At 38.3% G+C, this 72089-nt stretch overlaps 1 protein-coding gene, 1 long non-coding RNA gene and 1 other non-coding gene across 3 annotated transcripts; 2 read left to right on the top strand and 1 right to left on the bottom strand.

The window, feature by feature from the left end:
- Window positions 1–17789: 17789 nt before the first annotated feature.
- Window positions 17790–17896, top strand: LOC114489904. Its single transcript, XR_003683925.1, has one exon. It is a non-coding gene; the product is annotated as a U6 spliceosomal RNA (small nuclear RNA).
- Window positions 17897–42089: 24193 nt separating this feature from the next.
- LOC118498603 lies at window positions 42090–44718 on the top strand. The gene is made up of 3 exons (XR_004901095.1): window positions 42090–42178; window positions 42760–42763; window positions 44704–44718. It is a non-coding gene; the product is annotated as an uncharacterized LOC118498603 (long non-coding RNA).
- LOC114489889 (thymosin beta-4-like) lies at window positions 42140–43006 on the bottom strand. The gene is made up of 2 exons (XM_028503740.2): window positions 42792–43006; window positions 42140–42374 (listed from the first exon to the last, which is right to left on the bottom strand). Exons 1-2 carry the CDS (start codon window positions 42889–42891, stop codon window positions 42343–42345), a joined length of 132 nt encoding a protein of 43 aa, XP_028359541.1. The 5' UTR covers window positions 42892–43006; the 3' UTR covers window positions 42140–42342.
- Window positions 44719–72089: the final 27371 nt, after the last annotated feature.

The following is a 72089-nucleotide window of genomic DNA, read 5'->3' as shown; positions in this document are numbered from 1 at the left end:
ATGCTGTCACTGGCCAGCATTTAGCACCCTGGTTGCCAGGAAACGCCTTTTACAGATTAGGTGGAATAAATAGTAAACCGAGGCAAGGAGGAGGAAGGAGACAAGTTTCACATGCTTACTCAGCAGTCTTTAGCCTGGTCTGATAACATTGCCAGGTGTTTGAACACCACAAAAAACACTATATTGGCAAGAAGGAAAGTCCTTGAAATTCTATGTAACATTTCCACTATCTGGGAAAGAAAGCCTTGAAACTGTGCTTTCATCCCAAGGCCTGAATGTGGGAGAGGGTCCCTGGTGCTCACAGAAAGAGCCCATAAAACAACTTTGGTTAATTGCCTGCCTCTGGTCACTATCCGCTTTACCAGGGAGTCCCTAATACTTACAGAAAGAGCCCATAAATAACTTTGGAAAGTGCCTCAATGTTAATTAACTGCCTCCTGTCACATATTTGTTTTACAATAAGATGAACAAATGGGGTCTGGAGCAAGATAAGAATCTGGGCTAGCAAACCCCCAGGAAAGCTGGCACCACATTTATCCATGAATCAGTATGTAATTGTTTCCCTCCTATTCCACAACTACATAAGTCCTGAGAACAAAGGACTCTCTCTCTCTCTCTCTCTCTCTCTCTCTCTCTCTCTCTCTCTCGCTCTCTCAGAGGCTCAGGATGCTCTCGCTCTCAGGGGCTCAGGGGGCTCTTGGCTCTCGGGCCACAGGGCCTCTGGCCACCTGGCCTTAGGCTGCCCAGGGGCTTGCCACCCTGGTCTGCAGCCTCTCTTGCTTTTCTCACCCTGCTTTGCTCTGAAACTTTCCCTTTCACCCCCTACTCTACCCAGTCCTGCTCTCTTTCATAGAAACAAGCCACTAATAAACTGATTACATACTACCAGATATGGTAGCATACTACCATTTGCTGATATGTAATTCTTGCTGATGTGTGTCAGCAAGAAGAACTGGGTCTCTCCCATCAACAAAATTAGGAAACAAGATTTTAAGCTGATGAGAGACATTATAATCTATCTTTCTCCTTTTGACTATGAGTGCTAAGGAAACACACTTGGGGCTAGGTTTATTCATATAAAATGCAGTGTGAAAAACTACAATTCTAGGATATCTCATTGGATAAATACTCAAAATTAATTTTTTATCAAAGGATCTTTCAGATTAAAGAACAGAGATTGAGCTCTTCTATCACACTGTGAGTCTGAATTCCAGTTAGACCATTTACTAATGGAATAAATAGTAAGTAATGGTCTAACAGACCATTAGTTAATAGACCATTAACTGTGTGACCTTCACTAAGTTAATTAACATATCTGTGCCTCAATATTAAAGGAAAGAGTATGGCAACCTCATGCCATATGGTTGCTGTAAGAACTAACAAAGGCAGTATATGAAGCCCACAAATCAGGTGCTACAAAATGCTGCATCAGTGTCACTACATTGAGTAGACAGGATGGGTGTACTGTCATAATAAAGGACCCAACAGATGACTGTGCATAAACAGGAGATTCAGCACACAGAGGGGAAATTCACTGGCCCAGGGTATGCCACCCACCAACTCGTGGTATCACTTGTACCCAGCATTCGGGCCTCTCCACATCTGCCCAGCTTCTTTTCCAGCCTGCTTCCCCTTGATAATCCTTCAGGAAACTTCTAATTTCCATTCCTTGCCTAACTTCTATGAATGTGTACATTTTCCTCCTCACATCTTCACCTCTGCCCATCAATTCTACTAAGAGTTCATCTCTTCTATTCTGAAATCATCCTTCTTGAGCTTATACACTAAAAGTCCCAAGGCTTTTTATATTTGGGGGGAGAAACTTTGTACGTCTTACTTAAGCTATATACTTTAAAAACTGGACTAGAAAAAGTTGCTTGATTTGACAATCTTTTTCAACATTGCACTTGGGAAGTATAAAATAAATCCAAGGTTTTTATACTTCCTTACCGTTGGACCATACTAAATATTGAATATATAGTTCTAACAATGAAAGTCTTTCTGCTGTATTCTTTTCCTCTGTTATTGACTAATGTTCACAGTTTTGTTTCTTACCTCTCCCAGGTCAAAGACTACATGTAAACTTTGTGTTCCCAAAGATATCTCTCAATTTCAATTTCAGATCCTAAATATTATTGAGAATTTGTTGTGTAAGTATTTCTTGACATGCACATTGTCTCAATAATTAGGTAGTTTATTATTTTCCAATAGAAAAGTCTATGAAAGGCAAATTGTTTTCCACCACTGTAGGCACTCTGGATATGTGCAAAGATCACAAGGGTGAACCCTGACTATGAATTCTGGCTATTTTTATTATACCAAGTGTCATTCTGGTTTCTCAAACATTGGTTCCATATCAAAGCCCAGTCCTTAGAATTCTGCTTACTAATCACACACTGGAAATAAAGTCATAGCCTTCATTTTTATGCTAGAATATAGTATGTAAGGAAGTAAAAAGAAGGTTGAAAAAACCTTCTAGAACTGCTTGGTTCTCTCTAATCTCAGGTTTGGTTGGTTTCAGAGTAGGGAACTAGTGCCAGAAGCCACCAATTATACCACATTGCCTCCTTTGTGGTTTCTCGGGAAACTGATGACCAAGTTCCTCTGCAGGAGAATGTAGAACAGTTTCAAATTTTCAACCTGGAGTACCTTGCCTGGGAAATGTGATAAGACAGTATTCTCACCTGTTATGATGAGTGTAGGGCCCTGGCAAGGAGAATGCAGGGACTTGTGCTGGCAACTAGCATTATATCTTCTTGCATCTTCATTTCTTTTGGATGAAGTTTTTGGTGAACACTTAGCTAATCCATTTTTTGAAGGTCGTACTGTTGCTCCAATTAACTACATATTATCCTGGCTCTTTAACCTAAAATATAAACATTTGATACTTTCTCTTTGGCACAACTTCATTGTAGAAGTAAATAAATATCACTCTGCTCAGATTATTCATACTAAGTTGCCTTTAACATATTCCAGATTCCTTGGAACTTTCTCTGCATCAATTTCCAAGAAGTAAGCTGTGACCAGGACTTTTTGCTATACTTAACCCCTTCCATTCAGAGCCTTTCACCAAGTAAATCACACACCATATTCTGTCTCATCCCAGAGATATTATTTCCTCTCACAAACTTAGAGAGTTGACATTGGATCAGAAGACAAGTACTATTCAGTTCCAATTATTTTAAGGCTATAATTCTGTTAGTATAGTATAATATAGAGAAAATAAAGTAGGAGTTGGAGTTAGATTTGAGATTCTTGAATGAGTTTATATCTCAAAAGCTCACTTTATCTTCTTTAAAATCAGCATTATAATGGAGGTCTTAACTGGTCATTTAGAGCATTAATAAATTCAGACATACAAAGTCCCAGTACAAGGCTTGGCATATGTAAGCACAGAATACATTACCTTACATTATTGTTGTTGTTATGCAAGTAACATTTCAATATTTCATGCATTTCTAAAAGAACTGCTCAGGTAAATTTTTAGTATGAAACATCTCAAATACTAGGATAATAAAAAAATGTAAGTATCTGCTATAAATACATCAGACTGTCTCCTTCCATTCTGAGACAAGATCACATCCCATTATTGTATTTGTGTGTAATTGTTGTGATATTTTATATTTATATGCATTCTGTAGTGTTTGATAAAAGTGATAACATGTGGTATATATTTTATGTGTATAGGACATAAAATTGATCACTTTTAGATTAATTCAAAAGCATACCACATGCAATAATCATGATGACAATCTCCACTATTTTGATCAATTTTCAGAGCAATCTAACAAATCAGTGATGGCCTAAAATTGTTTAATGCTGTATGCTGACCAGCACCCCAAAATTTTTCATTGCCAAACCTGGCAAGAGCATTCAGTTCTACATACAGAGAAGAAAAGCTATTTAGAAGCAGCTGGAACCTGGAAGAGGCACAGAGATTGACAAGAAATTAAATGGTCCTTCTGAGTTTCCACTGGTTACATACTGTTCCCCACAAACTTTCCAGTCATTCTTAAGCAGAAGTTGTTGTCTCATATTTTACAAATGAAAACATTAAGATCTGTAAAGATTCAGTAACTTTCTTACAGTCAAGTCAAGCCATCTAAATTGATAAACATGTAATCCATAATTAAGAACACACATGCATAGAAAAAGACAACAGTGTGGAGGTGACTAGAAGTAAGGGGGCTAGGTGATGGCTGTAGGCAGGCAAAGGAAGGTAAAATGGAGACATCTGAAATATTGTCAACAATTTATTAATTTTTAAAAAGTGGGCAAAATACCTAAACTCATACCCTACTAAAAATAAAAAGATAAAACAGCAGTAATAAATAAGTATGTGAAAATGTTTCACAACATGTCATAAGGAAACTTCAAATCAAGCAGGAATAAATTACTTCTATGCACCTATTAGAATGACCAAAATTTAAAACACTAACAACACAAAGTCTGATAGGACTGTGGACTAACAAGAACTTTGATTGATTGCTAGATGTAATACAAAATAGTACACCCACTTTGGAAGATAATTTGGTGGGTCTTACAAAATTACACATATTAGCCTATCCAGCGATCTCACTCCTTTGTATTTACTCAAATAATTTGAAAATTATGTTTTCAAAATACCTGCACATGCATGTTAATTGCTAAGATGTCCTTCAGTAAATGGAAAAACAATGGTCTTTCTAGAGAGTGAATATTATTTAGCACTAAAAAATAAAATTCAGGTCATGAGGAAATACTTAAAAATGTATATTAGTAAATGAAACGTGTGAATACATATGATTCAGCTATTTGTCATTCTAAACAAGACAAAACTATGAAGAACATAAAAAGATCAGCAGGAGTTAGAAAGGGAAAGAGATTAATGAGTGGAAATACAGAATTTTTTTGGAAGGGATACCATTGTTTATTTTTGTATTTTGTCAGTTTTTCAATAGTTTTTCTAATACAGATGTCACAATTCTCCCATTTCTCTCTACTGCCCTGCTCACTACCTGCTCCCACAGTAAATCTCCATCCTGTTATCAATGTCCATGGGTCATTTATACTGTTCCTTGATTAAACCCTTGCCAAAAGGAAAATCATTTTTCAAATAGTGCTGTAATGCTAAACACTTGACATTATACATTGTTCAAGAATTATAGAAGATATAACAGTAAGATTAAACTTTGTTTTAGCATAGTGGATACATTTATTGTAGTATATTCATACAATGCAATGAGAATGAACAGACTAAACTTTAATGTAAACTATGGCATTTAGGTTCACAAATTATAACAAATATAATGTTCTGGTATGGACTGTTGATATTTTTCTGCTCAATGTAGCTCTAAACTTAAAGTTACTCTAAAAACTAATGAGTATTTAAAAAATAATTAGACAGCAATTCTCCATCCTTCCTCTTAGTCCTTAGTAACTTAATTCTAATTTGTGTCTACCAACTTGCCTTTTCACAAACCTTACATACATAGAATTATTCAGTAATTGAGCAATTAGTAATTGAGTAATTTAACAATATTTTCAAGGTGTGTTTATGTTATATGTATAATACATTAATATTTTTATTTTTAAAGATTTTATTTATTTATTTTAGAGAGGGGAAGTTGAGGGAGAAAGACAGGGAAAGAAATATCAATATGTGGTTGACTCTTGTGTGCCCCTACTAGGGATCTGGCCCACAACCGAGGCATGTGTCCTAGACTGGGAATAGAACCAATGACCCTTTGGTTCACAGGCCAGCACTCAAATCACTAAACCACACCAGGCACGGCTGATGTAATACTTTTTAAGGCTGAAAAACATTTTATTGTGTATGCACCATATTTTCTTTATTTATATGTATACCAAGAAACATTTGTTATTTTTATTTAGTGTTTAGTTATTGTGAATAATGCTGCTATGAATATTGGTGGCTGGTATCTGTCTGAATTTTCTTGGTCTTTTTACTATTTTATTTTATATTTTATTTTAATGTTTTTCTTCTGTATACTGAGATGTGAAATTGCTAAATCATATGGAAATGGTAAACACCAATAACAGGTGGCCTTGTTTGTACTTTAGCTTCTCCCAAATGCTTTGAAGTCCAGCACAAGTAGCAACCATCTTCAGAATATTTTGTAGCTCAGTGTCCCCACATAGGTAACAGTGGTAGCTGACATTGACCTATACAAAGGCCTTCTTAAGACACCCCAGAACCATCACCCATGGTGGCCAGCTTCAGATCACACAAGACCAGCTCCCACCCCTCTCCACAAATGGCACACTCAAAGAGCAGGCAATAGAATCTTCTTAAAGTTAATCCTTTTCCATAGGGTCAGTCCTTGTGCCATAAACATTTTTTTCTCTGTAGTCATGGCCAGTTCTCACATAAAATCATCTTGAGGATCAGTTACTCTCATTGACATGGCAACAACAATCAAGGTTCAACTATGGCTATACACCACCAACTCAACTGATAAACCTGGAGCACCTGGCTAAGATGACCTAAGAAACAATACTGGACCCACAAGTCACCTACTATACAAGGTCACTCTTTCTAAGACAGTAAGATGTATCAACTCTACTTATTACACAAAACAAACACATAGAGTCTATAAAAATGAAAGATACAATGTCTCAAATGAAAGAACAAAACAAAACTCTAGGAAAACAACAAAACAAAATGGAAACAAGCAATCTCCCTGCAAAAAGACATGGCAGATTTTAATATCCATATTTAAGATTATAAAATGGAATTTTCAGGAAGATTAATGATTACTCAGCTATTGAAGTCACACTGACTTCCCCTCATCCATAGAAGACACAGATTTCTGTTCTTTTTGTTTCTGTTTTTTTGTTGTTGTTGTTATTCCACCTTCAGGTCTACCCCCATGCAAAGATGACCCCTGGAAATCTCACCCCCTCCTTTGGTCTTTAAGTTAACCCTACCTGTCAGGTGAGTACCTGAGTTAATCAGCTAAAGTCAGAATAACCAACCTAGTCTTAGCTGGTCCTTCATAGCAGTCCCATTTCCAATCCCAGTGTCTCTATCAAAGTCTGGCTTTACCAGGAAGTGTAGAAAAACTGAGACAGGTGTTTGGGCAAATGGGGCCAAACAACATGATCAATTTACAGAGAGGTAGTAAATAACAAGACCTTATCTTTCCTAACGAAGGATACCATTCTAACCAGAATAGTTAACCAGAGAATAAATAGCCTTTCCATGCTAACAAGAGAATAAATAGCTTAAGTCATCCTGGTCAGGGAAGTAAATAACAGAGACTCATTTAGTGGTATTAGTGCCAGCCAAAACTATGAATAGATGAAGTCAGGGGAATAAATAACAAAAAAACTCAATTACAAGTAAATAAACTCAAGATAAGATAAAGCTGACCAGAAAAATAACACTGCTCCCTGTATGCATTTTGGTACAGCACATATTAAAGAACAGACCTGTAAAGCTGATAAATTGTCTGTTGTGACCCTCACCTGAGACCTCCCCTAGGATAAAACTCTCAATACAAAAGATGTCAGTACAAAACTTTCTCTGGAGCATTCTCATTGTCTTTCTTTCCCCTTCTCCTTAGATGTGTATCTTTACCTTATGTTCTAAGAGTCCAGAAGACTTGAAACCATAGGAACAGTGGGCTGAGGTAGCTTATTTCAGTCTAATCCCCAGAACCTGTGTCCTAAGCTTTCTTTTCTGACTTTTCAGTGAGCTAAAACAGCCTCACTCCTGTCACTATGCCTTTTACTTCTCAGTGAGTCCAGACAGCTGTGCCTTGCTTCGCATCATTCCTATCATATTTCTAGGGAACTAAAACAGAACACTGCCTAGGTTCTCCTATGGCTTCTCCTATCCTAAATCCTTCCTTTGTCTCACTGACCCCAGCTTTAATAAGCATCCCCTAAAAATCATCTGGACTCATGCTGTGAAATCTTTCCTGCATAGTCAATAATCCACACATTGCAAACACTGCTGTGGAAGACCTCTTTCAGTCCTACTCTCTTGTTTGGTGGTAAGTACGTGCATATTTGAAAATTTGTAGACTATGAAAGTGTTACATAGTAAAAGACTACTATAGTCTGAATTGTGTCTCATCAAATTCATATGTCAAAACCCAAACCCTCAATATTATTATATTTAGAAATAGAGTCTTTAGTAGGTGATTAAGGATAAATGAGATTTCAAAAATAGAATTCAAAAAATAAGAAGATGGCAGCAAACTAGGTGGGAGCTGAACCTACTTGCTATGCACTCAACTGGGACACTTAGCTGATCTTCCAAAAAAACAAAGTGAACAGCCAACAGAATCTTCAGTGATTTGAAGTTTGAAAGCCAAAGTGTGCAGACGACACTTCAAAGTGGGCCATAAAGAGATTTTATAGATGGACAGAGAAAGCTCCCCGAATGTAGCACCAGAAACAGAGACTGCTGTGGGGACAGTATTGGAGGAGAGCTGAGTGAGTGATAGGAGTGTAGTGGCTCCCTCACTTCCCAGGGTGGGCAAATCAGAGACCCATGCCAGGAGCATCTTGAATGCAGAGAGGATGGGGAGGGGGAGTACATGGAAGAGATGGGAACAGGCAGCACAATCGCATACAGCTTGTTATATACTCAAGATGCGGTGGCCTTCTCCAGGCAGGACAGTGCCAGAAAAGTGTGTGGGGGGGGGCGTATTCTGGTAGTACCTGGAACTAGGTGAATAAGAGGGCCATGACTGCCTGTGACTGAGAGACTTGACCTGCAAGAGAGCTGAAGTGTATGGAAAGGTGAAGTGTATGAAAACTTTTTTTTCACCAGGGGAAGTTAGATGAGCTGGGCAGGTCCATATGTTGAAACCAGAAAAGACATCAGCATTCAGGCTGCCTGTCACTACAAAATCTAATAAGCAATGACAGTGATTGAATCATTATAGGCGCTTTATTCAGGTGGTTGGCAATCTGAGAAGATGGTGGGTTCATATCCTAACAGATCATGCCTTCTCTTTCCAGGCCAGACTTTTTATAACAGGGAATAAACAAGATGCAGTGAGGAGTTTTGAAGTTCAGGGCGGATTAGGTGAAAGAAACTGCAACATTCCTGTCCTGGGCAGTTAGCTGTTCTCAGGGGTGGGTGGTTGTGTGTCCCTCCTGGAACACAAAGGCCTAGATACCTCCACTTGTCCCCAGGTGGAAATCTCTAGCAGTGCACCAGGAGGTTGGCTATTTTTCCAGGAGCCAGGATGGACCTCATGCGTGGTCCCTGAAACAAAAGCTTTAACATATACAATTACTTACTGGACTTATAACTTGTTACCTTAAACTAAAATTTTCCAACTCTTGAGTCCCCTATCATATACACAGCTACCCAGCCAAGAAGGAGGGAGGATTGTGGGCATGATTTCCTCCCATACAATCCACCTGGTAGATTGATCAAAATGCTGCAAAGTGAAGAGATTTCTGAGGGCAAGGCAGGGACAATAGCAAAGATTGGAAAGTGCAGAACACACAGTGCTCTGAGAGCAGTGGACTAGAGACTATGCACCTGTGATTATTAGAGTGTAGACTGGACCCCCTTCCTTGGCAAATCCACCAGAAAGGGAAAATTGAGACCAACATCTGATAGCCTGCAGGAGCTGGGAAGATCTGCAAACTCAGATGGGTAGCCTTAACAACCAGCAGGGGGCTTTTTTTTTTTTTTTTTGCTAGAGTAAGACATCAAGGCAAACACCTGTAGGGCCTATTTTGAACTCCTCTGAGTACACTGGGCTCCAGGGCCCTATTTCACCAAGGCCATCAAAACAGGAAGTTAAGGAAGGGTACAACAAGGGATATTCAGGGCACTGTCCAGACTTGGCTCTCACATAGCTGCAGACTACACCCAGCCAGAGAGAGCGGACAACTCTTAAGACAGATTGCCACCTGCAACCATGAAACAGACAATTATTTAAGCAGGACTATACATTATTAGAAATAAATTGTGACACACTAAGTTGGGAGGCATAAGGGCAGGAAGAATGAGATCACAATTCTCCCAGGAAACTAAACAGTGCCTCACAGGTGAGACACCCAGACCTCCCCGTCTTGATCACAATAGAAGCTCCCTCTGGAATCAGGGAGAGGAGATACAGGTGGCTGATCCCAGAAGTTGAACAACCAAACCATTATTACCTGGAGCTGAGAGAAAACCAGAAGTGAATTCAGAAAGAAGTCAGAAGACAAACACCAACAGCAGAGACAAATTTACCTTACTCTTCATTAGAAATTGCATATCTTTTCAAAAATTCTCTTTCTCTTCTGTTTTTTTTGTTTTGTTGTTTTTTTCTCCCTTTCATACAGCTTTTAATTTTTCTTCTTTCACTTCATGCATATTCTAAATACCTCACTAATCTTGGTATTTTACTGTTTTTTATTCAGATTATATGTTTTAATCATATTATTGTTATTCCAAATCCCACACCGCACTATTCCCTGCTTATTCCACTTCACTATCTTCCTGAGCTGTATTACTGTTGTGGTAAACTTTACTTTCTCTCACACTACATTGTGCTTCCATCCCTTACTCTCACTATTTATCCTCCAACTAACCTTGCATAAGTGTTCTTTCTTAAGTCAGCTCACATTCTTTGTCCCCATTTACAAGACTCTTATTTTCTTTTCACCTTTATACACAGTGGCTACTTTAATGAAATATCACAGTTATTGCTGTACTTCTCCAATGAAACTCCTATTTCTTCACTATTTGTTTGTACTTTAAATCTGAGATGATATTCTCCCAATGTCTTACTCCATTTCTCTTTTCCTGGCCCACTGTCTGTTGAGGGAGGAATTTTATTTTACTTTTTTTCATTCCCTTCTCTCAGCCAGGGCTTTACACCTTACTGTTACTAGTTTGTTTCCCCCAACCTCTCAAACTCATTTTTCATTACTGTAGACATCTCATATTCACCAGTATTGTTTGTACAATATTCTTATTCCCATTTTATATTTATTAACCTTCATTCAGCTGTCATTGTTATTGACACTACTGTGGTTTTTCTGCAATTTTTCTCTCATTTGCCCAGCAACTTTTCAATTTTGTTTTATATCTCATAGTATACCCTTCATTTTTTCCCATTCTCCCCCTTGACCTTCCATGTTTTATTCACATTTTCAATTTTGTTCTCTCCCTTTCTTTGCCTTGGTTCTATCCCTACTCTTATCAACTCTCCTTGAGTGTTCTTCCCACTCAAGAACATTTTTCCATCTTTTAGTCAACTTATATTCCCTTTGCCATACATTACAATATTCATAATATCTCTTTACCTTTATTAATGTTAGTTCCATTGTGGTTGAGACTGCTGATGTGGAAGGGAAGTTCTTTTTGCTGGCATAAGTTGGGTTGTCTAGTATAACTGCTTTGTTAACCAACACTGGTACAACAGCATACAAATAAGGTGGGAGCTGCAACTACCAGTTAGCCTGCTAGAAGAGAAAACACACTGACAAAAAAGAAGTCACCACAAAATAAAGAACAAGTACAACAACAGCATCTAAACAAATGGAAGAAAGGAAAACTCTAGAGCCTCTAGACAAGAAGATCAAAGAGAACACACCACTGAGTCCCACAGAATCTCTACCACAGAAGTCCACCCCATGAATACAGTCAGGCAAAGCAGAGGATCCTGAGATGCAAAAACAAACAAAAAGAGTCACCTAAAATGGAAAACAAAATGCCATGGCTAGTGTGGCTCAGTGGATTGAGCACAGGCTGTGAACTAAAAGATCACTGGTTTGATTCCCAGTCAGGGTACATGCCTTGGTTGCAGGTCAGGTCCCCAGTAGGGGGTGCATGAGAGGCAACTGCACACTTACGTTTCTTTTCCACTCTTTCTCCGTCCATTCCTCTCTCTCTAAAAATAAGTAAATAAAATCTTTTTAAAATAATGGGAAACAAAGAAAGAACCCCTAATTAAAAGGAGTGAAAGAATCCCCACTGAAAGAGCTAAGTGAAATTGAGGAAAGCAATCCATTAGATATACAATTCAAAAAATTATTATAAAGATGTACAAGGAATTCAGTGATAACTATGAGGAACTGAGTGGGAATTGCAATAGCATGAAAAAGGAAATAGATAGTATAACTATAGTAACAAGGAAGAAATAAAGAATACCATGTCTGAAAGGAATACACTAGAAGGAATCACAAACAGGTTGAATGAATTAGAGCACTGAATCAGTGAACTAGAAGACAAGGTAGAAAAACACCCAGGTTGAGCAATAAAGTGAAAAAAGACCAAAAAAGTATTAGAATAATATAAGGGAACTTCGGTAACAGGAAATGTAACAACATTCCCATCACAGGATTACCAGCAGAAGAAGAAAAGAAGCAAGGGATAGAAAACCTGTTTGAAACAATAATGAAACAAAGTTTCCTGAATTTGGAGAGGGTAAAAGCCACCTAATTCAGGAAGCACAGAGGGTTCCAATAAAGATGAATTAAAGAGGCCTACTCAAGACACATCGTAATTAAAATGACAAATTTTAAACACAAGAGGGAGTCTTAAAAGGAGCAAGGGAGAAACAGATAGTAGCATAAAAAGGAGCTTCAGTAAGGCTAGCAGCTGATTTCTCAACAGAAACACTACAAGCTAGAAGGGAAAGTCAAGAAATATTCCAAGTATGAAAAGCAAAGGCCTCAACCAATATGACTCTAACCAGCAAGACTGCCATTTCAAATGCAATGCAAAATAAGAAGTTTCTCAGACAAATGAAAGGTACCAACATTGCAAGCTATGCTACAGGAATACTTTTAAAAGATGAAGGAATGGTATAAAAGGGAGAAGAACACAGGTACAAAGCAGAAAAAAATAAATAAGTACCTATAAATAAAAATATTAAATATAAATGAATGAAATGCTCCAATCAAAATACATAGGGTAGCTGAATGAATAAGCTACCCTACATGACCCTCACATATGTGGCCTACAGGACACCTACCTCATAAAAAAAGACCTGCACAGACTGAAAGTGAAGGGTTGAAAAAAAATTCCAAACAAATGGACAGGAAAAAGAGCCAGGGTAGTAATACTTATATCAGACAAAATATATTTCAAAACAAGGACCATAAAAAGAGACAAAGAACATCACTTCATAATTCTAAAGGAAAGAATCAATCAGGAAGCTATAAATATTATAAGCATATATACCAAACAAAGTGATACCCTATTATACTGAAAATCTCTGAGGACTTTAGGACAGATAAAGACATCAACACACTTACACAGGGGATTTTAACACCCCACTATCATCAATGCATAGATCACCATAGATGCAAGGAATCAACAGGGACATCCTAGGACTGAAGAACATGCTTGATCAAATGGGCTTAACTGATATATACAGAACATTTCACCCCAAAGAAACAAAAGATGCATTATTTTCAAAAGCATATGGAATATTTTCAAAGAGGTATCACATGATAGAACATAAAACAAGCCTCAACAATTCAAGAAAATTGAAATGATATAAACTTTTTCTTCACCCCAATGGCTTGAAACTACAAAACAACATCAAGGAAAAACTCAAAATACTCAAATACAGGGAGACTGTATAACATGCAGTTAAATAATGAATAGGTGAACAATGAAATCAAGGAAAAAATCAAAACATTTCTGGAAACAAATGAAAATGAATACACAACAACCAATACAAGTGCTAGGGGACCCAGTGAAGGCAGTCCTGAGAAGGAAGTTCATAGCTATACAGACCTACCTAAAAAATACAGAAAAATTTCAAGTAAACCACTTGAAAGTACATCTACAATAACAGGAGGAACAATAACAAACAAATCCCAGAATGAGTAGCTGGAAGGAAATATTCATAATCACAGCAGAAGTAAATGACAAACAGATTAAAAGAACAATTCAAAGGATCAATATACCCAGTCATCTTTGAAAAGATGAACAAAATCAATAAGCCTTTAACCAGACTCATAAAGAAAGAGAGATGATCCAAATAGATAAAATCAAATGAAAGAAGAGAAGTTAAATATTATATAAAAGAAATGCAAAGGATTGTAAGAATTTACTATGTACCACCACGTTCCACAGACTGAAAATGAAGGGTTTCAAAAGAAATTTGAAAACCTGGATGAAATGAACAAATTTCTGGAAAAATATAATCCTCCAAAACTGAGTCAATAGAAAGTAGATAGCTTGAATATATGAATAACAGTTACTAAAACTAAAGTAATAATAAAAAACCTCCCAGTGCACAAAGTCCTGGACCAGATAGATTCACAGAAGAATTTTACAAATAGCATTTAGGGAAGAGAAAACTCTGATTATTTTCAGACTTCCCTCTTAGGGAAAAGGAGAGACTCCCAAACTCTTTTTATATGCCCAGTATTATCATAAACCAATACCAGATAAAGACACAACAAGAAAAAAAACCTTCAGGCCAATATCACTGATGAATGTAGATACTAAAATAATCAACACAATTGCCAAACTGCATCCAGCAATACATTAAAATGATCATACATCATGATAAAGTGGGATTCATCCCAGGGATGGTACAATATTTATAAATCAATAAATATAATAGATCATATAAAATATACAAAAGACAAAAGCCATACAATCATATGAACAGATGTGGAAAAGTATTCGCTCAAGTACGGCACTTATTTATGATAAAAACACTCAGCAAAGCAGATGTAACATACCTCAACTAAATAAAGTTCAGGTATGATCCCTCTAAATAATAAAGGCCATATACAAGCAACTTACAGCCAACATCATAATCAATGGGCAAAAACTAAAACTTTCCCAGTAAGATCAGGCTCAAAATAAAGGTTTCCACTTTCACACTTCTATTCACCATACAATTGGCAATTATACCCACAGTGATCAGAAAAGAAAAAGAAATAACAGGCATTAAACTGAAAAGGAGACAATAAAGCTGTCACTGTCTGCAAATGATGTCATAGTATGGATAGAAAACCCTATAGACTCCACAAAAAAACTACTAGACCTAATAAATGATTTTAGCAAAACAGCAAGTCAACCTTCAGAAATCAAAGGCATTTTGGTATACCAACAGTGAAATATCAGAAATGAAAATTAGGAAAAATACCTCATTTACTATAGTAAGAAAAAAAAGAAAATACCTAGGAATGAACATATCCATGGAGGTAAAATACCTCTACTCAGAAAACTATCCCATGATGAAGAAAAAAATAAAGAACGATACAAATGAATGGAAGCATACATATCATGTTCATATTTGTAAGAATTAACATCATCATCATATCCATACTATGCAAAGCAATTGATAGATTAAGTCCAATCCCAATCAAAATGCCAATGACATTCTTAACAGATATAGAGCAAATACTTCAAAAATTTGCGTGGAACCATAAATGACCCCAAATAGCTTCAGCAATTTTGAGAAAGAAGAACAAAGTAGGAGAGATTACAACATGTGACATCAAATTATATTACAAGTTCAATATAATAAAAAACAGCCTGGTTCTGGCATAAGAACAGACACATAGACCAAAGGAATAAAACAGAGAGCCAGAAACAAATCTATTTCAATATGGTTGGTTAATATTTCACAAAGGAAGCACAAACATAAAATGGAGAAAAATATGGCCACTTCAACAAATGTTTGGGGATCTGGACACATAAGTGAAGAAAAAATCAAACTAGACCATCACCTTAACCCATACACCAAAATAAACTGAAGGTGGTCTTAAATACAAGATATGACACCATGAAAGTCCTAGAGGAGAACATAGGCAGGGAAATCTCAGATATTCCATGCAGCAATATTTTCAGTGATATGTCCCTATAGCAAGGGGCATAAAGGAAAGAATAAACAAATGGGACCTCATCAAAATTAAAAGCTTCTGCATGGTTAAAAAACAGCATTAAAATGAAAAGAGAACCAACTATATGGGAAAACATATTTGTCAATGATACCTCAGACAAGAGTTTGATCTCCAAAATATATAAAGAATTCACATGACTCCAGTCTAAGACAAGCAACCCAATTAAAAAATGGGCAAATGACTTGAACAGACCCTTCTCCAAGGAGGACATACAGAGGGCCCAGAAACATGAAAAGATGCTCAGAATCAGTAGCCATCAGAGAGACGAAAATTAAAACCACAATGAGCTACCTCTTCATACTTCTCAGAATGGCCATCATAAACAAATCAATAAGCAAGTGTTGAAGAGGATGTGGAGAAAAAGGAATCCTAGTGTACTGTTGGTGGGATTGCAGACTTGTACAACCACTATGGAAAACAGTAAAGAATTTCCTCAGAAAACTAAAAATGGAACTGCCTTTTGACCAGCAATTCTGCTGCTAGGTTTACATCATAAGAACCCTGAAACACGAATCCAAAAGAACCTATGCACCCCAATGTTCATAGTAGCACAATTTACAATAGCCAAGTGCTGGAAGCAACCTAGGTGCCCATCAGTAAATGAGTGGCCCATCAAAAAGCTATGGTACATTTACACAATGGAATTCTATGCAGCAGAAAGAAAAAAGGAGCTCTTACCCTTTGTGACAGCATGATGGAACTGGGGAGCATTATGCTAAGTGAAATAAGCCAGGCTGTGAAAGACAAACATCATATGATCTCACCTTTAACAGGAACATAATCAACAAAATGGACAAGCAAGCAAAATGTAACCAAAGACATTGAAATTGAGAACAGGCTGACAGTGATCAGAATACAGAGGGGAGGGAATAATGGTGGAAAAGAGTAAAGGGTTTCTAGGAACAATTATACAGGACACATGGGCAATAACAAGGTGGGGTCGAAACAGGGGAAGGATGTGGGGAGAGCTAAGGTGGTGGGGAAGTTTGGAGGGGAGGCAAAAAACTGTACTTGAACAACCATAAAAAATGTTAAAAAAAGACCTTGTTGTATCTCCAGTGCCTAAAACAGTCCCTGATATGAGGAGGTACTCATTAATTGAATGAAAAAAGGACCTTTAGATAAAAGGCCAGAATTTTATTGGGTTGGCCAAAATGTGTTAATATTTTTCATAAAATAAGACACATTTTTAATTTTCAGTTTTCACCAATCTTTAATGACTTAGGTATTTTGAGTATGTCAGCTGTATCCTGGGAAGCTTGGCAAACATATTTGACCTAAGCATTCTGTATGGTTATAAAATAATATAGATTATTTATGTAGTTAAGGTGATAATAAAAGGCATAAAATAATATAGTATGGCAAAATTTCAGTTCTTAGGACTGATAAATATGATTTTCTTAAAAATTAATCAAGTGTCTGATGAATGTTTACTTCTGTTGAAATAAAGGCTGGCAGAATCAATATGACAGATTCACCTGTCTACCATTTGAATCTCTCTGATTATGTCATCAGATGCTAAAGTAAGCTTTCTATGTGGCTTAAACAACATTGCTCACCAAAACAATCCAAGTATGAGTTATTGGGACAATTTGCCCAATATTTTCATGTCATCTACCTGCAGTCTCCAATTTCAAGGCTAACAAAAAAACTTCCCAATAACTAGAAAGTGAATAATAGAAGAAATATGAAAGATTAATGCAAGGGGGTGAAGTAAATCAGTTAAGTTTATCTGAAAATATCTTATTTTCTATTTTACAATTGAGGGACACTTTTCCTAATAGAGAATTCTTGGTTAATAGTTGTTTATGTCAACAGTTAAAGTATATTCCCCCAGTGTCTTTTAACCTTTATTTGTATTTTAAAAATGGATAATTTAGCTGTGCCTTTTATTTGAGACATCTTGATATACCAAGTTGCATCTTAGTACTTTCAAGAGTCTTTGCCTTGTGCTCACTCTGGCAACACATATATTAAAATTGGAAAAATACAGATAAGATTAGCATGGCCCCTATGCAAAAATGACACACAAATTCATGAAGCATTCCATATTTTTACGCAGCAAAATAGAAAGAAGGAGGCCCTACCATTTGGGACAGCATGGATGGATCTGAAGAGCATTATGCTAAGTGAAGTAAGGCAGGTGGTAAAAAACAAATACCACATGATCTCACCTATAAGTGGAACCTAATTAACAAAACAAGCAAGCAAAATATCCCCAGAGACATGGAATTAAAGAACAAACTAACAGTGACCACAGGTCAGGAAGGAGGGTATATTGGGGGAAAAGGGGAACTGTCAACAAGGAACATGTATAAAGGACACATGGAAAAAAATAAAGAGGAGTAAGATCAAGGTTGGGAGGTGGGCATGGGTGGGGTGGGAAATCATGGGGGAAAATGAAGACATCTGTACTTGAACAACAATAAAAAAAATAGAACCTAAAAGAAAAGATTGTTGTCTTTAGCTGTTGCAGTTTGATAAAATACTTTTTGGTATTGGTCTATTTTCAATTTGTTAACATATTCCACAAAATTTGGAGTTTCAACTTAGTATTGTTCTTTTTTGAAGTATATTTTATTGGCTATGCTATTAGACTTTTCCCAAATTTTTCCTTTTGTACATATCCACAGAGTAACCAGCAATTCCCCCACCCTTAGTTCACGTCCATGAGTCATGATATAAGTTCTTTGCCTTCTCCATTTCCTATATTATTCTTAACCTCCCCCTACCAATTACGCTTCTTAGTTCCTGCACCTTTTCCCTCATTCTCTCTCCTTTCCTTCTCCCTACTATAACCTTCCAAATGATCTCCATATCTATGATTCTTTTACTGTTCTGGTTGTTTGTTTAGTTTGTTTGCTCACTTGTGTGTTTTTTTTTCCTTTTAGATTCAGTTGATAATTGTGAGTCAGTTCTCATTTTAATGTTCATAGTTCTTTTTCTTCTTAAAGTATATTTTATTGATTATTCTATTATAGTTTTCCTAATTATTTTCTCCTCTTTACCCCTCCTGCCCTGTAACCCCCTGCCCTCTAGCCTTCCCCCCAACCCTTAGTTCATGTATATCTGTTGTGCATGTAAGTTATTTGGCTTCTCCACTTCATATACTATTCTTAACCTCTCCTCATCTATTTTATGCCTGCCAATTATGCTTCTTATTCCTTGTACTTCCCCCCTCCATTCTTTCCCTCTCCCTCCCCACTGAAAGCTCTCCATGTGATCTACATTTCTCTGGTTCTGTTCCTGTTCTACTTGTTTGCTTAGTTTTGGTTTTTGTTTTTTAAATTCAGTTGTTGATAGTTGTGAGTTTATTATCAATTTACTGTTCATAGTTTTTTATCTTCTATTTCTTAGGTAAATCTCTTTAACATTCCATATAATAAGGACTTGGTGATGATGAACTCCTTTAACTTGAGCTTTTCTGAGAAGCACTTTATCTGCCCTTCCATTCTAAATGAAAGCTTTGCTGGACAGGTTCATCATGGATGTATGTCCTTGTCTCCCATGACTGCAAACACTTCTTTCCAGCCCCTTCTTGCCTGCAAGGTTTCTTTTGAAAAATCAGCTGATAGTCTTATGGGGACTTCTTTGTAGGTGACTACCTCCTTTTCTCTTCCTGCCATTAAGATTCTCTCCTTATATTTAATCTTGGGTAACTTATGATGTGCCTTGGTGTGTTCCTTATTGGATCCAATTTCTTTGGAATTTTCTGAGCTTCCCAGACTTCCTGGAAATCTACTTCCTTTCCCAGACTGGGGAAATTTTCCTTTTTTTGTTCAAATAAATTTTCAATTTCTTGCTTTTTTTCTTTGCCTTTTGGCACACATATGGTCAGTTGTTAGAGTTCTTAAAATTTGTCCCATAGGTTCCTAAGCCTCTCCTCATTTTTACGAATTATTTTTTTCTTCATTCTGTTCTGGTTCTGTTTATTCTTCCTTTTGTTTCAAATTGTTGACCTGAGTCCTGGTTTCCTTTCCTTCACTGTTGGTTCTCTGTATGTTGTGCTTTATTTCATTTTGGGTAGCCTTCATTTTTTTACTTCATTTTGCAATCATACTCAACCATTTCTGTAAGCATCCTGATTTCTAGTGTTTCAAAGTCTACATCAGATAGGTTGTCTATCTCCTCATCAGTTAGCGCTTTTTTTGGAGTTTTTATCTGTTCTCTTGTTTGTGACATACTTTTTGTCTCACCATACCTGTTATGTTGTAAGGGGGTGGAGTCTAAAGTATCTGCCAAGACAGGGACACTCACTGCTGCCTTGTGGCACTGTTTGTGCGGAAGTGGTCAGAGAGGCAACAATAATGCTCGAATGTTCCACTCTAGACCTACTTTCCAACAAATTCTCTTGTGTATGTGGGAATTTATCCCATCTTTGGAACCACTGTAGTATTTTACATCTAGCTTCAAGTCTTTAGTTTTCCATTCAGCCAGCCCACTTTGCTCTTCCACTCTGCCACCTTGCCAGGCATCCTCTTTGCTTGGCTGCCTATATTCTATCTCTTCCCCTCCTGCCAGTGTGGGTGAATGTTTCTTTAACTTCTTGGTTGGCAGAGTTCCGTGAAGTTTGATTTTCGGGCCCTTCCAGTTGTTTATTGTTTTTAAATTGGTCGTTATCCTTATTTTTGGTGTGAGAAGGGATAAAGTTTTTCTACCTATGCCTCCACCTTGGCTGGAACTCTTGTTTTTCTTTAAAAAGTCCCTTTACCATTTTACCTGTCATCATTCTCTCCCCCTCCCATTCCGCTGTTGATAACCCCCCATGTGATCTCCATTTCTCTGATTCTGTTCCTGTTCTGGTTGTTTTCTTGGTTTGTTTTTGTTTTAGGTGTGGTTTTTAATAACCGTGAATTTGTTGTCATTTTCCTGTTCATATGTTTTATCTTCTTTTTCTTAGGTAAATCCTTTTAACATTTCATATAATAAGGGCTTGGTGATGATGAGCTGCTTTAGCTTTACCTTATCTGGGAAGCACTTTATCTGGCCTTTGATTCTAAATGATAGCTTTGCTGGTTATAGTAATCTATGTGGTAGATCCTTGCTTTTCATCACTTTGAATACTTCTTGATCATCCCTTCTTGCCTGCAGAGTTCCTTGTGAGAAATCAGTTGATAATCTCATGGAAACTCCTTTGTACATAACTTACTGCTTTTCTCTTGCTGCTTTTAAGATTCTCTTTATCTTTAACCTTTGGCACTTTAATTACATGTGCCTTGGTGTGCTCCTCTTTGGGTTCAAATTGTTTGGGATTCTCTATGTTTCCTGGGCTTGAATATCTATTTCCTCTACCAAATTAGAGTTTTCTTTCCTTATTTTTTGAAATAAGTTTTTGATGTGTTGCTCTTTCTGTTCTTCTGGCAGCACTATGATTCAAATGTTTGAACATTTGGAGATGTCTTGGATGCTTCTTATACCATCCTTGTTCTTTTATTTTTATTTTTTTTGTTCTGGCTGAATGCTTATTTGTTCCTTATGTTCCAAATTGTTTATTTCAATTTCAGCTTCCTTTCCTTTACTAAAAATCTATTTCTTTATTATTCTTTTGAGACAGTTATGTATGACTCTGTCTATTTAAGGTACTCTTTTGTGTTTTTTCTTTAATCTCTTCATCTTTTCATCCAGGCCCAGATACCTCCTGCTTACAACTGTCAGTCTGGTCTCTGTATTCATGAGTCTGTTTCTATTTGACTGGTTAGTTTATTTCATTTATTAGATTGCACATATTAGTGGGATGATATGGTATTTGTCTTCCTCTGACTGGCTTATTGCATTTAGTAATACTCCCCAAGTCCATCCATGCTTTCCAGCCAAGTAATATTCCATTGTATAAATGTACCACATTTTTTTATCCGCTTATCTACTGATGGACACTTGGACTTTTTCTGAATCTTGGTAATTATAAATACTGTTGCAATAAAAATAAGACTATATATACTCTTGTGAATTAGTGTTTTGTATTTCTGATCTAGGGGTATCTAATGAGATCACAGGGCACTGGTGGCACACCCCAAGTTGGCACACAAGAGCCTCATTCCCTGAAGAAAATAGGGGACATAGGAAATGCCAAAGGGGCTGGATCGAAACCACAGCATGATGCATGATAAACTTCCATACCCTACATAAAAGGTAAACAACTAGTGCACAGTGCCGTATTGCCCTGCCACCAAGTATCATGATGCATGATACACAGTAGGAAGCTTGCACAGTTTGTTTTTGCTAGAAAGGTCATATTGACATATGTACCTTGGAGATTAACATAATGGCAGGAGGGGGGCCCTGAACAAGGCATGTGCCAGGCTAGTGAAATGTTTGGACAGAAGCAAAAAGCACTCCTATTTGCTTCTAGAGTGGATGGCAATTTGAAACCAAAGATTTAAATGGAGATTAGACAGAGTTTCAGCCCTTATGCTTCCCATTGCTCACCTAGTCATGGGTCAGCTCATGTCAAAACTGAGTCCTGTGTAATGGGCTCCACTCAATGAAGCATGCCCCAGTGGCTTCCTATGAAATGCTGGAGCTTCATGATGCATAGATTGTTCTGTGTCAACTGCCAGGCCCTGCAGCACTGTGGTCCCAGGCCCCAGGAAGGAAAGCTGTGGCATAGCAATGACAATCCCAGCCTCTCAAAAATGTACTCCAAAGAGGTAGGCTGAAAGTTTGGAGAGCCATCTATTTAGCAACATTAGGCCCAAAGAGAACAGAAAAGAATGCACCAAGAGCCCTGGGTGTTGGGGCTCAGTGGACTGAGCGCTGGCCTGCAAATGAAAGGGTCACCTGTTCAATTCCCAGTTTAGGGTACATACTTGGGTTACTGAACAGGTTGGGTCACTGACCAGGTTAGTTCCCCAGTGTGGAGTGTGTGAAAAGCAACCAAACATTGATGTTTCTCCCTCTCTTTCTCCCTTCCATCCCCTCTGTCTAAAGTAAATTTTTTTAAAAAGGAACCGACCAAGGTTTCTGTTGTTTCTGGAAAGTGTCTCTGGTTCTGGGGATCACTGGGTTCTCTCTATGTTTGCAAAAAAGGTTGGCCTAGAGTTAAGGAGTTCTCTGCTCATCTATGTTGGGCTAAATTTTAATAAAGACTTTTTTCATTTCCTACCAATCTTTGTTTTATGCCTGTGTTCAGTGTCAGGTGGTTAAATCCCACTGTGCTAGGTTATATTTCTTTTAATATATTCCCAGATGTAGAATCACTGGATTATAAGGCAGTTATATTTTTAATTATTTGATCAACCTCTGTATTTTTTCCACAGTGGCTGCATGAATTTGCATTCTCACCAACAGTGCACATTGGTACCCTTCTTTCCACATTCTTGCTGACACATTGTAGATTTATCGATAATGTCATTCTTACAACTGTAAGATCATATCTCATTGTGGCTTTAATTTGCATCTCTCTGATGATTAGTAATGTCAAGCACCTTTTCACATGTCAGTTAGCCATTTGCATGTCCTCTTAGGAAAAGTGTCTGTTCAGGTCTTTAGTGAATTTTTTCTTGGGTGGCTGGTTTTTTCAGTGTCAAATAATATAAGTTTTTATAAGTTTTGGATACTAACTTTTTATCAGATGTATCACTAATAAATACATTCTCCTATTCAATGAGTTGTTTTTTAATTTTGTTGATTATTTTTGCTTTCAAACTAAAAAGTTTGACATATTCTTTCATTTCCCTTGCTTGTGGAAGTATATCAAAAATAGTATTCCTACAAAAAATGCCTGAGATTTTCTTGACTGTTTTCTTCTAGGATTTGTTTTATATGAGTTCTTACATTTATGTTTTTAATCCACTATAAATTATTCTTGTGTCTGGTGTAACTTGGTGGTCTGGTTTCATTTTGTTTGTATGTATCTGTCCAATTTTCTAACACCATTTATTGAATAGACTTTCTTTATCCCATTGTATTTTCTTGTCTCCTTTGTCAAATGTCAATTGACTCTGAAGGCATGGGGTTTATTCTGGGCTCTACATTCTATTCCATTGATTTATATGTCTGTTTTTATGCCAACATCATAATGGTTTGATTACTGCAGCTTTGTACTAGCATAATTTTGATATTAGGTAACATGATTCCTCCTTAAAAGTGTCCTTTTTATTGTCACATAAATTTTTGGAACATGTGCTCTAGGCTGTGATATATGCCATTGGTATTTTGATAGGAATTGAACTGAATGTGTAGATTGCTAGAATGTGTAGATGGAAGAAAATATTTCTCTTTATTCACAAAACACACTACATTTCTGGTTGTTTGGTGCATAAAGGTGAACAAAATATAGCTGTATCACCCTAATTATTTCACATCAGGCTTACATTTTAAATCCTGAAGTAGTAGGGTAAAGAAACCAACAAAAACCCCTTATATTTAATGGAATAAAACTGAATATCTTTATATCTTAAACCACATTTTTAAAGTCATTTTATTTTTTGCTGTCTTTGTTTAATCACATGACAGTGTGAGTATAGAAAAAACTCAAGTCTCTAGAAAATTATGGGCTTAGCAAGCCGTCATTGCAGTCTTAATGGTGATGCAGTTTCAAATGCAAGTTCAAGTTTATTTTTTGTTTTCATTTCACAACTGAAGAATAGGTAGGTGTACTCACATCTTTCCTACTACTTTCAATTTTCTCCTGATAAATGTAAATACAATTTTATGGGTGAGCATTTCTGCCCTAACTGGAAAAACAGTAGCTCAGAACAACACAAAGGTTTTAACATTTATTAAGCATATATATTTATATAAAATATATAAACACATATCATACATGTAATTGTTTATAATGTTTCTAAATTGTGCATGTGTAACTATTACACTAAGATAAAACTTTACAGAAACACACACACACTCAAAGTAGAAATAACAAAAGAGAATTATTGTTCTTAACCACATCCTCAACCACTGACAATTCTCTTCAATATTAAGTATTAAAAAATTAATTGTAATATTTCCTCCCAGTTGAACTGAAAATATTTACAGGCTTTTTGAGAACATGATCATAGAGTTTCTAGAGGACCATTAACTGATTAAAATCTATAGCCAGCTATTACACTGTAGTACAGAGCTTGCCAAAACTGTAAGCAAGCAGACCAGGGACCATCCACCTACTACCTTGGTGAAAGACCCAACAGTTAATGCTAGAAGGAGCATTATTATTATAAACATCTTTCTTAACAATATTCCAGCATTGGAGGAACTCAGAACACCTCAACTCAAATCCCTCCTTTTTCATGAGACCCAGCACTTCCCATGCTCCCCACCATGCTACTAGTTAAAAGCCCCCAAAGTTTCCCGTGTCCTTATCTTAAGCCTCCTCCTATGCAGTTTTCCAGTATCTCTGAATTAAAGCTGCCATCTACACACAACAGCTTTCTCCTTCAGAATCTGAGATACATGTTCATCAGCCTCCACTTAATAATTCAAGAAAGCATATGCCATGTTTCTCTGGATCATAATAAAACACAGAAAAGGCAAAAGTCTTAACAGCCCAGGTAAAAATCCAGGTGTAGCAGGATCTTGCAAGGAAGTCCTTTGGAGCATGCCCAGACCACATGGCCTCCTTCCTCACTATAAACTACATCCTACATGGCATAAACACTTGTTCTCCTTTCTAAATTGCATGGTCAAGCCCGCCTCCAAGCCACATGATCAGAAGATCCCATACGGCTGCCATACTTGCATTTAAACTCTTACCCTGTTCCTCCTCTATAACCCCATTTCCAACTCCTCCCACAATTAGCTACCTCTGCAAGCCCTTGCACATCTTCTGCCTTTTTTGGCTGACATTGTTACTTTGGGCAGGTGTGGCCCATCCTGCTCTTGCACAAGTACAGCAACAGAATTGCCTCTTTCTGCATCATATCATGGGTTAAAGTCATGCCCATCTCCCTGGCCCTAAGCATCTGCCACAATTAGTTAATATATCTATGAAGTAGCCAGCTGTTATTGATATGCAAAGTAACTCTCAGCTTTCCCATCTTCTAAGTGATGGCTGTGGGGAGTTTTCCTGTATTCCTGGTCACCCCAAGTTCTGAACACACATTACAATGTGACTGTTAAGTGTGGGATTTTAAAATGTGAAATGTTAAAGGTCATCCTTACCACTGCTTACTCAGATCAGTATCAAAGCTGGGTTTTCCTCACCTATGAGTTAGTGCAAAAGGGTTAATGCTGGCCTACCAATTGAATAGCTCTGTTTGTAGAAAGGTAATCACACTAGTTCTGAAAGGACACATTTTGGCAATAGATATATATGTTTGCAAGTATTTTGTGCTATTTATTTTTTCCAATTACACAAATTCAGGTCTTCAGATATTTTTTTAATCCTCACTAGAAAATATGCCTAATCAGTTTAGACAGAAGGGAAGGGATGAGGATGTAGAAGAAATGAAACATTGGTGTGGGAGAGAAACACTGATGGGCTGCCTCTCATACCCACCCTGAATAAGGACTAAAATTACAGCCTAGACTTATGCCCTCACCAAGAATCCAATCCATAATTTTTTGGTTTAGAGGGAGGATCCTTCAACCAACTGGGCAACCCACCTGGCACTCATGTTTTATACTTTAATCTTAAGATTTTTGCTCTCCTTGTTTGTGTAAATCAATTAGAAATTATATCACATGAAAAGTTAGGTTTACATTCATGCCAAACCAATATGGTAATTTGTTTGCCTAAGTATTTCATTTTATGCCTAAGTTTTCCTTCTTAAAAAAGCTTTGTTTTTGAGGGAGGCATACATTTTTTACCAGGCCCAACACTAAATATTTTCAACTTTGCAGGACATTTGGACTCTGTGTTACAGAATAGACCCATTGATGGGGGCGGAGAACAATATACTATTACCAAATAGATCCCCCCTTTTTCCAGAGTCCCCTGTACTAGGTTTGCTTTGCCTGCTGCCAGGGAACTATAGCTCTCAATGTCAGAGACTGATGAAAAGGAAAGGCATTATTTATTCAAAGGTTATACAGACTTAGGGTAATGACTTAATGTCTTCATTAAAATCCCAAAGTCCCTTAAAACACCCACAAACACATACAGTCCTTCCTTCCCTGCTTTCCCCAGCCAGGGGTATCATATATCTCAGGAAAAGAAATTGAAGTCTGTGGCTCAGGTAGCCCCCAGTTCTTCCCAGTAGTCCATGCTCTACTGGCAGACCTCCCAAGGTTCCCACACCATCAGCTGTGTTGCAGGACCACCAGTTCATAATCCAAACCTGCGGGGCACCTTCTCCTGGACAACCAGCAAGAGTCCTTTCACCCTTTTCCTGCCCACAGCATCTCTCCTGCATTCTTCTGAACTGCCAAGACAGAGCTCTGCATCTCTGCTACATCTTGCTTTCTGTCTTCCTAAGCTGCGTGGCAAAGGAAGCTCCAAAACCACATGGTTCTCCCTTTTGGCTTTTTCAGAAGTCACATGGTCCCCACCTAGCATGGTGCACACCTAGGTTTAAATCCCAGCACCAATCTTCTTCTGCATCCCCATTTCTGACACCTCCTATAATCAGCTACACCTGTCAGAATTCCCGTATTTTTGCAGCTTTTCTTGGCTACCATAGTAAGTTCAAACAGGCATGGCCCCACCACGTGAATCCAATCATCTCCAAGCTTTCACACAGGCACTGTGACCAAGGGAGTTGCCCCCAAGTCCCATCCTGGGTGAAAGTCACTCCCATCTCCCTGGCTCAAAACACTGGCCACAGCTATTTAACATATTGATGAAATCAGTTAAAAATTATAGATATGGTAAATGACCATGACTGAGGTTATTTGCAAAACTTTTGCTATGCAAAACAACTCTCAATGGCCCTGCTCCATATGTCCCATCCCCCAGTTCAGACTCGTGGTGGGGGAAAATCATATATATATATATTTTAATATTTCCTGGATACTCTGAGTTTTGGATCCCATTACATTTGTACTACAGTCACCCAACTGTAACTGTAGCGCAAAACAGTCACAAAACAAGCTGTAAAAGGAACAGAGAAGTATACCAAACAAACATTAATTATAAGCACTGAATTTTGAATTTTATGTATTTTTAACATAAGAGGATATTTTTCTTTTGACTTTTTTCAGTCATTAAAAAATGTGAGATAATTCCTGATAAATTTAATACAGGTCTTCAGCAGACCTTTATGCAGAGTCTGATGCTTATCTAGCATGGAGTGGCCAGGGCTTCAGAGCAAACTCAGAAGCCTAAGACTGGAAAGAGTCTGTGGTCACCATCTGCTTCATTGGGTTTAGATAAAACAAAGCTCACCCACTTCATTTGGAAGACTTTAAAAATACTAGAAAAATAACTGTGGAAAAAAGTCAGAAAATACAGTTACATCCTTCTAGTATTTAGAAGGATGGAGAAAATCTGACCCCTATATCTTTGTATACTATCATCTATTTTGACCTAAAAAGTTGAGACAGTGAATGTGGCTACTTCTATGGAATCCTGCATTAATCAGTTGTATCAGACATTTAATGAAAGCCCAAATTTCCATTCTGTTTTATTCAATACCAGGTAATTTGGATACCACCTCAGGATCTTTAAAGGAAGCTTACTCTACTACTACTTTCTTTAGGTGTGATTCAAATAATTTCTTACCCTAGAGAAGAGATAGTTACAACCTAATATGCAGAAGGACCTAGAAATAAGAAAAAGAAGTATTGAAAAATTTTAAATGAATGTTGCCTGATACTTCTCATTGTTGGTTTTAAAATAATAAATTGTATATCAGTATATTTAATATTGAACATTGAGCTTAACATTGAATTATTTTTGACCTCTTAGAGAATAACAGGTTTTTTACTGTTGTGAAAAGATTGTTTTCTACATGTACTATTTATCATGTGAAATTTCAAACACATACAAAAACATTGTAATGAACTTTCATGTACCTATCACACAGATTTAACTACTGTAACAATTAATTTCTAGCATTATTTCTATTTCTCCCACTCTTAGATTACTTTGACACAAATTGTAGTCACATTTCAGATGTACAAAATAGTGATTACACATTTATATACCTTCGGAAGTGATCACTTCAAAAAGTATAGTAAAGATAGGGTTCTTCTAATATACTTAATGTAAATACTATTATCACACCTAAAATGGTTAAATAAAAATTAAAATATAACAACATATTATTTGATGCATACTTTAAAATGCTTTAAATACTCAGCTTATACTCATTATACTGAATGCTGATACTGTTGTGTGGCTTTCTTTTATTTTTACCTTTTTTGCTTTGTGGCAAAACTTTTTTGAATAGGCATCATTTTATTTAGCTAAGTTTTATAGCCCTCAGTACCATGGTGTAGAGGAAGGCCCTAGAACTAGAATACCCAGTGGCTGGTTTCAGACCACAATAGCGCATAACTCAACTTGTTCCAAAAGTGTTACACTTGAAGGGAGATTTTGGCAGCTCCTGATAGGCAGATTGTGCACTGTGGTTTGGATCATTTCTCACAGTTGGCCAGACTGAGAATCAACTCAACCCATGAAAAAGTCAGTAACAATCAAGATTTGACTATAATGCAAGGATTATAAATACCATATAAGAGATATTCCAGGGGCATACAAATTAGTTGATCACAAAAGTTGTGTCTCTGAGTCCCTTAGGAAATATATATTACACATTTAAAAAGGCACAGAGAGGCAGAAAAATGAGGGACAAAGATGCATGCCCAAATATGAACAGACAACACCCCCCCCAAAAAAATGCAAAGAAATGGATGTAAGAAACTTACCAGAAACAGCATTCAAAGGAAAGGTTATAAGGATGTTAATTAAAAAAAAAAACTGAGCAAGAACTAAGTAGTAAGAATATAAAAGGACATAAGTCTCATTAAAAATAAGTCATAAATTAAGAATACAACAGACATAAAAACATATTCAAAGGAATCAACAGCATATTACATAAAGCAAAGCATCAAATCAGAAATTAGGATAAGTTAGCAGAAAATACCCAACCAGAACAGCAAAAAAGAAAAAATAAAATTAGGGTTAGTTCAAAGGATCCAAATTGGCAGAGGAGTGAGTGGAGTTTACACTAAACTCCCCACAAGACCAAAGTAGAATTGTAACTAAATTATGGAGAAATCACCAGAGACAACTGAGCAATAGTAAGACATAAGCCTTATAACCACAGAAGGACAGAAGAATAAGCTTCAGTATAATCTGACATTAGTGGAGATATGAGAGGATTGGATAGGCACCTACAGGCAGCATCTAAAGGGCCATAGAGATATTTAAGCAGCTGGTTGGATTCCCCTGAGAAGTCTAAATCCTAGGATTAGGGTCCAAATCCTAAAGTGGGATTCCCCAGCCCAGAGTAGCAGAATCCAAAAAGTACACAGATAACATCCAGCTGCAATAAGTAGCAGAGTTGCTGTCTGCCAGAGAAGGATGGCTGCAGACTCAAAGAGCCATTTAAAGGTCCAATGAATAAATTTTCATTTGCAGCCACTTACCCTGGGCTCTGGAAAAAGGTAGGGAGGGACAGGATGGACTAGAGATGCTTGAAGAGAAAGTGGGGACAGCATCTTTGGGGAGAATGAGAGAGTAGCTGCTGGGATCCCAGTGATGAGTCATTCTCCATAGACACTAGCCATCCTGCTCAGCTCTGACCACTCTCCTCCAAGTGGCAGCAGCCTGAAAGCAAACAATACCCCTGACCCAGGAGAGATTATACTCCATCCTGTGGTGCTTAAGCCTGACTGCTGAATGGAGAGGTGACTATATTAATAACTGAAGGAGTCAACCACAAATAGTAGATCCCTGGCAGTCTCAAACAGGCTGCCTATGGTCAGATATGGTTACCATCTGATACCATTAGAGGTGGATCCAGAAAGAAAAAGCAGTGGTAAATATTAGGTGCTACTGAGATGAAATTTACCATGGTCTTCCCCATGATTTGCAATAATTTCTTTCCTGCATAGCTTTTTAACATTCTTTTCTTGTCCTCCAAGTTCATGCATATTGCCACTAGGCTTTATATGATAGTTTAATCCATTCACATATTTTGCTCCTCCTTTCTCTTAGCCCATTTTACCTTCTTTTTTCCTCTTATAATTTTTGTTTTAAATTGTATTTTCTTTCTAGCCAACTTGTTTCCACTCCTCATTCTTATTATTTCTCCCCCAGCTAGCCTTTAAAAATCAACTTGCTTATCAATGGTCACCTCACACTCTTTCTCCCTCTTAAAATACCCACATCCTCCCTCCATCTTTCAAAATCTTTGATTATTGATTGTGGATAGGTTAGTTGTTTTTGCATTTTTTCAATTTCACATTTACATCTGTTGTAAATGGAGACAGCCTGACTTCCTCACCCAGGTGTCTGGGTCATTAAGGAAATCAGTGTTCCCTTAACCTTGAAGGGGCCTGATAAGTATGTTCTCATAGCCTTGAGACTGGGTCTGATAAGCCGTTTCCATAACATGAAGTGAACTCATATGCACAGTATTATGTTATGGTACATAATGTTGTGGCATTTTTCTGGCTTTGTTTCCCTCTAGTACTTAAACAAGTAGAGATTTCTCACTAGTTAGATACATGCAAGGGAACAGGGGCCACAGTGGGTGCCACTCTGTGAAGCAAAGGCTGTGACATGTGCCATATGGAGACATGTAGGTAGACATGCATCTTGCAATGTGCATAGCTCACCCACCCAAGAATAAAGGCATGCCAGACATCCCAATGGCTCCACGACTATTTTTCCATCTGCACAAATACCATGAACCTCTCTGGCCTTAGAGGGTCACAACACATCTTCACTAATTTTTGTATTTCAAATCTAAAATTTTCCTGTTCCCCAAGTAGAATACTACTCTTTTTTTAATCTCAAATTTAAAATTTTCCCTGTCTTAGCCTGTTTTCTTCTTTTTTTATTTTCTCCTCTCATCCTGCTCTTTTATTTCTCCCTTTTTTCCCTTTTCTTTTCATCTCAAATTTTAATTATTCTCCGTATTAGCCTGGTGTTCATTCCTATCAGTTAGTATTCCCTCTCCCTCTATCATCCCAAAATCACTTCCCTTGTCTTTAAACATTTCTTAAGCTCTTCTTTCCTTCTTTTCCCCCCTCTTATTCCCATCCTATCTGTATTAATTTTAGCTCATTTATTGATGATAGTACTGTGGTGGAACATTCTAATTTTTTTCCTATGGTTTTATTATTTATTTGCTTTTTTCCTTTTTCTTTCTCCCTCTCACTTTTATTTTTTTATTACTTTATTTTATTTCATTTTACTTTTGTTTATGTTTAACCTAATACTAACCTAACCTAATACTATATGCTTCCCTTCTCTTCATACAACTGTCTTTATTACTTTTTTATTTATGATGTAAATTTTACTTGATCTTTTTACATAGCTCTGACTCCCAACTCTTATTAGTGGTCTTCCTTGTACCCCCTCATAATCATTTTTCTTTCAGTAGGTCATCTCATATTCACTCTCCTTTCTTATAATAGTTTTAATCTCTTTACATCCTTGTTAATACTGGCTCATTTTATGTTGATAGTGGGATTGAGGTTGGGAGATATTTTTGCAGGTATGGGTGTGTCTCCTAAACTTGGTGGTTTTGTTCTGGCACCACCTGCCCAACAGTATAAGACATGGTGGGGGGAATGACTTCAGTCAATCAGCCAGAGTGAAGGACTCACCAAAGGAAGACCCAACAATAATCAAAGCCCAATTACATACAGAGATCCACCATAAATGGTATGAAGAGCATCCCAAGAATATCAAGTTCAGGATCAGGGGGATAGCACCACTGAATCTCACAGGTCTCCCACCATAGAAGTTCACATCACATAGAGAGGGCATCAAAGCAAATCAATATTCAAAGCAGACATGAACTAGAAGTGTCTCCCCCAAAATGGGAAGACCAAGAAACAACCCAAATTGAAAGGAAAGGAGGAATCCCCAGAAAGAGTACTAAATAAAATAGTTGAAAGTAAACTCTCAGATATTCAATTCAAAACAATGGCTATAGTTAAGCTCAATGAGCTCAGTGACAATTACCAAATACTATAAGGAAGCTAAAAGGAACTTACTGTGAACAACATCCACATGAAAAAGGACACAGAAACTAACAACAAGAGCCAAGAAGAAATGAATAAGACAATTTCTGAACTGGAAAATACAGTAGAAGGAATCAAAACCAGGCTAGATGAAATAGAGGATTGAATCAGTGAGCTGCAAGACAGGTGGAAAACTATTCCCAGAAATGGCAAGAAAAGGAAAAAGACTCAAAATGAACAAAGAGGAGTTAAAGGAACTGCAGGACAACATGGATATTATATATCCATATAATAGGGATACCAAAAAGAGAAGAAGAGGAGCAAGGGCTAGAAACCCTGTTTGAATAAATAATAATGGAAAACTACCCTAATTGGGTGAGAGAAAAAGTCACACAAGTCCAGGAAACACAGACGGTCCCAATCAAGATGAATCTAAAGAGGCCCACTCCACAACAAATCCTAGTTAAAAACACAAAACTCAAACACAAAGAGGGAATCTTTAAGGCAGTAAGAGGAAGCAGGAAGTAGCATATAAAAGAGTACAGATGAGGCTAGCAGCTGATTTATCAAGAGAAACACTATAAGCCAGAGAGGAATGGCAAGAAACATTACAAGTAATGAAAAGCAAAGGCTGGCAACCAAGACTACTTTATTGATAGCAAGGATCTCATTTAAAATGGAAGGTGAAATAAGGAGTTTCCCAGAAAAGAAGGCTAAAAGAATACATGTCCACCAGACAGGCACTGCAAGAAGTGCTAAAGGGACTGTTTGAGAAGAAATTGCTTTCTTGATGAGGAAAAGAAGTGAGAGAGGAATGCAGATACAAAGAAGAAAAATGGCAAGGAATAAAAACTTTAAAAGTAAATGGAAAAAAGCTCCAGTCAAAAGTTATGGCATATCTCATTTCCAGCCAAAATGGAGGCATAGGTAGACACAAGGTGTCTCCTTGCACAACCAAAATAAAGACAACAACAATTTAGAAATAAAAAAAACAACCAGTACTGGCAGAAAATTGAACTGTATGGAAGTCTGACAAATAAGGAGTTAAAATACACACATTCATCCACACCAGTAGGAGGAGAGGAGTTGTGTAGCAGGGCAGAGAGGGGTCACAGCAAAAAAAGCGGTGGCTGGAGGACCCCAGGCACACAGGTGGCAGCTGGAAGACCCCAGATGAGGGGTAGCAGCAGGCGAACCTAGTAAGGCAGCAGATTGTTGAGGGGTGTGGTGCACAAGGCAGCTGGCAAGCAAGGCAGTCCCACATTTGTGTGCAGATAAACAAGGGAAAATTGGAGAGCAAGACAGATCACACAATCCAGGGCCTCCAGTGCAGGGAAATAAAGCCTCAAAACACCAATTGAAAACACCTGTGGGGGTTGAGGTGCCAGGAAAGACTCACAGCCTCACAGGAGAGTTTGTTGGAGAGACCCATAGGGTCATAGAATGTACACAAGCCAACCCACACAGGAATCAACACCAGAAGGGGCCAGTTTTCTTGGGAGAAGGTGCAGAAGGGACTGAAATCCAGCACAATGTGGAGTAAACACCATTGTTCCCTCTCTGACACCTCCCCCACAAACAGTGACAGAACCAGGGACTGGCTTGCCCCTCCCTGGTGAAGAGCTAAAGCTCTGCCCCTCACTATGTAACAGGCAAGACAAGACAAGAAAAAAAAAAACAGGCCCAAATGAAAGAACAAAGCTCCAGAACAAATACAACTGAGTGACAAAGAGATAGCCAACCTATCAGATGCACAGTTCAAAGCACTGGTGATCAGGATGCTCACAGAGTTGGCTGATTTGGTCACAAATTAGATGAAAAATTGAAGGCTACAATAAGTGAAATGAAGAAAAATGCACAGGGAACCAATAGTGATGGAAAGGAAAATGGGACTCAAATCAATGGAGTGCACCAGAAGGAAGAAAAAAACATACAACCAGAAAAGAATGAAGAAACAAGAATTCAAAAAAATGAGGAGAGGCTTAGGAATCTCCAGGACATCTTTAGCATTCTAACATCAGAATTATAGGGGTACCAAAAGGGCAAGAGGAAGAGCAACAATTGGAAAACTTATTTGAACAAATAATAAAGGAGAACTTCCCCATTCTGGCAAAGAAAATAGACCTCCAAGAAGTCCAGGAAGCTCAGAGAGTCCCAAAGAAGTTGGACCCAAGAAGGAACAAGGCACATCATAATTACTTTAGTCAAGATAAAAATGAAAGAGAGAATCCTAGAAGCAGCAAGAGATAAGGAAACAGTTACCTACAAAGGAGTTCCCATCAGACTGTCAGCTGATTTCTCAAAAGAGACCTTGCAGGCAAGAAGGGGCTGAAAAGAAGTATTCCAAGTTATGAAAGGCAAAGACCCACACCCAAGATTTCTTTATCCACCACAGCTTTCATTGAGCATGGGAGAGCAGATAAAGTGCTTCTCAGATAAGGCCAAGTTCAAGGAGTTTATCATCACCAAGCCCTTATTTTATGGAATGTTAAAGGGACTTATCTAAGAAAAAGAAGATAAAATAACATGTATAGTAAAATGACAGCAAACTCACAATTATAAACAACCACACCTAAAACAAAAACAAAAACCAACTAAGCAAACAGCTAGAACAGGAACAGAACCACAGAAATGGAGATCACATGGAGGGTTAGCAACAGGGGAGTGGGAGGAGGAGGGGCGGGGGAAAAGGTACAGAAAATAAGTAGCATAGATGGTAGGTAGAAAATAGACAGGGGGAGGGCAAGAATAGTATGGGAAATGTAGAAGCTAAGGAGCTTACGACACATGACCATGAATTAAAGTGGAGGAATATGGGTGGGAGAGGGTGTGCAGGGTAGAGGGTAGTGAAGGGGGGAAAATGGGACAACTGTAATAGCATAATCAATAAAATACATTTTTAAAAATGTTATGGCATATCTTTGGATGGTATGGCTCAGTGGATTGAGCATGGGCCTGCAAACCAAAGGGTCACTGGTTTGGTTCTCATTCAGAGGCATATGCCTGATCCAGGTCCCTGGTAGCGGGCACATGGAAGGCAACCACACTGATGTTTATCACCCTCTCTTTTCCCTACATCCCCCTCTCTCTAAAAATAAATAAATAAAATCTTCAAAAAAAGAACAATTCAAAGGATCAATAAATCCATGACCTAGTTCTTTGAAAACCCTAAGCGTAACTGAAAACTTTTACCAGTATCATTAGGGGAAAAAAAGACAGAACCCAAATAAATACAGTCAGAAATGAAAGGAGAAATTACATCTGATACCACACAAATACAAAGGATTGTAAAACGTTACTACAAACAACTGTATGCCAAGAAATTTGACAATGTATATAAAAAGGACAAATTTCTAGAAACATATAATCCTTCAAAACTGAATCAAAAAGAAGAAAAAGCCTGAACAGACCAATAGCTAGTGAAATTGAAGCAATAATCAAAAAAACAGCATCATCCTAATCCTAAAGATAAAGACATAACAAAGACAGAAAACTACAGGACAATATCCATGATGAACACAGATGCTGAAATCAACACAATATTTCCTAATCACATCCAGCAATACATTAAAAAGATCATATACCATGTTCAAGTGGGATTCATGCCAGGGATGCAAGGAGGGTAGAATATTTGTAAATCAATAAATGTAATATATCACATAAACAGGAAAGGGAAAGATAATAATCACATGATTATATCAATAGATTTGGAAAAAGCATTTAATAATGCACCAATTTATGATAAAAACACTCAGCAAAGTGGGAACATAGGGAGCATACTTCAGCACAATTGAAGCCATATATAGGAAAAATACAGTCAACATCCCACTCCATTATCAAAAACTAAAAGCTCTCCCACTAACTACAGGAACAAGACAAAGATGTCCACTATCATGACTTCTGTTCAATATAGTACTGGAAGTTCTAGCCACAGTGATCAGAGAAGAAAAAGAAATAACAGGTGTCAAAATTGGAACAGAGGAGGAAAAGCTGTCCTTGTTTGTAGAAGACATGATAGTATACTTAAAAATTATAGACTCCACCAAAAATCTACTAAACCTAATAAGTGACTTAGGCAAAATAGATGGAGACATAGGCGATATTCAGAAATTGAAGGCATTTTTGTACAACAACAATGAAATATCAGAAATGGAAATCAGGGAAAACATCCCATTTGCTAAAGCAATGAGAAAAATAGAGTACCTAGGAATATACCTAGCCAAGGAAATAAAAGATCTATACTTGGAAAACTACACAACACTGATGAAAATTATGGAAGGTACAAATAAATGGAAACATGTACCATGTTCATAGATTGGAAGAATTAACATCATCATAATCTCTATATTACCTAAAGCAATATATAGATTCAATGCTGTCCCTATTAAAAGTACCAATGACACATTTCACAGATATAGAACAAACATTTCCATAATTTATATGGAACCATAAACAACCCCAGGTAGTCACAGCAGTTTTGAGGAAGAAAAACAAAGGGGGAGGGATCACAATACCTGATATCAAACTATATTACAAGGCCACTGTAATCAAAACAGTGTGGTAATCACATAAGAACAAACACATAGATCAATGGAACAGAATTAGAGCTCAGAAACAAACCCAAGTCTTTATGGTCCATAAGTATTTGACAAAAGGAGCAGAAGCATACAATGGAATAACAATAGCCTCTTTAATAAGAGTTGTTGAAAAGACTCAACTGGTACATGCAAAAGACTGAAACCAGGCAATCAACTTATACCATACAATAATAGAATAAACTTAAAATGGGTAAAAGACTTAATTATGGTCATGACACCATAAAAACCCTAGGGGAAATCATAGGCAGGAAAATTTCTGACATCCAGCCTAATAATATTTTTGCCAATATATCTCCTATGAAAAGGGAAATAAAGGAAAAAAACAAGTGGAATTACATAAAATTAAAAAGCTTCTGTATGGCTAAAGAAATCATCATCAAAATGAAAAGGGCACTGACAAATGGGAAAATGTACTTGCTAATAACATGTCAGACAAGGGTTTGATATCCAAAATGTATACAGAACTCATGACTCCACACCAGGAACACAAAAAAGCCAATTAAAAAGTGGGCAAGGACATGAACAGACACTTCTCCAAGGACATACAGAGGGCCCATAAACATATAAAAAGATGCTCAACATTAGTAGCCATTAGAAAGATGCAAATTAAAACCACAATGAGATATCACCTCACACCAGTTAGAATAGCCGTAATTAACAAATCAACAAACAAGTGCTGGTGTAGATGTGGAGAAAAGGGAACACTAGTGCACTGTTAGTAGAAATACAGATTGGTGCATCCACTGTGGAAAATAGTATGGAATTTCCTCAAAAATCTAAAAATAGAACTGCCTTTTGATCCAGCAATTCCATTGCTGCAAAAATACCTTAAAAATCGGAAACACCAATTCAAAAGAACTTATGCACCCTTGTGTTCATACCAGCACTATTTACAACAATTAAGTGCTAGGAACTTTTCTGGGCACTGATGGGCCTAAGTGTCTAAGTGCCCATCAGTAAACTGATGGATGAAAAATTAGTGGTACATTTATACAATGGAATGTCACAAAGCATAAAGAACTCCTACCTTTCACGAGAGCATGGATGGAACTGAAGAGTATTTTGCTAAATGAAATAAGCCACTCAGTGAAAGGCACCATATAATGAACCTATAAACAAATGAACCTAATTAACAAAATTAACTAATGAGTAAAATAGAACTGTTGACATGGAAACATGGAACAGGCTTATCACTACCAGAGGGGAAAGTGTAGGGGCATATTGGTGTAAAGGGGAAGGAGCTAGTCAAAGAAAATTTATAAATGACCCATGGACATGCACAACAGTGTGGAGATTGGTTGTGGGACTGGGAGTGAGGTGTGTGCAGGAGGGCAAACATGGGAAAATGTACAACTATAATAAATAACAATAAAGATTTTAAGAAAAAAATAATTGTGTGTGTTCTAAGAAACTTGGTGTGCTTTTTTTTTACTTCCTCTATATTGCTCTGTTTGTGCTGATAAACACAAAATTTGTAAAAGTACAAATAGGACCCTTTCCTTTGGAGGTGTGGAGAGGTCAAAGATGCAGCATTAGTGGGTTCTTCAATTTGACATATTCCCATCTAAAATGACCATCCTATCCATGCTCCTAAGACAGTATACATTTCCAGGCTAACTCATAAATATCCCTGCCCTTCTGATATGATTCTTGTCCTCTCCTGAATATGAAGAGTTTCCTTCCTTCATTAAGTTTAAAAATGTACTTTCTTCAAGTACACACATAATGCCTAAAAGGCAGTTAAGTATACAAAGTGAATCCAGTGTGAGGCAAGGCATTTCTAGATTCTCTATGCTGCATATCAAACAGTCAATATTACCAAAATATTACTTACTTTAGCTTGTTTTTTAGTGTTGCCATTCAAGAAAAAGCAGGTCTTCTCTGTCATCATTTGATTTCACAAATTATCTTGTTCCATTAGCATCACAGGTCTATTAAATTTTTAAAACCTCATTTTAATGTTCATTGTTTGATACTGTACGTGGCTACTTCAACCTCCAGTCTGTGTGATAGGTTTATCTTTGTGCCTTGGACTAACAAGCAGGAAAACAAAATGTAGTGTTGGAAAACCCTGCTACCTCTTGAGAAAACTAGATCATTATTCTTGTGTTTTCTGTCAGGTTTGGCACTTCCAGTTTAAGAGACTAATTTATATCCTTTTCCTTTGCAATGCAAATAAAGGACTCTAGCTGATTATCTATTTAACACTAAACCACAGGTACTAGTTTCCTGTGTATTTCTCAAAGTAAGTGTTAGTCAAAGGAAATGAAAGTAAACCATTTAATAATAATTTTCAGCCACCTTCCCCTACATCATCAATCCCTACTGAACTTCTGAAAAGGAGATCTTCAGAAAGCAATTTTTGGGAAGTTTAACTTTTTACACATTTACATTATAGGGTTAAAATAAAATATTAGGCAACTTACTCTTTTTAAATTGTTTTTGTTCATATTGAACCTTTCCAAAAATGTACAATTCAATTAAAGAACAGGTTGACTATCAGGCAAGAAAAAGCTATTTGTTTCATTCTATATTTAAATAACCAAACACTAAAGACTTTACTTTTACTTATCATCGGAAACATCATAAATTATTGAGAATAAAAACCTGAAAGCCAATTAATTTATGTTGAATTAAATGTCACTGATAACATAAATTCTTTTAAAATTCAGATTTTTACTTAAATAAAACCCAATTGTTCTCAAAGCACATTTATAAGTAGCTTACGTAACTGTTATATGCTTTTAAATAGTTTTAACTGAAAGTCAGTCATTACAAAATGAAGAATTGTTAGTGAAGGTAGCCAGACATTAATAAAGGAAGCAAAGGAAATGAGACAAGCAGCATGATAAACTTGGGACATCAATTGGAAAGTAAGCTTGCTTGTTTCACCGGGAAGTTGTAGCATTCACGACAACCCTAGGCATCACAGTATTTCCTTGCAAAGACAAATTAAGACTGCTAGTTCCTGCTATCAGGAAAGGGATAATACAATGAAGGGTAAATACCTCTGCTGAGCATATGCACAACAGAAATCATGTAGGTACACAGGTACTTCTACTCTGAGGCATGCATAGTAGAAGCCAAGATGTTGACCATAAAAGCCAGTCTGACCTGGGAAAATGAACAGATTAAATAAGGGACACAGGAAGATCTAAAAAATAGTGGTTAGGGTGAACTGCTAGCACTGGGCCACGAAAGATTGGGAAGTCGATTGGTTAGTTTGAAAGGGCACCCAGTCCTTTCCAAACTAAGGTAATATTACACAAGTTTAACAAATAACTTTTTCACTGTCTTGTTCAGTACATTTTCTCTCCATAGCAGCCACCTTGCACCCACTGCACACCATAGGGACCTGGGCACAGCACTTGCCAGAGCATAACTAGGAGCACAGACTATGGCACCCAGGTGTGACATGGACTAAACTGGACTAAGCTTCAGCATGGCACAGAAACTTTGGACCTTGGCAACTGTACTTGGTTTGATGAAGACGAGGCTGGATTTTTTTTTTCCAAAGTGGTACAGATGAAAGATGGAACACTGAGAATCCAGGGGCAGCCCTTTGATTTTGCTTTTCCAATGAATCTTATCACTAACCCCATCATGTCAACTGTCAGTCTCTAGAAATGCTAATGCTTCTGTGAGAGAAAACCATTTCCACCAGCAACAGACTCACAAACAGAAAACTCATTTTAAACACAGCTGTTAAAAATGAAATTTTCACTTAAAAAACTGCTTGAATTATTTTTGTGCCAATGTCAAGAACTCATTAAGTACAATTTCATGCCAGAAATTCTATGCTCTAAATATTGCCTGTCAGGATGGGCAGGGTAGGACAAATGGGAATCTAGTTACAATTAGCATTTTGGACTACAAATATGGCCACCATTTGGACTACAAGCAATATGGCAAAGGAACTCTGACCCAGAAGAGGTGACTGACATCAGACCAGGAGCCACCAACGCTAAGTTGCTTCTTTGTTCACCAAGAACCAATCCTTGGCTCCCGCGGGAAGTCCAGCCACATAAAACTCCCAGCCTTTCCCTTCTCCCATGCGGTATTTTCTTAGCCCCTTCTCCGGGCGGGGAAAATGTCGCCCGGGAGCACGGGGAGCACAAACTTCCACAATAAAGCTCATCTGCCTGTTTCCATGGCTAATTGGCTGCTTATTTCCTCGGCGGGGTCTAAGAAAACCTTACATTGCCACCTTAACTTTACCATATATTTTCTTGGCTTATCAAAACCTGGTTGCAAATATCTAAAACTTTTCATATAGCTCATAGTAATTGTTAGCCTAAGAAAATGATCTCACTGTTAGCTAGTCTACATAATTGTTTAAATCAACTTCTACATTGTAACAGAATTCACCAAAATCATCAGATTTGTGTCATTTATCTGCCTGTAATGAGAACATGGGGCAGGCAGGCCCTTTTGCACAGATTTCTTCTTAGAATACCCAGTTCTTCTTGAACCAATTACAAGGAGGCAGGTTTGAAAATTTTTTATTTGCATATTTAAAAATTGAGCATTACATTGGTTAAAATAATTTGAACAAAAAAAGGTCACTCTGATTAAACTGCATCTTACAGCCTGCAGGACACCTTGGGCCTGCTTGGTTTTACTCTAGATTTCACTGTCGTCCCACCCAGCTTCTTCCTTCACCAACATGCAAAGTTCTTTTCCTTCCCCGCCAGCTAGAGAGGCAGATAGGAGAGGCAGGTGTAGCCTTCATTGTCAGTAATTCTGATATGAAAAAGGGCAGCACAGTCATTTAAACTGATCCAAACTCTTTGCAGCTTACAAAGTTAAACAGCTAAAAGAAGTAAAATAAGAAGGCAATGCTTGTGGAATGTACAGTGCATATTGGCGGTGAAGGCCTCAATTACTATTCGCCTGCTTGTTTCTCCTGTTCAATCGCTGTGGTCAGAAAGAAAAGATGAAGGGGATCGGTTACACGGATTCAGTGTGGCCTAGTGTAAGATCATAGTATTCATTTAAAACACCTTTCCTAACTGTAGAAATCCTATGAGTATCAATAGCCATTTCATCACAAAGGTTTATATTAACTAGGAACAAATAGCAGACAAAAGCATATACATATTTGCATAGTATATTAATCATTGCATCAATTATTAAAGCTGTGTTTGTTGGCTGCGGCAGCATTTTAAATTGAACTTTCCAGGCCACATTCATCAGGAACCGTGGGCTCTTCCTCCGCCCTCCCCCCACTCTTCTCCCGGCCCCAGCCATTCTCCATCCTACTGACCAGCCCAGCTGCTCAGCCTTTTCTGTATGTGGGGAGGGGGGTAAGGAGAGGGGGAGTCTTGAGCTTACTTTCTTTGGAAAGCAGTGGATTTTTCTCTTGCGTTTCTGTCTTCTTCAATTTCGACTTATCGAATTTCTCAATCTCGGCCATATCGGGTTTATGAGACATAGTTGCTGAAGAAGCTGCAGATACAAAACCAAAGAGGGAGTGTGAGGGCTGAGCCACCCAGTCTCGTTTCTCCTGGCTTAGTGCACTTTGGCCCTCGCATTCCCAGCCTTAAACCCCACATCCGCCTCCTTCCGCAGTCATCACCTCTTCTTTCTACACACACAAAAAATGCTCCTCCAGCCCGCTGCAATAGTTTGAAACGTGGGAACCAGGTTGGGAAGATAGCTCTCACATTAGAAGGAGGAATATTTTCAGAATGAAATTGACAGCCGCCTGTTAATTGTGATGTTTAAACATTAAAATCTGAGTAAGAAAGCAGAGACTTTACGGGGGGAGAAGATCTAGTAAAAATTCTTACAGTGAATATAAGGCTGCACAGAAAAGTGTTTCCATTTCCTGCTGCTGCTCTCTCCCTGCAAATGTGCGGCCAGTGCCGCTTTCCTTTGTGACAAAGGCGGCGCCTCCGACCACCGCCCTACGCGCTTCCTCCGCGGCGCGCAACAATGCAGCCAGCCGCACAAAGCTGCCCCCCGCCCCCAAATCATCCTCCTCCGCATCCAGGGTCAGTACGGAAGCCTCTGCACCCCGTCTCCTGCAAGGGCTTTTTATTCCCTTCCACCTCATTGGCCAGGAAGCGACCCGAGGCTTGAGAAATGTAATTCTTGCACCTCCGGGCTAGGATGGGTGTGAGTCGGAACAAAGAATCTTTCTGTTCCTGATTTATTGCCGCCCAGGAGGTAATGGAGAATGCCCTCCGAGGGGCGGGATGGAAAAAACGTTCCTGAAAGCTGCTCAGCAAAACACCAGGTTATTTTATCTTTTTATCGTTTCTGTGTATGTGTGGTGTTTTGTGCTTTTTTTTATTTTAAAACACCCCATTCCTGACCCCTTTACCCAGCATCTGCAAGGATTCGGCATTCCCCAACTCCCCTAGGCAGCCGGTGTAGGGAGGGCCACGTGCGGTCCGCTTTAGCAGTGCCGCAATGGGGATGCGGGCGGCGCAAGGGGAGCGCGGGACTGAGAGGGAAGGAAGCTGGCTGTAGTCTAGTGCAGGGGCCCCAGGACTCACACGAGGGAGGCACACGAACCAGAAGAGTCCGATCTGCCAAGTGACCTCGGTGCGGTCCAGCAGGGCTATATGCGCACGGCTATGGAAATGAGATGATGTCACCGCCCGACAGGGCAACTTTTGGGCCAGGTCTCGGACTATGTCCGGTGATAAAGTCAGGGGCTACCTGGTGTTCCGGGCACCCTCCCGGGTCCACCAACGCACACTAACTGCAACAGGGGTGTAAAAATATACGACAAGCAAAACCCCAAGCTCTTCCTGGCTGGTGTGGCTCCATGGATTGAGTGCCTCCTGCAAACCTAAGGGTGTACAGTTCCATTCCCAGTCAGGGCACTTGCCTAGGTTGCAGACGAAGTCCCCAGTTTGGGGGTGCATGTCAGGCAACCACACATTATTTCTCTCCCTTTCTTTCTCCCTCCCTTTTCCTCAGTCTAAAATAAATGAATAAAATATTTTACAAAATTAAAACCCAGTCTCCAACACGTCCTTCAGAAGGTCCTTTTACCTTTTATGTCTGTTTTATCATAGTGGATGTTTGTAACAGCCTCGGGAAACTGGTTTTGGAGACCAGTACAGGATAAGGGTCTGAGTGATACCTAGCACAACTGGCATTCCTTTACTGCAATTCTGGCTTTGTCTGATGTAGCCATCTCCAAGCAGTGTAACCACAAAGGAAGGCCTCTGCCACTGCAGGAGTGAGATTCATGTGACTCAGCTTTCATACCAGTGGAGGGCCTCTGCAGGCCTTCTTTGTCTGGTCCTTGATCCTCTTCCTGACTTGGTGGTGACAGACCCTGGGCTGGGTGGCTAGGTGTGAGGCTGAGACCACTTATCCTCAGTGGACCACATATCTCCACAGTAGAAATATGCCTTTCAAAGCAGGCCCAGGAGCAATGGGTAATCACCAGGCAAGAAAACTGTACCATGGGAAACTATAGCCTGGGAAACTGCCTGCTGACCCTACACAGCACAAACAGATGCCTGGCTGAGATTGGGGTCAGGGGTCGGCCTACCTGGCATAACAGGATGCACCTTTGACTTGAGCCTGACAAGATGTATCAAGAACAACGGTCAGCAGAAATGGCACCTGTTGGGAATAAGGACATTAAGAACTGAATTTCCTCTAAGAGACAAGAACCACAGTGTAGCTCAAAGGAAATGATAAGGGAGACACAGGGCAGGTAAGCAAACATCCCGTGTCTAGCAGACGCTCTCCCCTGAGTAGGCTAGATAAGCAGTGCTTTGTAGTTGTTAATGAGAAAATAGGAACCTAGCTAGCTAGAGCCAGGAGATGACTAGGTGAATGAACAAACAGCCTGCCTTCCCGCCTTAGGCAAGGATGCTTGGTTTGAAATTCCCGAGCGCGGTCTCTGTAAGCGAATGGCTAACTGCCACGTCTGCTGTATAACGCTTGCTTGCCGGCCCCTATATAAGGACGTAGTTGTACATGCTCGCGCGCAGCTCTCGTTTGCAGCTCCTTGTGGGCACTGTGTCGCTGGACACTCTGAGAGTTCGCCCCTGCGCAGGTTAAACTTGGCCAATAAAATAACATCTTTGAACCCCTGAAAGTCTCCGATATTGGTTCTCACGTGTGCTGGATGCTACAGCACCCAGCAACCAGCTCCAGCCTGAGTGTGACACCCCAACCAGTTACCCTTCGCAGATTTTTAAGCTTAGAAACCCTGCCCTAAGAACAACCACGCAAGTCCTAACCTCCCTTAGTTGGCTCCTCAAACTCCCTAGGTTGGCCCCACTTTCCCTTTTATTCCAGGCTAATAAACCTTGTTGCTTAGCTCACTGTGTTGATCTGGTTTCTTGAGCAACTCCAACCTAACAAGGGGACATGTCACTCTAAAGTGATTTTTGAAAATATTTCTTCACTGTGACATTTTTTTTCATTGCTGTAATATTGTCAGCACCTACATGAAATAACTGGAATATTTGATAGATTGAGATCAATTTATCTGAAGTTTACAAAGTTCAATGCCTCCACTTATTTTTCCACTTAGAAAAATAAGTCATTAAAGTACTATTGACCTACAGTTTGACAGTGAGGAATTTCTGTAACTTTCCTCTTCCTTACTTTTGTCAATTATAAAAGTGATTGTAAGGCCTGCATTCAATGCCAAGTACAATATTATCATTATTTCTGAACTCTGAAGATTGAGTTTAAAAATCAAACTTTAATATTTGAAAGAAGACTTTTGAGCACAAGACATTTTTGGAAAATGCCTCTAAGTTAGATCTAGAAATATGGAAAGTTTATATATGGTTCAGCAATTTCAAAATGATGCCTCTGACCTCTGTATCAATGACCCTCTCTCCCCCTTTCATACTGAAACCACTTAGTTACAAATGCCAGGTCCTGAATCTATAAATGTCATGGGAATGGAAAAAGTCCTCCTTGAGATTATTTTTAAATGAAAAACAGTTTGCAAACACTCCTTCTCCTCTCTGTGCCATGAGAGAATATTTCTACAAACTCTTTGCTGAAAATGATGTTGGCAGAGGTTTCGTGTAGTTGGGGATTATAGTTTACTTTTTTATAGCCCCTTAAAAACCACTGAAGGAGCAGCTGGGACTTCATCATTTCCAGGGACTTCCTTTTGGCGGGTGTTTGGGAAGGAAAAGGGAATAGAGGAATTCCCTCTTCTACACTTTTATTATTATTATTAAGGCTGGACTAAAATAAAATAATCAAATTGACACAAGGCTAAATTAACAGGAGAAAAACAGTCAGATACATGCACATGGGAGAATTACAATATGATATACATATCATAAAGTGAGGTTCAAATAAATAATTGAACAGGATACCTTTTTACACTATTTAGACAAAGAAATACTTGTGATTGATAGGAAAAAGGAAAATAAGAGCTCATTAAAAAGGGAGAAATAAATCTAATAAGGTTTAAGTATTCACTGATAAGAAAAAATAAAGTTTGGGCTTTTGTAGTAAATTAGTAAGGGTGTTATAGTTGCTTACATGGATTTTTTCAACTCTGGATTTAAGATTTTTCATTATAAGTTTTTCTCAAAGGGTTCAGGAGCAGACAAGGCACTCCTCATAATGTCAATGGAAAGGAAGTAGATATAGACCTCATCTGTCTCTGGCCAGTCTAGAGTGTGTAGGTCCTTGACTTTGTGCAGGAAAGATTTCATGATGTAAGTTCAAATGATTTTGAGAGTATGTTTATTAAAGCTGAGACAGTGAAATAAGGAAGGACACAGGGTAGAAGAAATAGGACAGAGCCTGGGCAGTGCTCTCCTTTGGCTACTTAGAAATATTACAGGAGAGAAGTGAACCACACTGGGCTACATGGAGTCACTGACAAGTAAAAGTCATAGTGACAGAAGTGAGCCAACACAGGGCTCTTACCAGCTCACTAAAAGACAAAGAAAAAGGGGCCTTGGAAGCAGGATCAAGGTTTTAGCTCAGGACCATATCTTCCACTGCCCACTACTCCCCTGGTTGCCACTCTGGAGAGAACCCTTAGAGTTCAGGAGAAAGATAAAAAAGTACATACCTCAAAAAAAGAAGGGGTACAGGTGCCCTCCAATGAGAGCATGCCCAGGATCTTTTGTTTTGAGGATTTTTATGTTTTTATAAAGGCAGGACTCTTCTAGAGAAGTCACTAGGCAAAGGGGTCAGCAGAGTATTTATCAGCTTTCCTCGTGTGTTCTTTAATATGCCGATGTGCCCAAGTGAGTCTGTAAAGGATCCAAAGTCATTTCCTGGTCAGCTTTATGTCTCTTGTCTGGTTCCAGCTAGACTTTTTGTTTTTTATTCTGCTGACTTCATCCATTCTTGGGTTTGGACACAAGAACATTGCTTGGGTCTCTGTTACTTACCTCACTAACCAGGGTGATTTAAGCTCCTTATTCTTTGGTTAGGAAGGTAAGGCATAAACCATCTGTTCTGAAGTGTCCTTGGCTAGGGGAGAGAAAATCTTGAAATTTACCCTCTGGCTATAATTGTTCAAATTATTTGAGCAATTTGGCCCCCTTTTTTTAACCATCTGTTTCCCTTTTCCCACTTGTCAAAACAAATTCCCTTGTCTATCCTGACCAATAATGAATTATTTCATGCTTTTATAACACCAGAGGTGAGTCCAGTTCTCCTCTGTTCCTGCTGCCTTTCAAGTGATTAAATTCAAACTTATCAATATGTTATGTGGAATATCTCAGGGCAGGCTTCCCTGGGCCCCAGGGTGGGGCTGGGTGGGGAGGAAAGGAAAAAAATTGTCAGGGTAGTTGATTCTCTGGTTTCCCAGTTTGTACTGTGGTGGATGACTATCATTTTGTTCCCTGAGTGTGGGTGCTGGACCTTTCTGTGTATGTGTAAGATATCACCTCTGGTTACATGCTTCCTGAACCTTATCCTACTTGACAGGCAGGAGAATCTACTTCATTTTGGAAATTTAGAAAAGATGGTTCAGTATAAATTTTTGCTAGGGCAAAATTTTCCAGCTGGTAGCTGCATGTACACTGACTAATCTTTAGGTAGTGTGATTTCATTTCCCCTCACTCAGCTGTTGTCAAAAATCATTCCTTTCTTTCCTTCAGTCTCCCATTACCAAACTAACACTACCAGCTTGTTCCTTTTTCTCCTCAAGGCTCTTGCCTTAGAAAAGCTTACACCCTGCAAAGCAATGCCTCCAAATAAGATGGAGGAATAGAAATTTGTAAATATGTGGAGATTTTTTTTTTCTAGTTTGGTAACAAGCAGTGTGTTTGGATACTGATATAAAGAAAACAGATGACTTCCGGCCAATATGGAGGCATAGGTGGATGCACTGTGCCTCCTCACACAACCAAGGTAGGAACAACAATGATTTAGAAACAGAATAACAACCAGAACTGACAGAAAATTGACCTGAATGGAAGTTGGACAACTAAGAAGTCAAAATAGACATGTTCATCCAGACCCGTAGGAGGGGTAGAGTTGGGCAGCCATCCATGGGTCACAGCGAGGAGAGCAGAGAGCATTGGGACTGGGCACATAAGGCATCTGGGGCACATAAGACCACAGCAGGTGGACCCTGAGTGCACAAGTGACAACTGGCAGACCCCAGCCGAGGGGTGGTAAACAGCAGACCCAGCAAGGCAGCAATTGTGAAGCAAGGCACTGCAAACAACCCAGGATCACAGCACTGGGAAATAGAGTCTTGGGACATTGATTGAAAACACCTATGGGGGTTAAAGCTCAGGGAGAGACCCCCAGCCTCACAAGAGAGGTTGTTGGAAAGTTCTGTGGCATGCACAAGCCCACCCACACAGGAATTGGCACCAGAGGGGGGCCAGTTTGCTCAGGGGAAGCAGCAGAAGGGGTTGAAGTCCAACAGAGAGCAGGGCAAGTGCCAATTGTTCCCTCTCAGACACCACCCCCACATACAGCATCACAACTCAGCAACTGGGGTGCCCCACCCTGGTGAACACCTAGGGCTCGCCCCTCATTTGTAACAGGTGTAACCAGAACAAAAGGAAAAGGAAAAAAGAAAAAAAAGATGGCTCAAACAGAATTAAAAGCTCCAAAACCAGTACTTCTAGGTGACTGAGAGATAGCCAACCTATCAGATGCACAGTTCAAAGTACTGGGAATCAGAATGCTCACAGACTTGGTTGATTTTGGTTACAAATTAGATGAAAAAATGGCTACAATAAGTGAAATGAAGAAAAATGCACAGGAACCAATAGTGATGGAAAGAAAACTGGGTCTCACATCAAAGAAGTGGACCAGAAGGAAGAAAGAAACATACAATCAGAAAAGAATGAAGAAATAAAATTCAGAAAAAATGAGGAGAGGCTTAGGAACCCCCAGGACATCTTTAAATGTTCCAACATCCAAATTATAGGGGTACCAGAAGGAGAAGGGGAAAAGCAACCAGTGGAAAACTTATTTGAACAAATAATGGGGGAGAACTTCCCCATTCTGGCAAAGGAAATCCAGGAAGCTCAGAGAGCCCCAAAGAAGTTGGACCCAGGAAGGAACACACCAAGGCACATCATAATTACATTGGCCAAGGTAAAAATAAAGGAGAGAATCCTAGAATTATCAAGAGATAAGGAGAGAGTAACGTACAAAGGAGTTCCCATAAGACTGTCAGCTGATTTCTCAAAAGAGATCTTACAGGCAAGAAAGGGCTTGAAAGAAGTATCCCAAGTCATGAAAGGCAAGGACCCACACCCAAGATTACTCTATCCAGCAAAGCTTTCACTGAGCATGGATGGGCAGATAAAGTGCTTCTCAGATAAGGCCAAGTTTAAGGAGTTCATCATCACCAAGCCCTTACTATATCTAAGAAAAAGAAGATAAAATAACATGTATAGTAAAATGACAGCAAACTCACAATTATTAACAACCACACCTAAAACAAAAACAAAAACCAACTAAGCAAACAACTAGAACAGGAACAGAACCACAGAAATGGAGATCACATTGAGGGTTATCAGTGGGGGAGTGGGAGGAGGAGAGAGGGGGAAAAGGTACGGAGAATAAGTAGTATAGATGGTAGGCAGAAAATAGACAGGGGGAGGGCAAGAATAGTATGGGAAATGTAGAAGCTAAAGAACTTATGACACATGGACATGAACTAAAGGGGTGGAATGTGGGTGGGAGAGGGTGTGCAGTGTGGAGTGAAGGAGGGAAATGGGACAACTGTAATAGCATAATCAATAAAAATATATTAAAAAAGAAAACAGATGTTTGGATACAAAGAAAGGAATAGAGAGAGAGGCACATAACTAAAAATAATAGAATCTGCTGTTGGTGTTCAGAGAACCAACCTGTGCTGCAGTATGAAAAAGGGGCCACATGCTAAACCTCATCAGCTCAGAATAAGTCTGTACAGTGGCTTTGCAAACCTAGAGACCAAAAGTAACCACACAGGGTGGTCTGAATACAAAAATTTCTAACTAAAAGTGAGTCATTGTGGGCAGTTATGTCCTAGGTCTGCTACTTTTTCTGACAAAAGTCAGCCTTTACTTTTGAAATTGTTTATTGTCTTTGTTTATCTAAGGTAACAATATGAAATATTAGGGTAATATTCTTTTCCGGGTCACTCCAAGGCACAAATGAGGACACCAAAGCAAGAGAACACATTGTTAATGTTATCCGCATATCATCCTACGTACTGTAAACATTAAATATGCTATGCCCACTAAAGTAAAAAATGTGTCTCTCTCTGTTTCATTTTTTATCTAATCCTATAGGTTTCTCAGTTTGCATTCTCCCCTTCAATTTCATGTAATTCTTCTTACATATTCTCCTTTCATTCAAATATATAAAATAAGCTGCAAAATAACAATTCTTTGGAGAATTTTCTGAATCCACTGAAATTGTTCCTTTCAGCAGGTGTCATCAGTTTGACTCAAATAATCTCATATAAAACTTTTTCGTAGGCTGGACCTTATTTCATGTAATATATACAATGGTAGTCATTCAGCTAAAGGCAATTTTAGCTTCAGGCTCAAGAGAGATTTCTGCTCTACCTGTCCTTAACCTAGATTAACTTGAATTAGAACCATTACATATAATAAGAGGTTACCAGAGATAACCTTTTTTGACCTATTATAGAGCAGGGTAAACTTTTATTTACTAAATGTCCACCTTTCTTAACATTGTGAAGCGACCCTCTGAAGCCCCCATGGCATCTTACCTTATCCCCAGCTCAGAATGTTTTATATACCTCAACCATTCCCTTTATCTCTGACTCTCTCTTATATGTGGTGTTTCTATGTACACAAGATTAAACTGCATGTTTTCCTTGTCAGTCTGAGTCCTGTTAATTTGATTATTAGCCAAAAAATTTTTAAAGCTGTGGTACGTTTTGAGAATTAAATAATACTAGGCTATAAAACAAAACAAAAAAAACTTACCCTTTCAATATCATGTATGGACTAGAGGTCTCCAGTCTATACATGATATTGCAAATGGTAAGTTAAGTTAATTTAAGTTAAGGTTAAGTTAAAATGCTAGTCAGAGAAAGACAAGTACGATATGATTTCACTTATATATGGAATCTAATGAACAAAATACAATATCAAAATAGTAAACATAAGTTTATTGGAGAATAGACTGACAGCTATCAGAGGGTAAGGAAGTTGCAGGACTAAGCGAATAAAGTAAAGGGATTAAACAAAAAGGAAAAAACCTCAGACACAAAAACAGTAATGACAAGAGGAAAGGGGAATGGGGGAGGGAGAAGAGGGTAACAATGTGATAAATGGTGATGAAAAAAGACATGACTTGGGGTGGTGAACACACAATGCAATATACAGATGACATATTATAGAACTATACACTTAAAATATAAGTAGTTTTTTAACCAATATCATCCCAATAAATTTAATTTAAAAAGTAAAAAGAATGAAAGACAAATACCACATGATATCACCTTTAACAGGAATCTAAACAACAAAACAAAACAAAACAAAAAAACTAGCAAAATATAACCAAAGACACTGAAATAGGGGATAGTCTGACAGTGGCCAGAGGGGAGAGAAGAGGGAATTTCAGGGGGGAATGGGTAGGGATTACAGGAACAAATTTGGAGGACACATGGACAAAAACTAGGGGTGGGGGGTAATGGGGGGAAGGGGGGAGGGTTGCGTGGGTGGGCTGGAATGGGAGTAGGGGGGAGAAAACTGTATTTGAACAATAATTAAAATAAAAATAAAAATAAATAAATAAATAAAGTAAAAAGAATGAGGAAAGGACAATTTTTTTTTCTTTTCCTCATATTACCATATTGGTCTTGACTTTCCAACTTGTCAGAAATGTACAGAGAATGAAAAGGAGATGGTAAAGCGGATAAAAAAATAAAAACTAAAGCAATATGTATAAGAATATTGTGATTATGGCTACATTATTTCATTTTTATGTGTCTGATTTTCTTATCTTTAAAATGGAATAATTTTACTACCTACCTCACAGGCTTGGTGGAAGGAACAAAAATTTAGGACAGCACATGACCGTAAGCACTTTGTATTATTATTATTATTTGAGTAAAATGTTAAGAAAACTAATAAAAATGTTTTACAATTTTGTTGTTAATTTACAAATAAAATATCTTTCAAACTGAGATCATTTCAGGTAAATAAAAATAGCTATTTGAGAATCACTGATACAGGAGCCCAAATAGTGTTTTGATGATGAGACAAAGGGTCAGGTGTTTATGAAAAAGGGAAGAAGCCAAAGACATACATAGCAGAAGGCATTTCTACTGGCACATGTAACATGACACATATGATGCTAATTCTAAACATAGTTTTTAATTTTCTGTGCAGTATACATTCATCCAGTAGTCATTTCTTATCTTTATAAATAGTTCTTTAGGCACACAATGTTGCTTAGGCCCAATTCAAAGGTCATTTTTCCCTCTTGTAACATGCAAACGTGCAAGGCAATTCCTCCTGAATGGCAGTCTGGGTACATTTGCTCATTTTTTCTGACAATACTAAGAGCATTGAAAATTTTTATTAGCTATTTCTCATAAAGAAATAGTTAATTAATAAACATAAAATATTTTGTTAGACTTCTAAGCAAATAAAAGAATTCCCATTGGTGATGCCTTCTAAGAGTCAGGCATTGTAATAGGTGCCTGACTCTTAGAAGGCATCTATGAAATTTAGGTAGTACATTTGTTTTCATCTTTCAGACCCATCACTTGTCCATAAGGTGAGGTTTACAAATGGAGAAATTGAGGCTTAGAGATCCATCATTGTGACAACTTGGCCAATAGCCACTTCCTATTAATTGCTTGAGAATCACTAGAAACAATGAGGCCAGCTTTTTTTTCCATAATGCCTGGTAGATAATACAGAAGTTTCTCAATAAACAGTAATGACACTGTGTTGAACTGACTTGCCTAAGTAAACAGATTTTGAATCCAGTTCTGTCCAATTATAAATCTGTGATTCTAGTAGTCTTGTTTTTTTTCTTCAGATAATTAAATCCTTTTTAATACTAATATTTCATTTATCAGGAATAATTCTAGCTTCATGGAAGCTACAATTTCTAGGTACACATCAAGACATATCACAATTAAAATGGCAAAAGTTAAACACAAAGAGGGAATTTTAAAAGCACCAAGTGAAAGACAATTTCTATACCTACAAGAATGTTTCATAAGACTATAAGCTGATTTCATAACAAAAATATTTAAGCCCAGAAAATATCGGCATAAAATATTCAAAGTGAGGAAAAACAAAGACCTAAAACAAGACCCTTTTAGCCAGCTCAGAAATGTTTTAAAATTGAAAGAGAAATTGCTTTCAAAAATTCAATAAATTGTTTTAAAACCTAAAGGAATTTGTTACAGATAAACCAGTGTTACAACACATATTAAAGTGCTTTTATAAAGAGGAAAGAAGAGGAAAGAGGAGAAGAAGGAGGAAGAGGAGGGGAGAGGAAGTGCAAAAAGGGGAGAGGGAGTAGAAGGATACAGAAGGAGACAAAGAGGATCACTCTCAACAGTAACAACAGGAAAAGAGGCGAAGGGAAGAGGAACATAGTTAAAACAATGGAATGGCAATAAGTATGTAACTCTCGATAATCACTTTAGCCCTGGCTGGTTTGGTTCAGTGGATTGATTGTTGGTCTGTGAACCAAAAACTCTCTGGTTTGATTTCCAGTCAGGACACACGCATGAGATGTAAACCAGGTCCCCATTTGGGGGTGTGCATTGTTTCTCTTCTTCTCTTTCTCCCTCTTCTTCTTCTCTCCCTACAAATAAATAAATAAAATCATTTTAAAAATCACTTTAGTGTAAGTGGTGTAAATACTTCAGTAAAAAGACATAGGTAGCTGAATGAATAAAAAACAAAATCCATATAAGAGACCCACCTTAGTACAAAAGATACACATACAATAAAATACAATGGAAAAAAGATATTTTATAAAATGAAAATTAAAAAAACTGGGATACCAATACTTACATCCAACAAAATAAACTTTAAAACCATAAACTATAGTAAGAGATAAAAAAGAGATTCTATGCAATAGTAAAGTGACAAATCCAGCATGAAGATTTAACCCTTGTAAACATTTATGCAACCAAGATAGGGACTCTTCACTATGTATATTGAATCTTAAGAGTCATAGAGGAAGATAGTAGGGGATTTTGCACCACACTGACATCATTTTGTTAATCTTTGTGTTGCAACCCAGGATTAGGGCAGACAGAAGAAAATACATAGAGCCATGGGGATGTCTGACATGTCTTTATTCAAAGGTGGACAATCAATGGACGCCACAAGCCACATCTCACTCTGAGTGTCACACAATCAGGGAGTCCCAACTCCCTTATATATTAAGCGCATACAAAACTGGCAAGAAACTAAGATATTGTATTGTGGCAGGAAAAGAAAACTCCAAAAGTTTCTTATGCTCTGTAACTGTAACACTTGCAAAATTTCACACAGGACTGTAGAAGCTGACCAGTCATAACCAAAGCAACAGCCAGTTACTCAAGGCCGTACACAGACTACCATGATAAGCTCCTGTGCTCTGTAGCTTCTGCAAATTCCTCCTGCGTTTTCTCTTTGTCTCCCATATACAGTAGCTGGACCTAACTTCCCCATTCAGCTCCTGTAACCTTGCTTCACCATGTAGGTAGGAAGCCCGGGACTATTTAAACCCCGGGAGAGTGAGGATCGGTGCTCAGAGGATTTGGATGTTAACCACCCCCTGTGGGCCCCCGGGTAATAAAGTTTGTGCTTCATTATCTCTCTGCGTGTGGGTAGATTTTCCACAACAGTATAATACAGTGTGACTCTGAGCATGCAGGCCCACTCAAGGTTATAGGAATACAGATTATTAGACCAAGCTTCAATGCTATGGGAATACTGCTTATCTTAGTTACCCAGATATTTGAGTGAGGTTGCCAGACTTACTCTGTTTAACCTACAATCTTACACACAAAAACATGCCAAGAATGAAATGATGACCTTAAATGACACACTAGATCAAATGTATTTAATTCATATTCAGAACAGTTCACTTTGAAGCAGCAGAATATACATTTTCTTCAAGTGCACACAGAACGTTTTCTAGAACAGACCATATATTATGACACAAAACAAGTCTTAATACATTTATAAATATTGCAATTATATCAAGCATTTTATCTTGTTTATGCTGGTATAAAAAATAGAAACTGGTCACAAAATAAAACCTAAAGAAAGCACAAAAACATGTAGGCAAAATAACATGTTACTAAAAGAAAAATGGGTAGGCAATGAGTTAAAGAAATAAATCAGGGATGCCTAAAACAAATAAAAATGAGAACAAAACAACCTAAAATATATGGAACACAGCAATGAAAGAGAAAAATGCACAGCATTATAGGCCTACCTCCAGAAACAAACAAAAACCTCAAACAATGAAACTTTACTGTTAAAGGATGTAAAAAAAAAAAGGTGTCAAGTGAGTAGAACACAGGAAATAATCAAGATTACAGCAGAAACAAATGAAATAGAGTAAAATAAAATTACAGGAATTCAATGAAACCAAAAGCTAAATCTTTGAAAGGATGAATAAACTAAAAAAAATAATAATAATTAAAACTGTTAACCAGACTTAGTAAGGGTAGGGAGGGCAGGTAAAGGTCAGCAATGAGGAAAATGGTGTGACAACTATAACTGAACAATAATAAATAAAATTAAAAAGACACTAAGAAAAGGAAGGAAGAAAGGAAGGAAGGAAATTAAACAAATACAAAAAAATGTTTCTAGCACTTGGCTATGTAAACAGTACCACTAAGAGCAACATTGGGGTGCATAAGTTCTTTTGAATGGCTGTTTCTGATTTCTAGGGTATAATCCCAGAAGTAGAATCAGTGCATAGAAAGGCAGTTCCATTTTTTTTGTTGTTTTTTATGGAGATTCCATAATCTTTCCACAGCTACACCAGTGTGCATTCCCACCAACAGTGCACTAGGGTTCCCTTTTCTCCTCATCCTTACCAGCACTTGTTTATTGATTTATTAATACTGGCCACTCTGATAGGTATGAGGTAATATCTCATTGTGGGTTCAATTTGCATCTCTCTGATGGCAGGTGATGCTGAGCATTCTTCCATATGTCTATAAGCCATCTGTTTGTACTTCTAGGAGAAGTGTCTGTTCAAATCCTCCACCATTTTTAATTGGATTGTTTGTCTTCCTGGTGTTGAGTCATATGAGTTGCCCATCAGTAAATGAGTGAGTCAGAAAACTGTGGTACATTTACACAATGGATTTCTATACAGCAGTAAGAAAAAAGGAACTCTTACTTTTTTCAGCAGCATGGATGGAAGCTAAATGTAATAAGCCAGTCAGTGAAAGACAAATACCCTATGATGACATCTATAAGAGGAATCCAATGAACAAAACAAACTAATGAACAAAATAGAACCTCAGACATGGACAATGGAACAGACTAAAACTGACCAGAGGGGAAGGGAATGGGGAATAATGATGGAAAGAAGGGGAAGGACCTAGTCAAAGAACATGTAAGAATGACTCATGAATGTAGATAGCATGGTAGGAAATGACTGTGAGAGTAGGGGTGAGGGCTGGGCACAGGAGAGCAAAGAGGGAAAAATTGGGACAACTGTAATAGAATAATAATAAAAATTATTTTAAAAGTAGAAGTGCAAAAGATTGTAAAAATATTACAAAAATATTGTATAACAACAAAATTGGAGAATCTTGACAAATGGACAAATTTCTAGAAACAGTCTTTTTGCTGAAGCTTTTATTGATTTATTTTTAGACATAGGGGAAAGAAGAGAGAAAGAGAGGAAAAGAAACACCAATGTGTGGTTGACTCTTGGACAGCCCCTTCCAGGGACCAGGCCTGCAACCCAGCCATGTGCCTAGACTGGGAATCAAACCAGCAACCCTTTGCTTCACAGGCCGGTGCTCAATCCACTGAGTCACACCAGTCTGGGTAGAACAAACAATCTTTTAAAACTAAGCAGAAAGTTTCAATCTGGACAGACTACAATTAGTGAAATTAATTTTTAAAAAAAACTAACACACAGAAGTCCTGGACTAGATGACTTCAAAGTAAAATTTACAAAATTCAAAGAATTAACCTTTATCTTTTCAAACAGTTCAAAAATTCAAGTACTCCTAAGCACATTTTACAATGCCAGCAGCATTCTAAGTACCAAATTAAATAAATATACTACAAAAATAAAATTATTGGCCAGCATTTCTGATGAATGTAGAAGCTAAAATCCTCCAAAATGTTAGCAAACCATATCTAGCAGTACATTAAAGGATCATACACAATGATCAAGTGAGATTTATTTTGAGGACACAAGTGTGGTACAATGTTTGCAAAAAAATCAGTATGCTACACTAAACAAAATGAAAATTAAAAATCATGTGATCATATCAATAAATCAGAAAAAGCATTTGATAGAATACAGCACCCATTTACAATAAAAACTCTCAATAAAATAAGAATAGAGAAAACATATCTAAATGTAATCAAGGCCATATAAGATGATTCCACAGTTAACACCATACTTGAAAGGCAAAAACTACAGGCATTCATTGAGACTGGAAATAAGACAGAGAAACTACTTTTACCACTCTAATTCCACATACCAGTGGTAGCCCTAGCCACAGCTTTCAGACAAAAAGAAGAAATAAAAGGCATCCAAAGTTGAAAGAAAGAAGAAAAACTGTCATTTTTTGTGGGTGACATTATACTGTATATAGAAATCCCTAAAGAATCCACAAGAAAAACTACTAGCTCTAATAAATCAATTCAGTAATGTAGCAGGATACAAAATTAATATGTCACACAGCTGCTTTTTACACAAGTAATATATATCAGTTTTCTGGGTTTCCAGAAAACTATTCCATTATTATTACATCAAAATAAAAAAATACCCAAAAATATATTTAGCCAAAACTGTAAAATAGCTGTACTCAGAAAATTAAGACACTGAAGTTAGAAGTTGAAGAAAATATCATGTTTATGTCACCAAAATTTAACATTATTAATATATACAACCAAAGCAATCCATAGATTCAATGCATTTCTACCAAAAGTCCAACTGTTTATTCAGAGAACAAAAATCAATATTTCAAAAATTTATATGGAAACACAAAGATCTGAAGAGAAACAGCAATTTTGAGAAAGAAAAACAAAATTGAAAAAATTATACAACCTGACTTTAAATGATACTACAAGGCCTTAGTAACCAACACACAGCTTAGTACTGGCATAAAAACAGACATACAGTCTAATGGAATGAGTCAAGAGCTGAAAAGTAAAACCATGACTTAATGATCAATTAATACATAACAATGAAGGTAAAATATACAACTGGGTAAACATAGTATTCTATAACTGGTATGGAGGATATTGGAGAGAAATGTGCAACAACAAAACACTAAACCACCTTTTTAAACCATAGACTAAAAGAAACCCAAAATAGATTAAAGACTTAAATGTTAGACTTGAAAGTATAAATGTCCTAGAAAAAAACCTAGGCAGTAAAATCTTGACTTTCTAGTAGAAATGTGTTTTTTCTGATATATCTCCTCAGACAAGAAAATGAATAAACAAATGAATAAACAAACAAACAAATGGAACTATATCAAAGTGAAAATTTTTGAACAGCCAACAAAACAAACAAAATGGAAAAAAACACTGAATGGGAGAGTATATTCACCAATGATATTTTGATAAGGGGTTAATATCCAAAGTTTATAAATAACTTAGAAAAATAACCCTGGCAAATGTAATTTACTTGGTTGAAGTATTGTCCTGTAAACTGAAAGGTCACAAGTTTAGTCCCCAGTTAGAATACATATCTAGGTTATGGGTCAGTCCTCAGTCAAGGGGTATGTGAGAGGCTACCAATACATGTTTCTCCCTCACATAGATATTCCCCCCCACCCGTCCCTCCCATCTCCTCTCTCTAAAATCAATAAGATGCTTTCGGAAAAAAATACAAAATAGTTTATAAAATTCAACACAAAAATTAATTTAATTAAAACGTTGCCATGAATTTAAGTAGGCACTTCTGTAAAGAGGACTTACAGATGATCAATAGTCATATAAAAAGATTCTGAACATCACTGAGTTGTGAGAGAAATGTAAATTAAAACCACAATAAAATGTCAACTCACACTTGTCAGAATGGTTATCATGACTAAATAAACAAACATCAAGTGTTGGCAACAATGTAAAGGAAAGGGAAACCTAGTGCACTGTTGGTGGGAATGCAGACGGGTGCAGACACTATAGAAAGCAGTATGGAGTTACTTCAAAAAATTTTTAAAAAGTAGCTGTAATATTACCCAGCATTTTCACTTCTAGAAATATATCCAAAGAAATCCAAAATACCAATTCAAAAGCATATATGCATCTTTATTTATTGTATTGTTATTTATAATTGCCAAGATCTGGAAGAAGCCTAATTGTCCTTCAGTTGATGAAAAAATCACAAAGCTTCGGTAATTTTTTTTTTATTCTATCTTAATCATTATTCAAATACAGTTTTCTCCTTTTTAAACCCAATTCTTTCCCCCCTCCCACCCTCCCCACTTCCCTCCCATTACCACCCTCCCCTTAGTTTATGATCATGTGCCCTTTAAGTTTGTTCCTGTGAGCCCTTCCCACTGACCCCTTAAATTGCCTCTTCTCTCCCCTCCCGTCACCGTGAGCCTGGCCTCTATTTCAGTGTCTTTGGTTATATTTTGCTTGCTTCTTTGTTTTGTTATTTAGACTCCTGTTAAAGGTGAGATCATGTGGTATTTGTCTTTCACTGCCCAGCTTGTTTCGCTAAGCATAATGTTTTCCAGCTCCATCCATGCTGTTGCAAAGGGTAGGAGCTCCTTCTTTCTTTCTGCTGCATAGAATTCCATTGTGTAAATGTACCATAGTTTTTGATCGATTCATTTACTGATGGGCATCTTGGTTGCTTCCAGCATCTAGCTATTGTAAATTGTGCTGCTATGAACATTGGGATGCATAGGTTCTTTTGAATTGGTGTTTTAGTGTTCTTAGGATAGAGCCCAGCAGTGGAATTGCTGGGTCAAAAGGCAGATCCATTTTTATTTTCCTGAGGAAGTTCCATGCTGCTTTCCATAGTGGTTGTGCCAGTCTGCAGCCCCACCAACAGTGCACTAGGGTCCCCTTTTCTCCACAACCTCTCCAACACTTGTTGTTTGTTGCTTTGTTTATGATGGCCATTCTGACTGGTGTGAAGTGGTATCTCATTGTGGTTTTAATCTGCATCTCTCTGATGGCTAGCGATATTGAGCATCATTTCATGTGCCTTTGGATTTTATGTATGTCCTCCTTGGAGAAGTGTCTGTTCAAGTCCTTTGCCCATTTTTTAATTGGGTCACTTGTCTTCTTAGAGTGGAGTCGTGTAAGTTCTTTAAATATTTTGGAGATTAAACCCTTGTCTGAGATATCATTGGCAAATATGTTTTCCCATACAGTTGGTTCTCTTTTTATTTTGATACTGTTTTCTTTAGCTGTGCAGAAGCTTTTAATTTTGATGAGGTCCCATTTGTTTATTCTTTCCTTTATGTCCCTTGCTCTAGGGGACACGTCAGTAAAAAAGTTTCTGCGTGAAATATCTGAGATTTTCCTACCTACATTCTCCTCTAGGACTTTAGTGGTGTCACGTTTTATGTTTAAGTCTTTTATCCACCTTGAATTTATTTTTGTATATGGTGTATGTTGGTGCTCAAGTTTCATTTTTTTGCAGGTGGCTGTCCAGTTCTCCCAACCCATTTGTTGAAGAGGCTATTTTTATCCCATTTAATGTTGCTGCCTCCTTTGTCAAATATTAATTGACCATAGAGACTTGGGCTTATTTCTGGGCTCTCTGTTCTGTTCCATTGGTCTATGTGCCTGTTTTTATGCCAGTACCAGGCTGTTTTGATTACAGTGGCCTTGTAGTATAGTTTAATGTCGGGTATTGGGGCCCCTCCTACTTTACTCTTCTTTCTCAAAATTGCAGCAGCTATTCGGGGTTGTTTATAATTCCATATAAATTTTTGAAGTGTTTGTTCTATATCTGTGAAATATGCCATTGGTACTTTAATGGGAATTGCATTGAATGTGTAAATTGCTTTGGGTAGCATGGACATTTTGATGATATTAATTTTTCCAATCCATGAACACGGTATATGTTTCCATTTGTTTGTGTCTTCCTTGATTTCTTTCTTCAGTGTTTTGTAGTTTTCTGAATACAGGTCTTTTACCTCTTTGGTTAGGTTTATTCCTAGATATTTTATTTTTCTTTTTGCTATTTCGAATGGGATTTTTTCCTTGATCTCTGCTTCTGCTGTTTCATTGTTGGTGTACAGAAATGCCTTTGATTTCTGGATATTGACTTTGTACCCCGCTGTTTTGTCAAATTCATTTATTAGGTCAAGCAATTTTTTGGTAGAGTCTATAGGATTTTCTATGTATACTATCATGTCATCTGCAAACAGTGACAGTTTTGTTTCCTCCTTTCCGATTTGGATTCCTTTTATTTCTTTTTCTTGTCTTATTCCTGTGGCTAAAACTTCCAGTACCATATTGAACAGAAGTGGTGAAAGTGGACAGCCTTGCCTTGTTCCTGATCTTAGTGAAAAAGATTTTAATTTTTGCCCATTGAGTATGATGTTGGCTGTAGGTCTCTCATATATAGCCTTTATTATGTTGAGGAATGCTCCCTCTATTCCCACTTTCCCGAGTGTTTTTATCATGAATGAGTGCTGTATCTTGTCAAATGGTTTTTCTGCATCAATTGATATGATCATGTTGTTTTGTCTTTGCTTTTGTTTATGTGATGTATTATATTTACTGACTTGTGAATATTGAACCATCCTTGCATCCCTGGAATGAATCCCACTTGGTCATGGTGTATGATCTTTTTAATGTATTGTTGCATGTGGTTTGCCAGTAGTTTGTTGAGGATTTTAGCGTCAATGTTCATCGACGATATTGGCCTGAAGTTTTCTTTCTTTGTTGTGTCTTTATCTGGTTTTGGAATTAGGATGATGTTGGCCTCGTAAAAAGAGTTTGGGAGACTCCCATCTTTTTGGATTTTTTGGAATAGTCTGTGAAGGGCAGGGGTTAGCTCTTCCTGAAATGCTTTGTAGAATTCTCCTGTGAAACCATCTGGTCCAGGGCTTTTCTGTGTTGGGAGTTTTTTGATTACTGCTTCAATTTCTTTTGTTGTTATGGGTCTGTTCAGGCTTTCTGCTTCTTTTTCATTGAGTTTTGGAAGATTATATTTTTCTAGAAATTTGTCCATTTCACCTAGGTTTCCAAATTTCTTGGCCTACAGTTCTTCTTAGTAATTTCTTACAATCCTTTGTATTTCTGTGGTATCTATTGTAATCTCTCTTCTTTCATTTCTGATTGTGTTTATTTGGGTCGTCTCCTCCTTCTTCTTCTCCTTTTTTTTCTTGATGAGTCTGCTTAAAGGCTTGTCAATTTTGTTTATCTTTTCAAAGAACCAGCTCTTGGATTCATTGATCCTTAGAATTGTGCTTTTAGTCTCTATGTCATTTAATTCTGCTCTGATCTTGGTTATTTCCTTCCTTCTGCTTGCTCTGGGCTGCCTTTGTTGTTGTTCCTCAGGTTCTTGTAGACGTAGGGTTAGGTTGTTTGTTTGAAATATTTCTAACCTTTTCAGGTGGGCCTGTATCGCTATGAACTTCCCTCTCAGGACTGCCTTGGCTGTCTCATAAGTTTGGGGTTGTTGTGAGTTCGTTTTCATTTGTTTCCAGAAACCTTTTGATTTCTTCCCTAATATCATTCTTGACCCATTCATTGTTTAATAGCATGCTATTTAATCTCCATGATTTTGAGTGTTTTTGGTTTCTTTCCTTGGGATTGGTTTCTAGCTTCAGTCCCTTGTGGTCTGAGAAAATGCTTGGTATGATTTCAATTTTCTTGAAATTCTTGAGGCTTGTTTTGTGACCTATCATGTGGTCTATCTTTGAGAATGTTCCGTGTACATTTGAAAAGAATGTATATTTAGGTTCTTTTCGATGGAGGGCTCTGTATATATCAGTAAAGTCCATTTCATCAAGGGTATTGTTCAATGCCACAATATCTTTGTTGATATTTTGTTTAGAAGATCTGTCCAATTTTGATAGTGGGGTGTTAAAATCTCCCACTATAATTGTGTTGCTGTCCATTTCTTTCTTGAAGTGCTTTAAGATTTTCTTTATGAACTTGGGTGTTCCTATGTTAGGTGCATATATACTTACAATATTTATGTCTTCTTGATGTATTCTTCCCTTGAGTATTATGAAGTGACCTTCTGGGTCTCTCTTTATGGACTTTTTTTGGAAATCTATTTTGTCTGATACGAGTATTGCTACCCCGGCTTTTTTTTCCTGTCCATTTGCTTGGAAGATTTGTTTCCAGCCCTTCACTTTCAGCCTGTGCAGGTCTTTTATCCTGAGGTGGGTCTCTTTTAGACAGCAGATATGTGGGTCACTTTTTCTTATCCATTCAGCTATTCTATGTCTTTTGATTGGCGCATTTAATCTATTTACGTTTAAGGTTATTATTGATAGGTACTTATTCATTGTCTTTTATGTATGTGTGTTCCTCTCTCTCTCTCTCTCTCTCTCTCTCTCTCTCTCTTTTCCCTCCCTTCCTTAAAGCAGTCCTTTTAGAATCTCTTGCAGAGCTGGTTTGGTCGAGGTGTATTCCTTTAGACTTCTTTTGTCTGGGAAGCTTCTTATTTGGCCTTCTATCTTGATTGAGAGCCTTGCTGGATATAGTAGTCTTGGTTGCAGCCCTCTGGTTCTCATTACCTGGAGTATTCCTTGCCATTCTCTTCTGGCTTGAAGTGTTTCCATTGAGAAGTCAGCTGTTAGCCTTATTGGGGCTCCCTTGCATGTTACTTCCGTTTTCACCCTTGCTTCCTTCAAGATTCTCTCTTTGTGTTGAAATTTTGTCATTTTAATTATGATGTGCCTTGGGGTGGGTCTCTTTGGGTTTCTCTTGATTGGGACTCTCTGTGTTTCCTGGATTTGTGTGACTTTTTCTCTCATCAAATTAGGTAAGTCCTCCTTCATTATTTGTTCAACTAGGTTTCCGATCCCTTGTTTTTCTTCTTCTCCTTCTGCTATCCCTATTATACGGATATTATTACGTTTCATATTGTCTTGCATTTCTCTTAATCCCTCTTCATTCTTTCTGAGCCTCTTTTCCTTCTCTTGCTCTTTCTGGATGCTGTTTTCTACTTTGTCCTCCAGCTCGCTAATCCGATCTTCTGCTTCATCAAGCCTGCTTTTTACTCCTTCTACTGTGTTCTTCAGTTCAGAAATTGTATTCTTCATTTCCTCTTGACCTTTATTGTGAGTTTCTATTTCCTTTTTCATGTTTATATAGTTTTCAGTGAGATTGATGTAGTTTCCCTCTAATTTCTGAAAGCTCATTGTGAGTTCATGGAACTTCCTTGTAATCATTGTTTTGAACTCACTATCTGATAGTTGAGTTGCCTCTATTTCATTTAGCATTTTTCCTGAGGCTTCCTCCTTTCCCTTCAATTGGGGGTTGTTTCTTTGCTTCCTCATTGTTCGTGGGTTTCTTCTTTTTTCTTCTTGTTTGTTAATTTGATCTGTTCTAATTCCCTTTAATTATGGTGTGAACTTCTGTGGTAGAATATTTGTGAGATTCAGTGGTGCAATCTCCTTCACGTATCCTGGTGCACACAGCTTCCCCCTCTTCTTTTTTGTGATCAGTTGGAGGAGTAAGGCAAAGTGGTTTAAAACAGCAAGAGAGTATACTATGATATTTACATTAGCAGCCAGTAGAGAAGAGATGGGTTATCCTATGGCTCCTTGTAGTGTTAACCGTGTTCCTCCACCCCACTATCCACGTTTTAGAAAGGATGGAAAGAAGGTAAGACTCTTACTGGGGATGAGAGGATTGTTAGTTGGATCTAGAAAGCTGTGAGGCTGTGGGAGGTGAGATTCTATGGTAGGATTGGACTAAAGATTAGTATAAATGAGTCATGAGTAAAAGAATAGAGACAACCCCCACAATAGTATAGTTCCGAAAATTGCAAAGTGGGCTGAGATCAGGTAGGGGTATTGAGAAGCAATTACAATTGTATAGACTAGGTCTTACTAGTAGTAATAGTAAAGTGAGAGTCTTGTGGCAGAATTGATGAGGTCTAGATAACAAGAATAAAGAGTATAGAACCTTGAGAGGTGTATTAAAGGAACACAGATGAAGGATAGTAACTTCTCAACCCCATGTGACTGAGATACCAGGGGCAACCTATCAAATGACAGTATAATCAGCCAAGCAAAGAAGATTATATAGAAAGAAAAAGAATACCAAAATATTATTAAAATAAGAAATGTTGGAAGAGTGAGAAAAGGATAATACAAGTTTACTGTAACTTGCCATATTTAAAAAAAAAGGAAAGAAAAGCAGGAGATGGAGTGCAAGAGAGATAAATTTGGAGTGGAAAGAATAATATTAGGATGAATGGAAGAGAAACATAAGGGATTGAGAGATAAAAATAATAGAAATTGAAAAATAAAATGTCACGTAAAACACAAGATAAAATCAATATACCAACACCAGCCAGAGAAACCTAATAAAGCCAAAAAAAAAAAAAACCCAGACAAAGAAACAAACAAAAACAAACACAAAAACATAAACAAAAGAACCTCTTGTTGGTTTCTAACTGGCCAGACCAGTTTTTCTGATCTTGCTGGCTTCCACTGGCTGAGGGACCTTTGAAATCCTTCTCTCTCTCCCAGCCAGACCTCAGCTGGTTTGTCAGGAAGCCTGGGCGATCCCACACACACCGGCTCTCTGGATCTCACTCCCACATTCTTCCGGACTCCGAGGTCCTGCAGGTTTCCAGTTCTATGATCCCAGGAGGCACCCGCACCGTTTTTGGATTCACTGCGCCCTCCCTGGGATCGTAAAAGGGTGCTCCCCTCCCCCAAACTTTTGAGATTGGGGTTGAGGATCGCCCTAAGCGCCTCGCCTGAGTCCCTTCCGGCATCAAAGCGCGAGAGTCAGTCATCCTGTTGGGGCGGGCCGTTTCCAGCTCCCTGTTCCCCGCCGAACCGCACTGCGTCTGGATGTGGGCGCCTTTCCCTGCTCCCTAGTTGGGCTGGCTGGAAATCTCTGAACCACCACTGTAGAAACGCACCAAGTGCCTCGGCCCTCCCGGGATCCCAGCACAAGATTCAGGCCTCCCTATGGGGCTCGAGTGGAGCGGAGAGCGGCCCGGAGCACGGCCCTGGCTCTGTGCTCTCCACCAATTTGCACTTCCACCGGGCTAGGGTTACAGGCACCCTTTCAGGCTGCCCCGGGTCCTGTCGGCTAGTGTCCCTCACTCCTCCCAGGCCTCTGGGCGGGTGTTCACCGTCCCTGGGCTATTTTTTCACAGTCCACTGTCCAATCTGTTCCTTTTAGCAACGTTCTCCCCTGGGGTTGCTTACCCCCAGTATAAAAGCTTCGGTAATTTTAAAAATTGAAAACTACTCTGTGGCAGGAAAAGAGGGCCCCATAAAAAGTTTCTATGCTCTGTAGCCTCTTTGATAAGCAGTGCTCTCTGTAACACCTGCAAAATGTCACAGTGCCCTTGTTTTATTGTGACCAGACATAGCTGAGTAGAAGCTATTTTTAGGTAAGGAGCTAACTAGCAGACGTTACCAAGGTAACAGTTTTCTCAAGGCCAAATTCTGACCTTGGCTCACTTCTGCTTCTGTATGCTTGCTTTAGCAGATGACTCACACCCTCCTCCTTTTTGCCTTGTAACAAGTATGTAAGGGAAACTCCAGCTCAAACTCTTTGCTCAGAATTTGGGATTCCCCTCTGAGCCCACACATAATAGAGTTTGTGCTTCATCATCTCTCCACATGTAAGTGATTTTCTGCAACAGATCAACCATTAAAATTTTAAAAAATAATAAAAAATCTTAACTTTTGTAGCAGCATGGATGGACAGGAAAAGCATTTTGTTAAATAAAATAAACCAATCAAAGACAAGTACCAAATTATTTCATTCACATCTGAATTCTAATAAACAAAATAAATGAACAAACAAAATAGAAACTCACAGATAAAGAATGCAGTGACAGCTCTCAGGGGATGAAGTGGAACTGGGTAGTAAAGGTGAAAGAATAAGCAAAATAAAACCTTGTAGACAATAATATTGTGATAGGCAGAGGAAAAAGGGAATGGGAAGATGTAGATGAGGATGTAGAGGTTAAAATGGTGACAAAAAAAACAATTTGGGGTAATGAACTCAATATACCTAAATAGTGTATTTTAGAATGGTACAACTGAAATGTACATAATTTTATTAACCAATCACCCAGTAAAATAAATTAAAATATAAAAATATGTTACCTCAGTAATTTTCTAAAAAAATGTGTTACATCTATAACATATCTGTACTCCAAACTGTCTTTATTGAGTCAGTTACCATATTGCTTTGATTTTTTATGACTAATTATTAATAAATAAAGTTATCTAAAAGTTAACAGTGAAAACTAAAATGTTAGGGCAGGAGATGATGTCAAGGTAGGAGGGAGCAGAGCCCAATTTCCCCCTGCACACAGGTAGAACACTTAGTCAATCTTCTGAGGAACAGAATTAACAGCCAATGAAATCCCAACTCATAGGAAGTTTGGAAGCCAAAACTGCAGAGGAATTGAAAAACAAACTGTAAGGGGATTGTGTTGGGACAGTAAGAGCCCTGGGAACTACATGGTGATCAAGACTACAGCAACCACCTGCCTGGCACCTGCCACAGGATCCTTAGAAGACAGCCAAATCAACAACTCCCTCCCCTACCAAACAAGGAGCACAGAGAGGCACCAAGATGGGCCTGGATGCTTGAAGTTGCTAGGAGGAATAAAGACAAAGAGGGAGACACACAGAAGCAGTGTTCACCTGCTGGGACTGTGGACACCAGGCTGGGTCATTATCAGAGGAATTGGGAAGCCAGGTGATGCCTGGAGAAGGGAGAAGTTTTGGACAAGACAGACCCCGACCTGGATAGCGTCTAGTTAGAAAGTTGGGCTGTGTGAAAAGCTGGGCACTTGTTAAGAATGGCAGGCTTAAACAGTAGCATTTTTCTCAAAAAAAGTCTGCCAGTCACTGTTTAAGGAACTCTCTCACAATGGCTCTCTCTCCCTGCAGCTGGCTTGCACCACAGCTGGCAAGCAAAGAGGAAGAGTTGCCCCACACATAGATCACAGATTGGTCAGAGGAGGACAGCAGGGCTCAGTGAGTTAGCAGTCCCAAGAAAGACTTAACTCAGTGTGGAAGCTGAATTACCCAAAAGAGACTTTGAGAGTGACCCATACCTAGGCCAGCAAAGAGTGAGAAGGTGGTGTATGATGCCACTAATTCGTGTACCTCACAGACAGCACAACAGGTGGATTAAAGGTGCCTGCCTGGCACAGATGGACACTGGGGACCTGGAAGCACACAGAGAACCTGGGCTGGAGGCTGGACAACTGTGAATATTGTGGTCCAGACCTGGCCCCCATCCTGGCAAAACTATAGGAAGGGAGAAAAGCAAACTCAAGTCCACCTTTGCCTGAGGCACCCATGAAGAACAAGAGAACTCTTGTAGTAGATACAAAGTCAGCAGGAGGCTTTTTTGTTTTCCCCCAAGTGAGATAATAAGACTTGGAGCTGTGAAAGGTCCAGAGACAGACCCAAAAAGGGAACACAAGGCTAACCCCAACAACTCAAAAACTGAGACAAATTTCACTGTGCTATTCCATAGAATTTGCATGTTATTGTTTATTTGTATTTTTATTTCATTATTTTTACTTCTTTTTTTAGTATTTTTATTTCTCTTCTTTCTGTTCAGTTATCTTCCTTTTACTTTTTGCATTCTTTGATTTTTCTTGTTGCCCTCTGCATATTTTATTTTAATTTTCCTTTTTTCACTTCATTCATGTTCCAATATCACACTACTCTTGGTCATGTACTTCCTATTATTTTTATTCAGATCATTTATTTCTTTTCATATTATTGTTGTTTGAGTATTATTATAAATCATTGTCACTCCATATAATTGTAAATACTACATAACAACCATCCCTGACCTTAGCCCATTTTATTATCATCTGGGGATTTATTACTGTTGTGGTTAACACTATCCTCTTACACTATGTATAGTTTCTATCCTTTACTCTCACTCTATCTCATCATCTGACCTGCCACAAAGTGATGTGTTTTCTAGATTCAGATCCCAATCCTTCCTCCCTCTAACAAGAGCCTTATCTCTTGGACAATAGAAAAGACTAGTTCTTTTACAAAAAGTGGATAGTTGGGTGAAATGGATATCATGGATAATGCTATACTTTTCCAAAAGATCTTCTATCTCTTCTCTACCTGTTGGTACCTTAAATCGCATTGAATACTCTCCTGCTGTCTTCATCCATTTTGCTTTCCCCCTCCAACTGATCACATACAAGAGTAGGTGGGAGCTGTGAACACCAACACACCTGCTGGAAGAGAGAACCCACCAACAAAAGAACCACCAACAGGTAGAAACCCAAGTACAAGAAAGCCCACACAAACAAAAGAATAGCAGCCCTAGAGCAACCACAGAAGGAGATCAAAAACACTACACCACTGAATCACATAGAATTCCTAACATAGAAGTGCTCCCTACAAAGACAGCTAGCAAGCCCATGAGGTCAATCTCTGTTTGGAGTTGGCCTGTTCCCATGTTCTCTACTCTAAACTCTGGGTGTTCAGTTCAATTCTTTGTCTGGATCATGAAGAACCTGGTTACCTGTGCCAACCTGTGATAGTTTTTTGGCAAGCCAGCCAGGAGAAAATACTGGAGTGGATCACCACAGTCGAGATGGGAACCACACCTTCCACCCCTTCCAACCACCACTGGGTTGCATTCTTAGAAATTGGGATAAATTTTACCCCAAAATTTCAAAAAGGATGAGATTGGTTTTCTCTTGTAACACTATTTGTCCCATAATATAAATTAGGGGACAAAGAGATAATGGTCTGAGAATGGGTTCAGGAATTATAATAATATCCTATAGTTACATCTATTCTGCTGGAGGGAAGGCAAATGGTCTAAAAGTCCTTACATACAGGTATTTATGGCTCTGTATCAAGATCCCTGGTTTTGCCCCAGCCCCACCCTCACAGAACCTACAGGACCAAGTGTTGATCAATTAGAAGATACACTCCTTGGTTCCACACCTGTCTCTCAAGGGAGATAAGGCAACCCCAGAGTTCTGGAGTCTCTGCCCCTACCTTAGAGGGAATGACCTCTCCACCACCTTATGCTATGGACAACCTAAAACTACAACCTGAGGAAAAACAAAGCCCCACAGCACATAGTAGGAGTGGCACTTCTTATCTCCCTACCACTCCTACACTCCTACCCTTGAGGGAGGTAGCAGGCACTGAAGGAGATAAAAGGGTACAAGTGCTCTTCTCTATAACTGGTTTCCAACAATGTAAAGACACGCTAGGGAGTATTTCAGAGGACCCTTCACATTTCACTAGTAATTTCCACACTCTTACTTTAGCCTTTAGTATGTCATGGAAGGATTTTTACATAATTCTGACCACCTGCTGTTCCCCAGATGAGAAACAGCAGATCTGGGCAGAGGCCCATAAACATGTAGATCAGCTGCATACCCAGAACCCCTAGGCTCTATAAGCCAAGCCCACACATGTAGGTTGGGGATTGGACACCAAGCCATTGTGGGTGCACCACCATGGAGGACATGTCATGCATGCACATCACCATCTTGGATGATGGGTGACCTGAGAGTTCCACCATCTTAGAACTGGGCAAGGTGGTGAGCTAAGTGTCCTGTTCAGATTATGTACTGTATGCTGCTGCTGTGTGGGCACCACACCAGTCAGGTTCTCTGTGCAACTGGTTCTGCTAGCAAGGGCTCTGGTTCTGAAGGTCATGAGCTGGAGTCCCAGGGTGGTCATTTGATTTATAGAATGTTTGCAAGGTCTAAGGCCCAGAAAGATGCAGGATGTCCCTGTGAATCTAGGGACTTTTAGTGGAAGATGCCTATAATGTTAGGGACTTTTAGATGCCACATACTGAGTTTAAGTACTGAGTTTAGGTATAGTCCTTCCCAATGTGGGAAAGGAACAGAGATTAA

The sequence above is a fragment of the Phyllostomus discolor genome, chromosome Y (genome assembly GCF_004126475.2).
Source record: "Phyllostomus discolor isolate MPI-MPIP mPhyDis1 chromosome Y, mPhyDis1.pri.v3, whole genome shotgun sequence".
NCBI classification, from domain to species: domain Eukaryota; kingdom Metazoa; phylum Chordata; class Mammalia; order Chiroptera; family Phyllostomidae; genus Phyllostomus; species Phyllostomus discolor.
This window is presented reverse-complemented; position numbering and strand designations above follow the sequence as displayed.

What these genes read in the sequence shown, in the direction of transcription:
- LOC114489889 (XM_028503740.2), bottom strand. Translation starts at nt 42,891, where the DNA reads ATGTCTCATAAACCCGATATGGCCGAGATTGAGAAATTCGATAAGTCG. An exon ending in TCCACTGCTTTCCAAAGAAA is followed by an intron (nt 42,375 to 42,791) that starts GTAAGCTCAAGA and finishes TTCTGACCACAG; the next exon opens with CGATTGAACAGGAGAAACAA.